The sequence below is a fragment of the Rutidosis leptorrhynchoides genome, chromosome 11 (assembly GCF_046630445.1).
Source record: "Rutidosis leptorrhynchoides isolate AG116_Rl617_1_P2 chromosome 11, CSIRO_AGI_Rlap_v1, whole genome shotgun sequence".
Taxonomy (NCBI): Eukaryota; Viridiplantae; Streptophyta; class Magnoliopsida; order Asterales; family Asteraceae; genus Rutidosis; species Rutidosis leptorrhynchoides.
The window spans coordinates 318,723,065-318,795,153 of record NC_092343.1 but is presented as its reverse complement, the minus strand read 5'-3'; positions in this window follow the sequence as shown (position 1 = coordinate 318,795,153).

Sequence of the window (72,089 nt, the reverse complement as noted above, 5' to 3'; positions counted from 1 at the left end):
ACAATCCTGTGATGCATTCTAGAACAAAGCACATTGACGTTCGATATCATTTAATAAGGGATCATGTTTAGAAAGGAGATATGGAGCTACATTTTTTTCAACAGACCAGCAGTTAGCAGATCTTTTCACAAAGCCCTTAGATGAAAAACATTTTAACTATCTCATCTCTGAGCTGGGTATGCTTGAACTTTAAAATAAAGGGCAACTCTGTTGGTGTGCTGGCTCTACAACATGTAGGGCAAACCAGTAAGTCACAAATTCTTTCCCTTACTGCCTACATGTCAAACAGTCAGCACAACAAGGTCTTTTATATCATGGTTATTCAATGTTCAAAACGAAATAATAAATAGCTCACAATACTTAAATGATGCCTTAAATCTGAAACTCATTTTCTCCCAATGATTTAAAATTAAATTCATTACATATTAAATGTCACAAAGAATTTTTGTATTTAATACAAAATTTATCTTATGGTTTTTAAGTTCAAATTGAATTGAAAACTGCTGCATTTAATGCTTAATGGGAGGTATGAGTGTTCAAGCCGATTAAACGTCATGTCAACAGTCTGTGTCCCCTCAAAAATGTGCCAGTCTGTCACATCTGCCCACGCGCCTGCAGATGACAGTTGCCATTTTCTCTCTCCTGCACTTTTTTCACCAATCCGAAAGGTTAAATAAGGCGATCAATTCCACATAATAACCTTCGATTATTAACTCTTTGATTTACCTTTTAAATACACACTCTTCTCTCTAAAATTCCCAAATCTTCAAATATTTCATATATTCATCTTCAACATTTCATCAATGGCAGAAAAACAGCACCAATCACCACCTGCTGAAAATCAACCGGAGGAACAACAACAACAACAACCAGAACAGCAACCTCCTCCAGTCATAGATGAACAGGTTGAACATGCACCATTGTTCAATCTTCACCCGAACCTGATCAGGGCTGCTAATGCACCTGACCATGCACTGATTCGCCTTTTCAGAGGTAATGCATCACACGCTCTCTCTATTCCCAAGTCTAAAGCCAACATTGGCTATGAGGCTTTGATCGACTACATCAGGCGATGCCCTTTGGCGAGATCCATGGCCACCACTCAACAGAATGCTCCTTATATTCATGGCATGGTGGCTGAAACCCTAAACTGCTCGATCACTGTTGATGCCATCCGTCGTGCCCTTCAATTACCCGGTGATCGGTGATCCATTTGTTAATTCACCGACGAGCGATGATTTCAGGAGGGAAGTGTGACGACCCGGAAATTTCCGACCAAATTTAAACTTAATCTTTATATAATTCCGACTTGATAAGCAATGCATTTTAATAAGTCTTGAACCTTCGGAAAGAGTTTTACACAAGCTTTTGGTCACCCTTTTATTCCGACGATTCACGAACGTCATAACTTGATTTAATTGTTTAATTGTTTAATTATTGTGTATATATATGGATTTATATATATTTAACTTAAAAATATGATAATTAAATATCTCATTAAGTATATTAACAAAGTATTATATATATATTTTCATGCTACTAATTTAAAGAGTTTTCAAACAATATATATGTTACTATTTAAACGACGTAATTAACTTATGTTAAAATGTATTTACATATAATGTATTACGAGTGTAAATACATCCTTACAAGTATTGAATACACTTTATAATATACCAATACATATAAAGGATATCTATACTCATATTTCCGTTCAATTTCCTCAAGAATTCTACTCGCATTCATACGGTATTTTTATCCGTATCATACACAGCTTCTAGAAGTATTTACTATTGGTATATACTAATAGAAATCTTCAATTATTTGTGTAATATGTCATCCATGACCTAATCAATTTAATATATCATCCATGACTTCATAAATTTTAACTTATCTTAGATAATTTCACTAAAAACCAAATTTTCAAGCCTATAAATAAGCACCATTTTTAACTCATTTTTACACATTCATTTTCCAAATTCTACTTCCAATTTTCACACACACTTGCAAGAACTCTCTCAAGTTTTGTTCTACTACTTCTTTCTAGCAACTTTACATTCTAAACTTGAGGTAAAAAAATCTACTTTAACTCTTGTTCAATTCATATGTTTATAACTATCTATATAAGAGTTTATAAACTAGAACATAGTTTAGTTGATTCTAAACTTGTTTGAAAAACTAATCTAATCTTTCTAACTTAACTCTAATGAAACTTATTTATATGTATTATGATGTTATATTAAGTTAATATAAGAACTTATAACTTGTACATATGAAGAACACCTTGAAACTTAACGTATATCCTTTAATCTCCATTCGGTAAAAAGCGGGCTGTTTTGGGTTGGGAATTAAAAACCTATCTTAGACTCTGAGTTCGACGCTAAGACTTTGGAAATATATTAATATATGTAAATAAGACTTCCAGTATTTTTTTATGATTTTAGACAAAGTGGAAGTATTTTATCAAAAATCATATATTGGGTGGATGCCGGGATTTTTCCAAATCTGTCCACCGACAACAAAAGAGGGTAAAGCTCTAAAAATCACTACTTGGGATGAACTTTTTGAATTGATTTTGTAAAATTTGCTTCTTAAGGAATCCATAACAATTTGATTCACTTTAAACAGAGTTGTAATGAATATTTGGCGAGCAAAATAAAATCTGCTAAAATTAACGTTGTATGGACGAAATTTATATTATAAAAACTATATTAACCATATCCTTGCTAACTTTTCCTATATCATATATATATTTGGACATGTTATCATTAGTATAACAAAATATTATAATCTTGGTTAATTCCGAGATTGTATATATATAATAATCTTGGTACGTTCCATGACAATACGTGCATAATACGTTTTGATAATTCCTAAGACAATACGTACACAATACGTCTTAGTTAATTCTAAGACAATACGTATACAATACGTCTCTGGATTGATGCAAGACAATACGTACACAAGACGCCGTGGGGTAATTCTAAGATTATATATATACCGATTAATGGACTGTTGGACTTTTCGAACTATTTTGAACTACTAACATAAAATGTTAAAAATTATTATATAAGTATTATATGAACTTATTTTTTTCATATGTCGTATTATTATCTGAATCATTATTATTGTTATAGGTTCGTGAATCCAAGGACGACGGCCATATTTTTAATAAGTTGAAAACTTATTATTAATATACTTTTACTACCGTGAGTATATAGTCCCATTTTTAAACTCTGAAAATATTTTGGGATGAGAATACATGCATTTTATGTTTTACGCCATGGACACAAGTACTTAAAATATATTCTACGTTGAGTTGTACCACATTGCTTATCTTCCCTAATAGCTTGGTAACTAATATTTACATGTTGTAAGAACATGTAAGCGCGAATCCTATTGATAGATCTATTGGGTTTGACAACCCCAACCGGGCTAGTCGCTCTAGTATCGTAAACGGTTGCATAGTACTTCGTTTTTACTACACTTGGTACAGTGTAGGAGATTTCATAATAAAGGGAATATGCCACATTAATGGTTAAGTATGGTTACCGAAGCGCTCAACAACTTATAGAATACTTTTATACACTTGCGAGTGTACATATATTTATAACTATGAAATCTTGTGGTCTATATTTATATCGATGCTAAACCTATATATCTCACCAACCTTTGTGTTGACTATTTAAGCATGTTTATTCTCAGGTCCTTAAGAAAGTCTTCCGCTGTTGCATTATCTGAGCAAGCTGTGCATGGAGTCTCATGCTTGTGTTTAAATGAAGTGTTGCATTCAATAAAACCTTTGTCATGTATTATATTCGATTGTTATGTCACGTGTGTAGTATTTGGAAACCGATGTATCATGGGGATTATTTCTTAAATAATCACCCACTTGTTTAAAACATGCATTATGTATAATAATGGTGTGCTTTTTATGAAATGAATGCAATATTTTTCTAAAATGTATCATATAGAGGTCAAATACCTCGCTCTGGGACCAATGAATAATGTACTGCGTTTATAGTAATATGGACGGGTCGTTTCAGGAAGTGCTGGAGACAATCGGATATGCTGGTCCAATTGCTCATACGCCGCTAAGGAAGAACATGCCACCGCTGTGGTATTACTTTTTCGGGCTGCTGACCCAGTGTATCAGCCAAAAGTCCGGTATTTTCGATCAATGCTCAGACTTTAAGCTCAAAATTGGTCATAGTTTATTGTTCAACATTAACATTGACTACGCAGCTGAGATCTACCTCAGGTTAAGGGACATGGTGCTAGCACCCAGACGAACACACTTAATCCCCTTTCCAAGATTCTTGAGCCTGGTTTTTGAAAATGAGCTGGGTGAAGCTTACCAGCAGATCGCTGATGAATCATTTAACCTACCTCTAAAGCAAGGGGGGATGCCAAAGGATAAACATACTGCTCCATATGCTGCTTTAACGCCAGCAATGCTTGAGTATCTCGCTGCTCAAGGTGGAGTTGCCCAAACGACTGCCTCTAGTGTTGCACCAGCTGAGGGGGAGGGACCTTAGCGCAAGCCAGCTGTTACAAGGAAGAAGGCAGCTACCTCAACTAGTACAGCCACCATCTCACATACTGGTAAAGCAGTAGTTGTATTAGAATCTAGTGCTCTCTGATAATAAAGAACAACCCTAGTCTTATATACTGACTACCTACTTCTAGTATTGGAATCCGTTTCTTAACTATTTCTTAGTAACAGGAAAATCCAAAAGAGCTAAAGCTGGCTCCAAGCACACTACAGGAGGGATTGCCCCAGTCTCAACTGATGCTTCTGAAAAGAAAGCTGATATGGAACCTGGTGCGTCTCTAGACCAAACAGCAGAAATTTCTAACTTAACTAAAAATCTTTTCACTGCTGACTTGAAAAATGAAAATGGAGTTGAAGGTATAATCTTGGCTCCCAAGCAGACTGGTTTTAAAACTAGTGTTAAGAAGAGTAGTGTAAAAACCCCAATCCGTTTAACCAAAAATAGAGCACATTTTTTTATTATATAAGATAGGTTCCATTTAAATATCTACATTACATAAACCATTTCAAATAGTTTAACCGAATACCATTTATCATAACAACACATTAACGTTTCATCTCGACTCTTGGTTTACAAATGACATCATACATCCTTACGAGAATGTATTTCACATACAAGGTTTGACTCGACACAACCCAACAATACGACCTCGAAACATATAATCAACACCACGGTTTAGACACAATAGCCCAACCCAATACCAAGAGCATAATCCCGAGGATCTACCAAATCCCTAATCCACATCCATATCTGAAAGCTACCCCATCGAGCCCAAGCGCTCCTACGCAACTAGTCTATCAACTAGCTAACTTCACAACACAATTCCTGTAAAAAGTTAAACAACGAGAGGGGTAAGCTAACGCTTAGTGAATGCAATAATTATACATATACATATATAATCTACTTACTTGCAATCACTTACACAATACCGCATACAAGCTAGCAATTCAACAACCATGCAAACATCATGCATAAACTACTATCTGCAATTCACAATAAGCTAGCAACAACAATAGCATATAGATCACAATTTAATATGCTAAATACAAATTTACACAACCATGGTTAACCAACCGTACAGGGGAATGGTACTTTAAAGACCGTCGGAGTTCATAACATCCATTAGTGTTACTTAAACAACGCGTAATCACTAATCCCCCAGGTGATGTCTTCAACACCGCGACTAACTCACCCCCATGACAATGTAGCGTCTTGAACACCGCGACGATTCAACATGTCAATCAAAACAATGAGTGGTTTCTTGAACACCGTGATAATGCTAAAAACGAACATGTATTTCATAGCATTATCCTTCAAGAAACACAAGCTTTTGGTTGCAATTGTTCTATTTACAAGTGATATTCGTTTAAATAATAAAAGGTGAAGACAAAAGACAGATTCGACGATTTGAAGATGCAAACGACCAAAAATTTAAAAAGTACAAAGTACAATCAAAGTGGTTCAATTTATTGATGAGAAACATCTAAAAATTACAAGAGTACGAGCTGCGAAACGCAAAGTACAAGATATTAAATAGTACGAAAGGACGTTCAAAAATTCGGAACCGGGACATGAACCAACTATCAACGCGCAATGCAACGGAGCTAAAATTACAAGTCAACGGAGTACAAGAATATAATATAATATATAATTAATTATATAAAATTATATATATTATATTATATATTAAATAAATACGCGCAGCCCACGTTTTGGAATCATTGTAAGCTGGAAAAGCAGGCCATGCAATCGCATGGCCAGGAAGGCTTAAAACCATGCGATCACATGGCAGCCTGTAGTAGGCCAAGTCCTATAAAAAGCAACAAATTCGGCTGATTTAATTACAAAATATTCAATCTCTCTCACTCTCTACGATATATATATATACATATATATATATATATATATATATATATACATATATATATACATACCTATATATACAGATATATATATATATACATATATATATATATACATATATATATATATACATATAGATATATATATACATATATATATATACATATAGATATATATATTTTATAATTTTAATTTTAATTTAAGATTAATAATAATAAGGTTATGTTAGCGAATGTTGTAAGTGTGTAAGTCGAAATTCTGTCCGTGTAACGCTACGCTATTATTAATCATTGTAAGTTATGTTCAACCTTTTTATATTAATGTCTCGTAGCTAAGTTATTATTATGATTATTTAAGCCAAACTAATCGTGATGTTGGGCTATATATTAAAGACGGGGTTATTGGGCTTTGTACCATAATTGGGGTTTGGACAAAAGAACGACACTTGTGAAAATTAGACTATGGGCTATTAATGGGCTTTATATTAACTAAACGATACCTCGTTAATTTAATATAAAGGTTACAATTTGACGTATCTATATATAACCACATACGCTTAATCGGGTACGGTGGGCGGGATATCTATAAATACGAATTATCGTTCATTTTACCAGACACGGGAATGGATTAATAGTTAATGGACTCATTAAAACAGGGGTGGATTGCATTCAAGGGTAATTGGTGTAATTGTTAACAAAGTAGTAAAACCTTGGATTACACGCAGTCGATAACCTGGTGCATTCATTAAACAAAGTATTAAGACCTTGTTACAGTTCGAAACCCCAATTAGTTGGAATATTTGACTTCGGGTATAAGGATAATTTGACGAAGACTCTCGCACTTTATATTTATGACTGATGGACTATTATGGACAAAACTGTATGGACATATCGAATAATCCAGGACAAAGGACAATTAACCCATGGTAATAAACTAAAATCAACACGTCGAACATCATGATTACGGAAGTTTAAATAAGCATAATTCCTTTATTTTATATCTTATCGCACTTTTATTTATCACACTTTTTTTTATCGCAATTTTATTTATCGTCATTTACTTTACGCTTTAAATTAAGTTATATTTATTTTTAATATTTTACATTAGGTTTTAATTGCGACATAAGTTTTAAAATCGACAAACCAGTCATTAAACGGTAAAAACCCCCCTTTTATAATAATAATAATAATAATAATACTACTTATATATATATATATATATATATATATATATATATATATATATATATATATATATATATATATATATATATATATATATATATATATATATATATATATATATACAAATATAGTTTAAAAATATAGCGTTAAACTTGGCTAGCTCCCTGCGGAACGAACCAGACTTACTAAAAACTACACTACTGTACGATTAGGTACACTGCCTATAAGTGATGTAGCAAGATTTAGGTATATCCACTCTATAAATAAATAAATAACTTGTGTAAAATTGTATCGTATTTAATAGTATTTTGTAACAAAAATATAACTATTTCGTACCCCTCTGCTTTAACATCAAGTATTTTTGGCGCCGCTGCCGGGAAACGCCGAAGCGAAACGCTATTTTTCTTAAAAAAAAGATTTTTATTAAGCATTAATTCATTTTTACACAAATACTTTTTATATAATACAATCAAAAAAAATAATACAATCAAAAATATAAAATCGAGAAAAATAAAAATATATATCTATATTTTTAAGTTTAGTTAAATTTAAAAAGTTTATATTTCTTTTTATTGTGAAAAGTCATAAAAACTAATAAGTAAATTTTTCTTATTTATAAGTTTTATATAAATATTTTACAAAAAATATAAAACAGAAAAAAAAGTAAAAAAGTATACGGGCCGAACACTGTAGCAGCCCAAACATTTGCCTGGTATCCACTGCCATGCGACCGCATGGAAAAACAACTAACACCTCATGTGATCGTATGAGGTGATTTGACAGGCCTGGATCCTCGTTTGATCAGAATTAGGGTTTAATTAATATTAATTAATAATAATTAGGGCTTTGTATTTTAATATTTAGTTTTAGTTTTATTTAATTTGTAATATTAAGTGTTAATTAGTTTTATTAATATATAAAAATTAATACTTTTATAATATAGTAATATAAAAATAATATTTTTATAAAATTGTAATTTTATTACTTTTTATTTCTTTTTATAAATTGTATATTTTAATCATTTATTCGTAATATTTGTATTTTTATCGTTCGTAATTAGTTTAAACTTAGTATTTTGCCATAGTAGCTCTAGATTTTTAGGCTTTGCCGTAAAATCCCTTAAGTGCTTTTTCTTTAGACTAAGATTTAGGTGCTTTAGAATTTTGAGACGTCATTTTAAGATTTTAGTACTTTTTAAGATATTGCAGTTTTGGATATAGAATTCTTTTTAAGCTTTAATACCTTTAGACGTAAGTTTTAATTTTTAGTTTTTAGACTTTTAAGTTTCGACGCTGCATTTTTCTATTTTATTATTTTTTGACTTTTATTTTTCGACATATATTTTTCGACGTTTTTCGACGCGCTCCTTTTATTTCTTATTTCTCGACGCTCTAGTTTTTAGGACATAGAATTTTCTATTTCTTCTCTAAAATTTCAAAACGAAAAATTATTTTAAGTGGTTAAATTGATAGACATCCAAAATTTTCTGGTTCGTAGTAATAGTTGGATTTGTTAGTGGCGAGTTGTGGGCTTCCGATTTAAAGGGTCCTGGCTACATGATGCATCTATTGGCTATTCGAAACGTGGGCAAAATCCGAAAAGTCTATTAATTTGATAACTTATATAATTTTTATCTTTTATAACTAGCACCGAGCAAAACGTTCACCACCTGTAACTCGATCAAGACATCTAGCCAATATTGTCGCCGTTGATTTTTCTTTAGAATCGTCATCTAGTCGACCAAGTACTCCGATTCAAATTTCCAATAATCCATTTTTTGAACCCGACCTCACAATTGAGAATCTGGAGGATATTCGGGGACAATTCAGAGATCCTGAACCACTAATCATTCCTCCTGAACCACAGATCACTCATCCAGAGATTGTCGAGGAAGAAACCATTAAGTCAGAATCCTCTAGCGATTCAGATTCAACAAATTCAATCATGGAAAATCTGGAACCTCTAAGTATGGAAGACCGAATGAGAGCTAAACGCACTGGCCAAGGTCATGCAATTACTCAACCAGACATTAATGCGCCAGATTACGAAATCAAAGGATAAATCCTACACATGGTAACTAATCAATGCCAATTTAGTGGTGCGCCGAAGGAAGATCCAAACGAACATTTTCTTAAATTTAATAGGATTTGTACTCTATTTAAAATCCGAGAAGTGGAGGATGAACAGATATATCTCATGTTATTTCCCTGGACTTTAAAAGGAGAAGCCAATGATTGGTTAGAATCGTTACCTGAAGGGGCGATTGATACATGGGATGTTTTAGTTGAAAAATTTCTTAAACAATTCTTTCCGATATCTAAAGCCGTAAGACTTCAAGGAGAAATAGTTACATTCACACAAAAGCCAAATGAAACTCTATATGAAGCGTGGACAAGATTTGGAAAGTTGTTGAGAGGATGTCCTCAACATGGTTTAGACACTTATCAAATAGTACAAATATTCTACCAAGGATGCGACATCACTACACGAAAAGATGTCGGTATAGCAGCTGGTGGTTCCATTATGAAGAAAACCGCAACTGAAGCTTATAAAATTATTGATAACACTGCTTCCCACTCACATGAGTGGCATCAAGAAAAATACATCGTTAGATCATCTAAAGCAGCTAGAGCCGATTCTATCCATGACTTTGATTCCATGTCCGCAAAGATAGATGCTTTCGAGAGACGAATGGAAAAGATGACTAAGGATATTCACGCAATACGAATTAGTTGTGAGCAGTGTGGAGGACCACATTTGACAAAAGATTGTCTCAGTATTGAACAAACAATGGAACAGAGAGAGAATGTTTCATTCATGAACCAAAGGCCTAGAAATAATTATCAGAATAATTATCAACCGCCAGGACCAAATTACAATCAAAATCAGAATTATAACCGAAACGTTCCATACAATAACCAACAAGGTCCTAGCAATCAACAAGTATCCAACAATACTTATAATCAGCAAAGACCTATTTTTCCAATTAAACCACCATAAACCGATGATAAAAAGCCAAATTTAGAAGATATGATGTCGAAGCTAGTTGAATCTCAAACGCAGTTTTTCACATCTCAGAAACAAACCAATGAATAAAATGCTCAAGCATTTAGAAATCAACAAGCTTCTATTCAAAATCTGGAACAAGAAGTGAGCAACCTAGCAAGATTGATAGGTGAAAGAAAACCGGAAAGTCTACCTAGCGATACAAATGCTAACCCCCTGAATGAAACAGCTAAAGCCATTACCACGAGAAGTGGTATTACACTTAAACCACCTTAAATACCTGTAATTTCTGATGACTCTATTCCTGCTACACAAGAACCACAATTTGAGCAAGAAAAGGAAAAAGAACCGGTAGTTGAAAAGGTTAATGAAGATAACACAGTTAAGGCTAAATCTTATGTTAAACCATACCAACCACCACTTCCTTACCCAAGTAAAATGAGAAAAGAAAGACTTGAAGCTGAGCAATCCAAATTTTTAGATATGTTTAAACAAATAAATGTCAATCTTCCTTTCATTGATGTGATTTCAGGAATGCCAAGATATGCTAAATTCCTGAAAGATCTAATCACAAATAGAAAGAAAATGGAAGAAATCTCGGCTGTTACAATGAATGCTAATTGTTCTGCAGTGCTGTTGAATAAGATACCAGAAAAATTATCAGATCCAGGAAGTTTCACAATTCCATGTTTTCTGGGTAGTCTTAGTTCAATAGAAGCATTGGCAGACTTAGGTGCTAGTATAAATTTAATGTCGTATTCATTATACGCTAAACTAGACCTTGGAGAATTAAAACCAGCATGAATAAGCATACAACTAGCCGATCGATCAGTAAAATATCCTAGAGGGATAATGGAGAACATGCTAGTTAAAGTTGGTACTTTAGTATTTCCAGTAGACTTTGTTATTCTGGACATGGAAGAAGATTCTCGAGTACCTCTCATATTAGGAAGACCATTCTTAAACACGGCTAAAGAAATAATAGACGTGTTTGGTAAGAAACTGACCTTAAGTATAGAGAACGAGAGTGTTACCTTTTTTGTTGATAAAGCCATGCAACAACTGCAATCTGCAGATGATACATGTTATTATATTCAAACTATAAATTCACATGCAGAATTGTTAGAAGAATTTTCAGAATTACAAGGAACAAGATAATGTCCTTTAGGAGAAGGAACTGAACCAATTAATGAAGCTAAAATATTAGCCACACTCATGGCTAATGGATACGAACCAACAACAGAAGAACTTCAAATGCTAAAAGAAGAAGACATATATCAATACAAATCATCGATAGAAGAACCACCAACATTAGAGTTAAAGCCACTTCCAAACCATTTGGAATATGCTTATTTACATGGTGAATCTGAATTATCTGTAATAATATCGTCTTCTCTTACTGAAAATGAAAAATCTTAACTCATTTCTATGCTAAAAGCTCATAAACCAGCTATTGCATGGAAGATTCATGATATTAAAGGCATAAGTCTTTCGTATTGCACACATAAAATCCTTATGGAAGAAGGTCATAAAACCTATGTGCAACGCCAACGAAGACTAAATCCAAATATGCAAGATGTTGTTAAGAAATAAATTATTAAACTGCTTGATGCAGGTTTAATTTATCCAATCTCTGATAGTCCATGGGTAAGCCCAGTTCAATGCGTACCTAAGAAGGGTGGCATGACTATCATCACAAATGAAAAAATGTGCTTATTCCTACTAGGAATGTAACAGGATGGCGTGTTTGTATTGATTATAGAAAATTAAATGACGCCACCAGAAAATATCACTTTCCCTTACCTTTCATTGATCAAATGTTGGAAAGATTAGCGGGAATAGTTACCATTGTTTTCTTGACGGTTTCTCCGGATATTTTCAAATTCCAATAGCACCCGAGGACCAAGAGAAAACCACGTTCACGTGCCCTTATGGTACTTTTGCTTACAAACGTATGCCATTTGGACTTTGCAACGCCCCTGCAACCTTTCAAAGGTGCATGATGGCGATTTTTCACGACATGATAGAAGAATGCATGGAAGTTTTCATTGATGACTTTTCAGTCTTCGGTGATACTTTTGACTCATGTCTGGTTAATCTTGAATGAATGCTTATTAGATGCGAGTAATCAAATCTAGTTCTTAATTAGGAGAAATGCCATTTCATGGTTAGAGAAGGCATCGTTCTTGGTCATAAAATTTCAAAGGAAGGAATTGAAGTATATAGAGCTAAAGTAGATGTAATTGCTAAACTTCCACATCCCACCAATGTTAGAGGTGTTAAGAGTTTTCTAGGACATGCCGGTTTTTACAGACGTTTCATAAAAGATTTTTCTAAAATTGCCACTCCTATGAATAAACTCTTATAAAAGGATGCTCCATTCATCTTTTCGAATAAATGCATCAAATCTTTTAATATTCTTAAAGAAAAACTCACTAATGCGCCGATCATGATAACTCTAAATTGGAATCTACCGTTTGAACTCATGTGGTATGCAAGTGATTTTGCAATGGGAGCCGTTTTAGGACAAAGGATTGAAAAACGATTTCAACCTATCTATTACGCTAGTAAGACGTTACAAGGAGCACAAACGAATTACACAACTACTGAAAAAGAACTCCTTGCTATTGTCTTTGCTTTTGACAAATTTCGTTCATATCTAGTTTTAGCTAAAACGGTGGTCTATACCGACCATTCTGCTCTTAGATACCTATTTTCAAAACAAGATGCCAAACCACGATTAATCCGTTGGATCTTACTCTTACAAGAGTTCGATATTGAAATCCGAAACAAAAAGGGAGCAGAAAATCTCGCCGTTGATCATCTTTCTCGTCTTGAAAATCCTGAATTAGAAGTTCTAAATGAATCGGCCATACAAGATAACTTTCCTGATGAATATCTATTGAAGATAGATTATAATAAAATTCCATAGTTTGCAGACTATGCAAACTACTTAGTATGTGAATTTCTTGAAAAAGGGTTGTCGTACCAAAAATGAAAGAAATTCTTTAGTGATATAAAACACATTTTCGGGAAGATCCACATTTGTTTAAAAGTTGTCCCAATGGAATAATACGCCGATGTGTATTCGGGGATGATGCCAGTCAAATCTTAAACCATTGTCACACAGGACCAACAGGAGGGCATTATGGGCCTCAACTCACAGCAAGAAAAGTCTACGACACTGGATTCTATTGGCCTACAATTTTCAAAGACGCACACCTTCTTTGTAAATCATGTGATGCTTGTCAAAGGGCCAGAAAAATAAGTCAACGTGATGAAATGCCACAAAATGTCATTCAAGTATGTGAAGTATTTGACGTTTGGGGTATTGACTTTATGGGTCTATTTCCAAAATCTCATAATAATCTCTATATTCTCGTTGCCATTGATTATGTATCTAAATGGGTGGAAGCACAAGCTCTCCCAACTAACGATGCATGAGTTGTAGTCAACTTCTTAAAACGTCTTTTTGCAAGGTTCGGAACATCGAAAGCTTTAATAAGTGATCGGGGTACTCATTTTTGTAATAATCAACTTGATAAAGTTGTCAAAAGATATGGAGTAACTCATAAAATCTCAACCGCTTATCATCCACAAACAAGTGGACATGTTGAAAATACTAATCGAGCATTAAAACGTACTCTAGAGAAAACCGTAGGATCAAATCCGAAGGAATGGTCCATGAAATTGGAGGATGCACTCTGGGCTTTTAGAACAGCCTACAAAACTCCAATTGGAACCACACCTTTTAAACTCATTTATGGAAAAGCATGTCACCTTCCAGTAGAAATTGAGCACAAAGCATTTTGGGCTTTGAAGACATGTAATCTTGATTTACATGAATCCGAACGTCTACTGTTAAGTCAACTAAACGAATTAGAAGAACTAAGACATGAAGCATATGAAAATTTGTTAATCTATAAAGAAAGAACGAAGAAGTGGCATGATAAAAGAATCAGAAGTTCAAAAGAATTTAAGGAAGGAGACAGAGTCCTTCTTTTCAATTCACGATTCAAGTTATTTCCTGGAAAATTGAAATCAAGATGGTCTGGACCATTCATAGTCAAAAGAGTTTTCCCGTACGGAACAATAGAGTTGATAAATTCAAATGAGATTGAATTTAAAGTTAATGGTCACAGAGTTAAACATTACATACATGGTCCAATGGAAGTTGACAATGAAGTTAATCACAATTTCAACACCACAGCTAACTAAGTGTGGGGAGAATCAAGTCTTTTTAAGGATAATATATATTTCTGTTAGAGTTAGATATTCTGTTTTCATGTAGTTTTCGAGAATAGAATCCGAATGGTCTTTCCCTAGCAGACCCTAAAGAACTAGTCTTCTCCCTCCATTCAGATTTTTTATTTTTTTAGGTTTTACAAGATGAAGAATTCCTTTGATCTGAACCATGGTCTACTACTACACGCTATGATTACTAAACGTAATAATAACATCTTTCTGAGTGAACTGGTATCGTTCATAAGAGGCAAAATGGACGAAGTAAGGAAAGAACTCAGGAAAGATCATCATAAGACACATTTTGGTAAAGGAAAATCAAAATCCGCAACAAAAAGAAGAGCACGACACCTTGAAAGATGTCATAAATGCGGAAAATGGTCACACGAAGGTAAATGTTTGAACAATCAAACATATTCAAATACCGAATTTGTTACTCTATGCAGAGAAGGACCGTTCATATGTTTAGAAGAAAAGTTATTGAAGAATCGAGGTTACACTTACGTAGCTATGGAGAACCAAATCACACGACTCTCCTATGAGTCAGCTAAAGCAGGTCTCTGAGAATTCTTTCTCACGGGTAAGTAGGTACAGTTTTTATTTGTTTTTATTTATTGCTTTTAACCTTTTGATAATAAACGCTAAATCGTTCGCGATAAAGTATTAAATTGATATTCAATAAAATTAGGTATGCAAAACCGAAATTATTGATATTATATACAAAAATTTATTACGTCACTGCGAAATTTACCGTTTATTCTTAAGGTATAAATATCTTTAATCAATCAATCCAAAATATTTCAGAAATTCGTCAAGAGTAAAACTAGGTTATGGACCCGAAATTACTTTACCCAAAAAGAGGGGCGTATATTTTTGATAATATTTGATTGATTAAAGTGGGATAAAAGACCAAAAAGATTTTTTTTTTAATTTTTACCTTGTTTTTAAATAAATATTAAATTATTAATGTAAATTTTTAAAATCAATATATTTAAGTTTTTAAATATTTTAAAAATTAATATTTTCAATATAAGTTTGTAAAATTAATGTATAAAAATATTAATGATATTAATATGAATTTTTAATTTTATGCATTTTAAATTTAAGTTTGGTGTGAATTTAAAAACAAAATTTACTTTATTTTATTAAGTTAAAAATATGATTTCTAAAATTCGTCGTGAGTTGAAGACTAGGTCGTGGAATCGAAATTGCTTTACCCAAGGGAGGGATGAGAAATTTTATTATCATTATTTTTAATCTCATTGATTTAAAGTATGCAAAAACATTAAAAAAAACCCAAAAATCTTTACTTTTAAAACAATCGCTTTAAAATGACAAATTTTAAAATTTTGTCGAGGGACTAACTAGGATAACGATCCGAAACGCCCTCATTCTTAAAAGTAACAAAATTTTAAATAATTTAATTATTTGTTTCATTAGTTAAAGATTTTATAAAAAAAAAAAAAGAAAAAAAAAACCCCATGCGACCGCATGAGGTTTGGCCTTCAAAACCATGCGGTCGCATGACCCTTAAAAGCTGGAGAGAATGATAAATCCCAGTCGCCTGTTCTGCCTTCTCACTTCAAACACATACACATACACGAACACACTCCAAGACACCCTCAATTTTCACCAAATTTTCACCAAAATTCACCAATTTTCTTGCTATAATCCGCTTTAATCATGAAATTGTTCAGAAGTTTTTCAAAGAAGGTAAAGATTTCACCCCTAAAACTCTTTAAAATTGAATTTTAGTGTTCTTGAGCTAAATTTTACGTAATTTAATTTTGTTAATTTCTAGTGTAATTAGAGTTAAATTGTTAGTATATTATGCTTGTATAACCTAGATTGATGCTATTTAACATGATTTGAAGAAAAAAACTTCAAAAATTTTAGGAATCTAGGGTTTGTGTTCTTGAGCAATTTGGGGCTTTTTGATATAAACGAGTTATGGCCGAATTTTGTCATGAATTATTGCTAAATTAAGTAGTGTAACATGTTTAGGTAGCTAAATGATCCAAACTTTGATCCTAAACATGATTTTTGAGAATTAAAGCGGACTTTTCAGGTCTAAAATTCATGAACTTGATTAATTTGATATAAATGCCATTTGAAACTTGTTCAATTGCTATTAATGATTATTTTGACATGTTATTTGAGTTGAATGCTTATGAACTTTGTAAACATTTTCATAAATGCTTATTTGAAAAAGTGTAGAATTGATAAAAATATGAAAATGAGCATGAGTTTAATATGGATTAAACATGTCATTGTAATTGTTTCAAGTTGTTATTTTGCTAACACTGATGCATATTTGGATGCACAAATTTTGTGTTTAATGTGTTTTGCAGAGAAATACCAATACGGACGGTGCATCATCATCCAGACAACTTGAAAATGAACCACAGCCAGAAATGCAATATGAGCCACAATATGAACCAGAACCTGAACAGGAGCAACAGGAACAGCAACAACAACATGATGATCAACATGTACCATATTATGAGCCGGATCCACGATTTTTTATTACCTACGTAGTATTTCCTGCTCACCATATAGTAGAACACCCAACAATTCATGAAGAACAGTTGCATCCCAATTTAAGGATTGATAGAAGTTGGAGACATTACCCGACATACCAAAGTAACAAATTTAAACTGGTAACGAAAAATGTAGAAGTACCGAGGGTAATCAATTGGGAGCCTTTGGAAAGGGTCCAACTAGCTAACCCAGTTAGGCAGCATCTAATCCAAAGGTATGGCAGCTCTTTTTTTCCCGATTGGGAACGTTTATTTACAACTCGTAGGCCTGTATATAAAGAGTGGTGTGTTGAGCTTATGCGTACTATCGCTTTTAATAAGGATGTAGATAGGTTAGACGATAAGAGTTTTCTTAGATTTTTATTTGGCCGTAGGATGTACAGATTGTCCATGCTGGACATCGCCAGGGCTTTACAGATTTACACTCCCGCCGAATTACTACTACCTGATTGTACAAATTTGATTTATCATGGTGAGAGGGTAGATAGGAATTTTAACGCGCACGCCGTCTGGAGGCGTATGTCAAATTATAATGTTTTTTCGCGGGGAGGAAGACACTCCTATTTAGATATTAACAAAGCCTTCACTTCATATTATACATAGATTTTTAGCTAATTCGATTACACAAAGAGGTAATAACAAGAAGAAAATGACCTTACACGATTTATTTTACCTTAAGTGTATTCGAAACACTAGAAGCTTTGTTAATACCCCCTACTGTGTTGGTTTTTATCTGTCTAAAATGGTGGAAGGTATACAGGATGGGGGAATAATAGGAGGAGGTATTTTTGTTACTCTCATTGGAGAGTATTTAGATGTAGATAGGGAACAAGGGGGGTCCACTGATGGTGTGTAGGGAACAGGATGAGACTTTAGGATTGCGAGTCTATCAAGGAGCAAAGGTATTAAAGAGCAGACGCAATCAGGCAGTACCATATCAGGGCCCTCATCCACAGGTAGAGAGAGGTTCAGATGAGGAAATGGAGGAAGCGCATGACATTAGGGATGTCATTAGGGAGGCTGTTACTGACGTTTACCAGCGTATAGATGAGGTAGAAATGACAAATGAGGCTAGACATAGTCAGTACGAGCAGTGGCACGCCGAGAATGTGTACGAGCATTACAGGAAATGACAACATGATAGATGGCACTATCATCAGCATCAGATCATGAGCCAGCTATCACCTCAGGTACCAAATAACTACGTACCGACCCGACCTGCTTACTATCCGCCACACCAGCTCGATATACGACCACCATTTACTCTCTATGACCCCAACCAAGCCTATCAGCACACCTATAACCAACCGTGGAACCCGACCGACGACATGAACTAGAATCCCTATCCAGATTGATACAGTTCCCGTTGGTGATTTTTATCTTTTATTATTTTTATTTACTTATGTTTAAAACATATAATATTGTGACACTTTTATGTAATTTTTAACATTTTTTTTATTTTGTCACTAATATTTCGTATTTATAATTTGAAAGTGGGATGTTAAGTCCCATTTCAAGTTACCATGCATGTTATTATTTGTATGTATGTATATTGTCAATTGTACACAACAGGGTAAAACAGTGAACTTTCAAAGACTGGCATTAAGTTCAGCAAAAGCTACTAATTTTGACGACAAAACGAAAAACAAATGTGATGTAACAACAAGACGGAATGAATAAATGATGTGCACCATTTATCATTCAACAAACAAACGCCAATATGTTTGGAAACTTTGGTAAAATTTAATCATTTTTCTACGCTAATCACCCTCAATAATTTAAATTGTTACTGATTTCTTGCAAATGAGGGCATTGCAAGATCTTAAGTGTGGGAAGGGGTTAAATTCTTTCGGATTTTTAAAATTTTAAATTTAAACACTAGATTACCATTAAAAATACTAGTAACGCAGTAGTTGTATTAGAATCTAGTGCTCTCTGATAACAAAGAACAGCCCTAGTCTTATATACTAACTACCCAATTCTAGTAAAAATTTTCAAATAAATGAATTCAAAATCATGTTTATACATATTTATGAACGATAAAACTAGGTGTTAACATCGAAATTATTGTTACCTTGTAAAGAACATAAATTGAGAAACAACCCAAAATGTTAGAATTCATTTAAAATGGAATAGAGGAAAATAAAAAGGCAAAGAAAGGAAAATAAAAGCCAAGTGTGGGAAAAATTTACCAAGTTATTTAGAACATATATCACATATTTTTGTACAAATAATTGAAGATACTTTTGTTTTGGACAATTTTATCAGTTTTACCCAATTTCTTATAATATATTTAAAAGAAATGTGCCACTTTATTTAAAAGGAAGTCAAGTCTTCCGAAAAAGACACGCGCTTCTTGATTTAGGTCTGGAAGTTGTCATCCAGAGCAGTTGTAGAGTCTACGAAAAACCTTGAAAAGTTTTCTCGAAAATCAGCTGGAAATCCACGGACCTCAGCATCAAACAGGGTCGCCAAGTGGTCAGACTTATCCTAACCATGAGAGGATCTGTCTTGTACAATGGGGGGTAGCATGCAAATTAGCTTATAAGACTAATGAATCAGATCCCCAGAAAGGATAATCTCCTTAAAGATCAAAAATCAGCTTTTAAGCCTGATATTACTCAATCCTTGAGATTGACCTTAAAGATTAAGAATTCAAACTCATGGAATTCGATAATATCTAAACTCGAGCTAGAACGATGTGATGACCCGGAAATTTCTGACCAAATTTAAACTTAATCTTTGTATGATTAACATTTTCGACACGATAAGCAAAGTCTGTAAACTGAATCTCAAAATTTTTGAACTACTTTTATATATTTAAATACCCTTCGGTTGTTTTCGACGATTCGCGAACAATTATATATATATAGATACATATATATATATACTATAACTTGAAAACGTAACAATGTATTAATGGTTTAATACCGTACATTAAACTTATTGGTTTAAATATTTATTTGAATATATATGATAAGTTAGAATATTAATTGTATGAATAACTTGCGACGTATATTTTAAAACGTGTTTAAAAATATTGAGAATAGATATTAACTTGGTTATGAAACGTTTGATAAATACTATTATATTAATAAATAACGAGATAATGATTTATAGAAGTAAATGACCAAAACACTCGAAAGATTAAGATATACTTTGAGTGATATAGTTTATGGATAATTTAAGGCTATATTTTGACAAAGGTACGTGTCACGAAACGTAAAATGCAAGTTTTCTAAGTGTACGAAAATGCATTTGAGAAACCGAAACCGGGACATAAGTTGAGTAACAACGTACGAGTCATCGGAACGAAAATTACAGGTCAACTATGCACATGAATTTAATATAATATATAATTAATTATATAAATTAAATATATTATATATATTTAAATAATATGTTGACAAACAAGAATACAAAAGTTTGTGAGCTGGATCAGAGGGCCATGCGATCGTATGGCCTTGAAGCACAAATCCCATGCGATAGCATGGGGTGCTTTTTCAGAAAAAGTTCTATAAATTGCACGATTCTGGTTCAGTTTTCTCACACTTTATATTACTCCGTATTACTTATGTTATTTATTTAATTTATTATTTATAATTATTATAATTATAATAATAATAATAATTATTATTATTAATATTAAGATTATTATTATTAATCTTATTATTAATAGTATTAGTATTATTATTTTTACGATACAAAAATAATAATATATATATATAATATCACGACGGAGGGATGTCCAAATGATTTCAAAACGGGTTTTCGAGCAAGCTAGAGCTAAGGAAATTATGGGTTATTGTCAAAGAGGTTATGGGTAATATTCGGGGATATATTTGTGAATCAAACCTAGTATTTATCATCTCTGTTGCGTCTACGTAATTTCCTACAATATTAAATCTCAATATTGGTACGTAAGCACTCATATTTTATATTTTATATATTAATTGTGTATCCATATCTAGTGCTCGAGTATATATATTTATACATGCTTGTATGCTAAATTTCATCGCTAAATAGTTTATAATGATTCACGAATTAAATACATATATTACTGGTAAAAGGTATATGATATACATGTTTTTGCAAAGCTGGCGAAAAATCAATAACTTTTCATTTAGATATCGAATAGTTTCGATGAACGGATTAAAAGATACGATCAACTGAATTATGATTGTCGTTAATTGGAATTGCTTTTGAATCTGCAATTAATATTTAAAACAATTTGTTTGCAAGATTGATAAATTGGATTTTTGAATATTACCAACCGAGTAAATGAATCCTTATATAAGGTATGTCTCGTTTTGTTGAACTATTGTCAAAATTGACTTTTTGAAACGACTTTGGATAACTTTTGTATGTCGATCTCGAGCATTAGGATTGTTATACACTATGACCTGACCTAGCTTGATAGACATTTATTGACCAACATATGTTCTCTAGGTTGAGATCTACGGTTATTTGATATTTCGAGTTTCGGTCACGTTTTGGTGAACAACTTTATGTGCTGCTAAGGTGAGTTTCATTGATCCCTTTTTAATTGCTTTTGCAATATATATTTTTGGGCTGAGAATACATGCGACTATTTATAAATACTGAAAATACTAGATTTATATGCGTGAGTTTCATTGATCCCTTTTTAATTGCTTTTGCAATATATATTTTTGGGCTGAGAATACATGCGACTATTTATAAATACTGAAAATACTAGATTTATATGCGTGAGTTTCATTGCTCCCTTTTTAATTGCTTTTGCAATCTATATTTTTGGGCTGAGAATACATGCGCTTTATTTTAAACAATGGACACAAGTACATACTAAATTCTATACTGAGTTTGAACCGAAAATCCCTTAGCTTTGGTAACTAGTAACTGCCGGTTATAAGAACTGGTGGGCGCGAGTAGTAGTATATGGATCCATAGGGCTTGATATCCCCGTCCGAGCTAGAGCACTAGCCTTTTAACGGACGTATGCTATTTGAGAAGCGTACACGTTGGTTTGCGTGTATTATTAAGATGATTATACAAAGGGTACAAATTATATATACGTTAAGTTTAGTTACCAGGGTGCTCAATTTCGTAGAATATTTTGATAAACGTTTCAGATGAAACAACTGAAATCTTGTGATCCACCTTTATGTACAGATTATGCAAAACATTAAAACTATGAACTCACCAACCTTTGTGTTGACACTTATTAGCATGTTTATTCTCAGGTTCCCTAGAAGTCTTCCGCTGTTTGCTTATATGTTAGACAAGCTATGTGCATGGAGTCTTACATGGCATATTTTTCAAGGAAACGTTGCATTCACCAAATCATCACCATGTATCTTATTTTGACTGCATTGTCAACGGAAGTACTATTGTAAACTATTATTTACGGTGATTGTCTATATGTAGAAATCATCAGATATCGAAAACCTTTGATTTAAATATTCATTTATGGTGAGCCTTTTCAAAAGAATGCAATGTTTACAAAACGTATCATATAGAGGTCAAATATCTCGCTATGAAATCGATGAATGACGTGTTCGTCCATATGAATTTGGAGCGATCGTCACAGTTGGTATCAGAGCGTTGGTCCTAGCGAATCAGGTCTTACATGAATGTGTCTAACTGATAGTTGTTAAGATGCATTAGTAAGTCTGGACTTCGACCGTGTCTGCAAGTTAAAAGTTTTGCTTATCATTTCTTGTCGGAAATTACATGTTTATCATCTTAATCTAAACGCGTCTTATTGCATTGATTGCATAGATAGTGTATAGACAAAATTCATATCTTAGCGTATCTGTTACTGTAAACTTTTCCTGACATATTCCGAAAATTTCTCCGTAATTTACGGGATTTTGGTATTATATATACATATGTAAATTATGTATTGAAGAGTACCAATCAAATTCTATAATCTATTTTTTATCAAAAATTATCTCTCTAATTATACAAGATGGATCCCGTATCTAGTTCAAATTCCTTAAATTTCGACAGCTATTCCGATATGGATATTCACCTGAACTCTGAAGAAAGTGTAATCGGAATGGATCAACCAATCAGCCATCACCTATTCTGGATGAATTGGGGATGGGTTCGTAGCCTACTTAATCATTGGAGACAAGAAGAAGGTGATCCCTTCCATCCACCACATTGCCCTCTTGGCGAAGAACCTGCAGCACTTACTGGCGAACCTGTTCGTAATACCATTTTCTCTCTCATTTCCAGAGTATCTAGTCATGATTATATACTATCTCACATTCTAAATCGTATTCGTCTGCTTGTCCGAACCACCGATCATCCTGGTATAATAGAAGAAGTCAACGAGCTTCGCGCTCGGGTAGTGGCTTTGGAGAATATGGTGCGAAGGTTATAAACACCAGCAGCAGCACCAGCAGCATAACCAGTACCACCATCATCAACAACAACAGTACCATTACCACCACCAACAACCACATCCGCATCCCACACCTCAATATCACATCTAAAAACTGTACTTCGAATATCAACATCATACGCACCGTAGATACCAAGGAGTGCCAACAACAATAAATGATGAAGTACTGATTCATAACTTCATCGAAGAAATATTCTACGGTGATTATGTAATCTCTAAAATCTTAGAGATTATTTATCCCAGTTCTAACCGTAAATCAGATAAATAGAAGGAAGAATAGAAACCCTGACAAGATTGATGCGTAAGGTACAAGCTAGACTTGTTTTACCAACAGCATCAATAGTACCCTTAGCCTCACCAGCACAGTTAGTGCTGTCAACATCATTAGAATCATCAGCACCTCTAACATCACAAGCTCCGCCAATTTAAGAAAGCACCGTGGATATTATTACAAGTCAACAACGCGTATATTTGTATCAACGAGTTATGAAATATTAACTCATTCCCTCTGAAGAATTTATATGTATATCTTATATATATTTTAAAACCATCATAAATCTTTTCGTACTAAGCTATTAAGTATGAATTAAAAAAGGGTAAATACTACTCGGTTAAATTCATATTACTAATATGCTATGATGTACATCCTTCGTTAACAACTTAACCTTCGTTAACTACAATCTCTGTTTCCAACTCAATGAATTCCATTTCATAATAAACTAAGTATATTATTCAATTATATGGTTGATTTTATACTTTCATCTTCGATGTATTCGAAACTTTCTATAAAACATCATTCGTACCTTGCGAAGTTAGCAAGAGTTCCATGAGCACCAACATGATTCACTGAGAAAATATCAATAAATAATGAAGTATTGATTTCATTAGCGAAATACTCCGCAAAGATTATGTAATCTTTAATATTTTAGAGATTATTCATTTCTAATTCAAGCCGAAAATCAATTGAGCTTAATATGATATTAACTCATTAAATCTGTATTACATCTGAAGAAAATATACATACATATATTTTCATAAAAACGGTAATAAAAATTCTTTTGTACAAAGTATTAATTGTGAAATCTTTAACGGGTAGGTAATACTCGGGAAATATATATGTTCACAATTAATATGTTATATTGTACATTCTTCAACTTTGATTCAAAAATTATTAACTATGCTCACAGCGATATACAATCGTTTTCATACAAATTCAATTACATATTCTGATATTGACGGATCAGAATCCAAGTCATAACTCTGAATCGGTGAAATCATTCTTAGATCTCTACATCTTTCAAAGCTATACTTTGACTTCAAAACTGTGAAAGATCCTTTGGTATTGTTTTTACCAAAAATAACCTTGCAATTTCTTTTCAAAGTATCCAGTATTATCAACCGTTCAACCAGTCAACGATGACCTTTCAGACTTGTAACTTTGGCATATACGTTTTTGTTATCAGGGAATCTTTCATGTTCCACCACATTAGCAGTAAATTTACCAACAACTTCATTGATCTTTGACCTTCCGAAAAATCCTTATACTTATTGAAACTGTATCATGTACTCATTCACATCTTGTAATGGCAATTGCCATACCAACTATCGGGAATTAGCAATCAGTATTTTGAAATCTTGTAGCACGTCTACGCCAACAGTTATATATATACATATAATGTCTATCTTCTAGACTTACATACTTCGAATGTGAAGTTTCTGAAAAACACCCCAAACTACGAAACTAGTTCTCCGAATTTTGGAAAAATGTTGATGAAGCAGCAAAAACTATAAACGACCTTAACAGTCAAAAGTTTGATGATAAAGAATAGTATGGTGGTAAAGCTGAGAAAAAGAGAAGGTTTGGAATTGAAAAACGGATTGAGCAGACCATGAAGGAGGCTGTGGACAAATCACAAAGACTAAATCTACCTTCAAAGAATGCAAATGATTCAGAGTCTGCTGAAATCATTAGCGAATACCTTGCTCCTTACTCTAAAACCTTTGCGGACAATATTCTTCATCATCATCTTATCTTAAATATTCTAAGATATCATCGTATCTCCCAGTATAAATATCCTCCATATTTCTGAAGATATTTTTCGAAACCATTCTTATCTGAAATCATTACCTCTTCGCGCTATCTGTGTTACATCATAAAAGAAACTATTTTAGTTTCTAAAATCTGAAAAATTTGAAAAAATGGATGTTTTGAAGTAATGTTGGGAACTGAAGCATGAGTTAGTATAATATAATGACACTTGATCAACGTGATTATATTACAGTAAGTCATGTTGAGTTTCTAATGGAACGTGACAAAGGTTCACATATCATACCCTCATCATGAACCATGCTACATAACTCTTTTATTCTATTTAACCTCTAAACATATAAAGAAAATATTTTTCTTGATGATTCGATCTTTTTCGAGGTATTCTGGTAATTTGACAAGTCAGATTGTGCCATTACCGTTTCTTTCTTAGAACATTAATTATGTTCATTCCGAAATTCATACCTACGAATTCTGGACCATTATTCGCTTAACTTAAGGTCGGGAAGAGAAAACGAAAGCATGAAGCTCCGAAATATAATGGAGAACATAAAGCCCGATAACAACCCCGAAATTACAAACCGTGAATATCAATGCGTATAGCAATATAAAGACACGGGAGAATGAAAAACACTATAACCCCAAGGTAATAGTAGAAGAAAATAACCTCCTCTGGTGGCAGATGAAAAAGAAGAATGAATGATATGATAGCCAAGAAAATATCAAGAATCAGAGCTGGATTAAGTATTTTCACAATCTATTGGGATGTATGAAATAAGAAAGAAGATTATAGGAGTGGTGAAAATAAATGCGGAAGAGGTCAATTTATAGCGAAATATCAGACATAGCAATCGAGGCAGATTACGCATTTAATCAAAGAAAATCCTAATTTCCGCAAATTCCGAAGAAGCAAATTTTATTTAGATTATGAAGATTTTCTATTCCTTAAATTCCGGAAATCAATCGTAACTACGTCAAAAGTTAAGACGAATCTCTATTCTTTCATTTCACTCTTTTATGATAACTTCTCTCATACGCTTTGAGAAATCGGATTGTTTTATCCATATAATTCAACGGTGATAAAATTCTATTTATCAACTCATATCTGTCATGAAAACATTTTTATTGTTAGCCATGACGACCTCACTCAAATTTCGGGACGAAATTTCTTTAACGGGTAGGTACTGTGATGACCCGGAAATTTCTGACCAAATTTAAACTTAATCTTTGTATGATTAACATTTTCGACACGATAAGCAAAGTCTGTAAACTGAATCTCAAAATTTTTGAACTACTTTTATATATTTAAATACCCTTCGGTTGTTTTTGACGATTCGCGAACAATTATATGTATATAGATACATATATATATATACTATAACTTGAAAACGTAACAATGTATTAATTGTTTAATACCGTACATTAAACTTATTGGTTTAAATATTTATTTGAATATATATGATAAGTTAGAATATTAATTGTATGAATAACTTGCGACGTATATTTTAAAACGTGTTTAAAAATATTGAGAATAGATATTAACTTGGTTATGAAACGTTTGATAAATACTATTATATTAATAAATAACGAGATAATGATTTATAGAAGTAAATGACCAAAACACTCGAAAGATTAAGATATACTTTGAGTGATATAGTTTATGGATAATTTAAGGCTATATTTTGACAAAGGTACGTGTCACGAAACGTAAAATGCAAGTTTTCTAAGTGTACGAAAATGCATTTGAGAAACCGAAACCGGGACATAAGTTGAGTAACAACGTACGAGTCATCGGAACGAAAATTACAGGTCAACTATGCACATGAATTTAATATAATATATAATTAATTATATAAATTAAATATATTATATATATTTAAATAATATGTCGACAAACAAGAAAACAAAAGTTTGTGAGCTGGATCAGAGGGCCATGCGATCGTATGGCCTTGAAGCACAAATCCCATGCGATCGCATGGGGTGCTTTTTCAGAAAAAGTTCTATAAATTGCACGATTCTGGTTCAGTTTTCTCACACTTTATATTACTAAGTATTACTTATGTTATTTATTTAATTTATTATTTATAATTATTATAATTATAATAATAATAATAATTATTATTATTAATATTAAGATTATTATTATTAATCTTATTATTAATAGTATTAGTATTATTATTTTTACGATACAAAAATAATAATATATATATAATATCACGACGGAGGGATGTCCAAATGATTTCAAAACGGGTTTTCGAGCAAGCTAGAGCTAAGGAAATTATGGGTTATTGTCAAAGAGGTTATGGGTAATATTCGGGGATATATTTGTGAATCAAACCTAGTATTTATCATCTCTGTTGCGTCTACGTAATTTCCTACAATATTAAATCTCAATATTGGTACGTAAGCACTCATATTTTATATTTTATATATTAATTGTGTATCCATATCTAGTGCTCGAGTATATATATTTATACATGCTTGAATGCTAAATTTCGTCGCTAAACAGTTTATAATGATTCACGAATTAAATACATATATTACTGGTAAAAGGTATATGATATACATGTTTTTGCAAAGCTGGCGAAAAATCAATAACTTTTCATTTAGATATCGAATAGTTTCGATGAACGGATTAAAAGATACGATCAACTGAATTATGATTGTCGTTAATTGGAATTGCTTTTGAATCTGCAATTAATATTTAAAACAATTTGTTTGCAAGATTGATAAATTGGATTTTTGAATATTACCAACCGAGTAAATGAATCCTTATATAAGGTATGTCTCGTTTTGTTGAACTATTGTCAAAATTGACTTTTTGAAACGACTTTGGATAACTTTTGTATGTCGATTTCGAGCATTAGGATTGTTATACAATATGACCTGACCTAGCTTGATAGACATTTATTGACCAACATATGTTCTCTAGGTTGAGATCTACGGTTATTTGATATTCCGAGTTTCGGTCACGTTTTGGTGAACAACTTTATGTGCTGCTAAGGTGAGTTTCATTGATCCCTTTTTAATTGCTTTTGCAATATATATTTTTGGGCTGAGAATACATGCGACTATTTATAAATACTGAAAATACTAGATTTATATGCGTGAGTTTCATTGATCCCTTTTTAATTGCTTTTGCAATATATATTTTTGGGCTGAGAATACATGCGACTATTTATAAATACTGAAAATACTAGATTTATATGCGTGAGTTTCATTGCTCCCTTTTTAATTGCTTTTGCAATCTATATTTTTGGGCTGAGAATACATGCGCTTTATTTTAAACAATGGACACAAGTACATACTAAATTCTATACTGAGTTTGAACCGAAAATCCCTTAGCTTTGGTAACTAGTAACTGCCGGTTATAAGAACTGGTGGGCGCGAGTAGTAGTATATGGATCCATAGGGCTTGATATCCACGTCCGAGCTAGAGTACTAGCCTTTTAACGAACGTATGCTATTTGAGAAGCGTACACGTTGGTTTGCGTGTATTATTAAGATGATTATACAAAGGGTACAAATTATATATACGTTAAGTTTAGTTACCAGGGTGCTCAATTTTGTAGAATATTTTGATAAATGTTTCAGATGAAACAACTGAAATCTTGTGATCCACCTTTATGTACAGATTATGCAAAACATTAAAACTATGAACTCACCAACCTTTGTGTTGACACTTATTAAAATGTTTATTCTCAGGTTCCCTAGAAGTCTTCCGCTGTTTGCTTATATGTTAGACAAGCTATGTGCATGGAGTCTTACATGGCATATTTTTCAAGGAAACGTTGCATTCACCAAATCATCACCATGTATCTTATTTTGACTGCATTGTCAACGGAAGTACTATTGTAAACTATTATTTACGGTGATTGTCTATATGTAGAAATCATCAGATATCGAAAACCTTTGATTTAAATATTCATTTATGGTGAGCCTTTTCAAAAGAATGCAATGTTTACAAAACGTATCATATAGAGGTCAAATATCTCGCTATGAAATCGATGAATGACGTGTTCGTCCATATGAATTTGGAGCGATCGTCACAAACGAGAAAATAATTTGATCAAATTACAAACCGATTTGTTTTCTGAAAACCCATTTTCAATGCGTTCATTACCATTGAACGTAAAATCCTAGGAATTCACCTGGAATTCATTAGGTCACCTGAACCAAGTCGGGTGTCAACCGTAAGAACGGTGGTTGCATAGCATGGTCGAAGACAGGACCTTGTGCCAGACCGAAAAACTATAGGGTGATCTTTACTATTGCTCCTACCAAGGATAGTAATTGCATCCGACACGATATAGACCATAATCAAAAGCATGTCACGGGACATTGCCTTAATAGTTGCTTGTTCAACGCTTTCCTTTACAACTGGACGGTAGTTTACCGAAAGGTAATATACGGGGCAAGTAAACTGGATGTGTTGCTTTCCCAATACAAGGTTAGCAAGTGGGTGACACAAAACCGCAAGTTTTGAGCTAAAATTTTCAAATCTGAAACCCACTAAACCCACACAAACATTTTGCAAACACCGGTGAAGGGTTATTCCGGAAAACTTATCTAGGGTAAAAGCTAGATTGAATTTTTTAAAAGATCAAATGTTTTCATAAAGATCCAATTTCCTAACGGATCTAAATTTTTATAGTCATGTGGGAGTGTAAACCACAATGTTGCTATCATTGTTCATACCGCCAAATTGAAATCACTGATGTACAAAGTGTGAAGAATAAAGAAGTGATTCTAGTATTTTTTATTTCAAGACTATATTGCTTGAGGACAAGCAACGCTCAATTGTGGGAATATTTGATAATGCTAAAAACGAACATGTATTTCATAGCATTATCCTTCAAGAAAGACAAGCTTTTGGTTGCAATTGTTCTGTTTACAAGTGATATTCGTTTAAATAATAAAAGGTGAATACAAAAAGACAGATTCGACGATTTGAAGACGCAAACGACCAAAAAGCTAAAAAGTACAAAGTACAATCAAAGTGGTTCAATTTATGGATGAGAAACGTCTAAAAATTACAAGAGTGCAAGCTGCGAAACACAAAGTACAAGATATTAAATAGTACGAAAGGACGTTCGAAAATCCGAAACCGGGACATGAACCAACTATCAACGCGCAACGCAACGGAGCTAAAATTACAAGTCAACGGAGTACAAGAATATAATATAATATATAATTAATTATATAATATATATATATATATATATATATATATATATATATATATATATATATATATATATATATATATATATATATATATATACGCGCAGCCCACGTTTTGGAATCATTGTGAGCTGGAAAAGTAGGCCATGCGATCGTATGGCCAGGAAGGCTTAAAACCATGCGATCGCATGGTAGCCTGTAGCAGGCCAAGTCCTATAAAAAGCAACGAATTCGGCCGATTTAATTACACAATATTCAATCTCTCTCACTCTCTACGATATATATATATATATATATATATATATATATATATATATATATATATATATATATATATATATATATATATATATATATATATATATTAATTTTAATTTTAATTTAAGTTTAATAATAATAAGGTTATGTTAGCGAATATTGTAAGTGTGTAAGTCGAAATTCTGTCCGTGTAATTCTACGCTATTATTAATCATTGTAAGTTATGTTCAACCTTTTTAAATTAATGTCTCGTAGCTAAGTTATTATTATGCTTATTTAAGCCAAAGTAATCGTGATGTTGGGCTAAATATTAAAGATGGGGTTATTGGACTTTGTACCATAATTGGGGTTTGGACAAAAGAACGACACTTGTGGAAATTAGACTATGGGCTATTAATGGGCTTTATATTAACTAAACGATACCTCGTTAATTTAATATAAAGGTTACAATTTGACGTATCTATATATAACCACATTATGCTTAATCGGGTACGGTGGGCGGGATATCTATAAATACGAATTATCGTTCATTTTACCAGACACGAGAATGGATTAATAGTTAATGGACTCATTAAAACAGGGGTGGATTACATTCAAGTTTAATTGGTGTAATTGTTAACAAAGTAGTAAAACCTTGGATTACACGCTGTCGATAACCTGGTGTATTCATTAAACAAAGTATTAAGACCTTGTTACAGTTCGAATCCCCAATTAGTTGGAATATTTGACTTCGGGTATAAGGATAATTTGACGAAGACTCTCGCACTTTATATTTATGACTGATGGACTATTATGGACAAAATCGTATGGACATATCGAATAATCTAGGACAAAGGACAATTAAAACATGGTAATAAACTAAAATCAACACATCGAACATCATGATTACAGAAGTTTAAATAAGTATAATTCCTTTATTTTATATCTTATCGCACTTTTATTTATCGCATTTTTTATCGCAGTTTTATTTATCGTCATTTACTTTAAGCTTTAAATTAAGTTATATTTATTTTTAATATTTTACATTAGGTTTTAATTGCGACATACGTTTTAAAATCGACAAACCGGTCATTAAACGGTAAAAACCCCCTTTTTATAATAATAATAATACTACCTATATATATATATATATATATATATATATATATACATATATATATATATACATATATATATATACATATATATATATACATATATATATATATATATATACATATATATATATACATATACATATATATATATATATATATATATATATATATATATATATATATATATATATATATATATATAGCGTTAAACTTGGCTAGCTCCCTGTGGAACGAACCGGACTTACTAAAAACTATACTACTGTACGATTAGGTACACTGCCTATAAGTGTTGTAGCAATATTTAGGTATATCCACTCTATAAATAAATAAATAACTTGTGTAAATTTGTATCGTATTTAATAGTATTTCATAACAAAAATATAACTATTTCGTATACGCTGCTGCACACATCACACCGCGAAAATTCCACTCCCATGACAATGTGGTGTCTTGAACACCGCGACAATTCCACATGTCAATGAAACCAATGAGTGGTGTCTTGAACACCGTGACAATTCCACTCGTTACATAGAATGTGGTGTCTTGAACACCGCGACAATTCCACATTCATTCCACACAAATAAATACATTATATACGTACACGCATAATTATTCCACTCACCTTGGAATGCCCGCACAAGTCATGTACAACATGATCTTCGTCCTCAAATCCGAGCAAGTAACCACCTATATCACACATAGGTACAATATGCAATAAATAACAATTCTCTAAAAGAGAACCCGACACAAACATCCCTTAATCGAGGGATCACACCTTGCTCATCAAAAACCGCCCATTTAACACCTAATGGACACAAACCAATTACCACTTCGGGTGATAATTCAAACCCACACCAATAGGCACAATTTAACCCAAAAAGACCAACCTAGTTCTCAACACTAGATTACTAGTTAGTTAGTGCTCATACAAACATTACTTGCCCAAATCACCCAACTTAGGCAATAACGACCCATAATGCCCTTGACCACCTTTGACTTAAGTCAAATTCACCCAATATCACTCAATGCCAATAATGACTAGTGATTAAGTTTCAAAAACACCAATTATCCAATTTAATCAAGTACTCATGTAACCATTTCACAAAAGTTGACTAAAATCCCGAGTTTGACACCAATTCAAGTCAACATCTAATTTTGACCAAAATCAAACTCTTAAACACTCCAAAATCACCACCATACCACCAATTGATTAAGAACACTATCAAAGGTTGACTTTAGATCAAAAACCTAGACATCAACAACAACTTCACCCCTTTGAGGCATTTCATCAAACACCTTGTGTGCATGACTTTCACACTTGTTCTTATGAACATCAATTTCACCAATACTCATCCAATCTAGTGATTATCACTTAAATCCAAGACAAATACACCCAAATTCATCATTAAACCCTAAGCCCACAATATTAGGGTTCTTAATCACAAGCTTGCCCTAAAAACCCCAAATTTCATAAGAAATGGGTTTTATAACTCATCACCAACATAAACCCTAACCCAAAACAAGAATCAAACAAGGAAATTCAGATCTAGGGTTTACCTTTGCACCAAAACTAAGCTAGTAGCTAGAAACATCAAGGAGAACCAAGACCCGCTTCCAATTTGGGCAAAAATCACCATCTTCATCACTATTAGAGCTTTCTCTCTCTAGAAACCCTTCACTCTCTCTCTAAGACTTGAGGATGAAGATAAGAATGAGATCTAGATCTGATCTCCAGCTATATATACACCTACATGTGAAATTACCAAAATGCCCTTCTTATTTTCCAATTTAAAATGAAATTCTGCACAAAATCCCGTCGTGGACCGCCGGTCCAATGCGGAGCTGTTGACAAAAAGCCTAGTGCTGGACCGTCGGGCTAATGTGGACCGCCGGTCCAATCTGCTCCTGTTTTGCCTTTGAACTAATGTTGGACCGTCGGGCCAATCTAGACCGCCGGTCGATTTCTGCCTTTGGAAAATCCGAGTGTTACAACTCTCCCCCACTTAACATGGATCACGTCCCCGTGATCTGCACCACGCACCATTAAGCAAGTAATCTAATACCTACACACCTGCCATCCGCAACTCGGAACCAAATTCAACGATCCTATAAGTACATCTAAAATTCCGAAGTCGAAAACACCCATAGAACTCACCATACATTAACATAAGCTCGAACTTACTTATTACCTTTGCTACCACCAATAGTACTACGTACTTCCAATGACTGAATTGTTTGTTAAGGGAACACGAAAAGCACCATGTAACCTTACAAGTTTCCCTCAGACTTCCACCCGCATCATGCTACGTCCATAATCAAATCACCCAATGTGATCTACTAGGTCCACTCCATGAACTAAGTCTTGCATTAATCCAAATCAAGAAGGATTCATGTCGCGTTAAAACTCCGTACTTCATCGGTTCATAAACTTACCACTCAACGGTCGCACATCCGCTTATGCGCAAACATTTGTTTTCCACCCCATAAAACCCGTGATTTTCAATTTTACAAGTCGATGCTAACGGGGAATCGACACACTCCTCCGACGAGAACTTCCTACAGTCACCACACCCGGGCTATTCCTTCAACGAAGGAATTTCGGTATCCCCAAATAATCACACTGGGAACACAAACTTTCCCATCTGTCGATCCGCACACGACCATCAGTCTCTGGATTAATCCAGGACGACAATAATACACCACAAGTTAGAAAAAAAAAATCAATCACTCGACACAGGGTTTCTCCTCTAAACCCTACAACGCAACCACGCAAGACGGCTTCCTAGTACTAGCATGGAAACTATTCGTATACTAGAATCCCGTCAACAGCAAGTTATCATCACAACAAATTCGCAACTCGCCACACGACCCACAAAATATTCACCAACACCTGGTGAATCCTCATACCTAGACTGTCCAATAAGGATGGCCTCGACATTTTGATGCAACTAACAGGTCACATCACTAGGGAACACACCCTCGTAATCAAACAACATCCACGTGTCTCTATGTGAGACGATCGGAACCGGTACTCCCCGCCTCACAATCATCCATAAAGTGGAATAATTAAGTGACAATTTTCACAACCACGTCTCCCGAAAGGGAAAATACAATATCCATCCCGAAATTGAACCCGTACCTACTCAACAGTACTATCCGGGTTTCACACCAACCCAAAATTACATCACGAGAGCACTCGCACGACAGTTTCATTCTCTTACTATGGGATCTCAAACTTCACATTTGGTCTCATACCGCACATTGGTACTACACGACCACCTTACGTAAGAAGACTTACACTTCCTTCGATCCCATAATCACAATCTTTACGCATAACATTCCAGAATTGTAGCTCACAATCGTAAAGCTCGATCTCGAGTCGACATTAACAACCTGTCACTCTTCCTCGTTAGAAACCCCAAATACCTATTGAGGCTTAGCAAGTTACACTCTGTCACTTCACTATACATAACACCACCGGAGCTTCCTCCAGCGGCAGTAAAAACTCCCCCACTTAGGATTCAGCTCCACATTCTCACCGCCAGGATGATAACACCCCGCGGAATTATCATTCCACGACACACATGACCATTCTCATCGTTGCTCATATGCTCCAAATCACGGCAAATTCACTTTAGGCTCTCAGAGCCGTCATACACATTCACTTAACATGTCGTACACGCGACGTCATCGCACCTTCATACCACAAATCATAATCAACTGCCTTAATCGTTCACAAAGCGAACTCCATGAAAGTCCCACATACGTCTCTATGCCTAAGCATACGCCACTCCGATTAATAAGTCGTGTATCTCAGTCGAGATCACCCGACCTTCCACTCAACGAACCTTTACCAATAATTTCTCACTCTCATGGAGAAGAGTGACCAATCCGACATAATAATTGCATCGACCGCAATATCAACCTTCATCATAACCTTTGGTCTAACCGACCCTTAAGTCCGTCACCGGCTCACCGGTCATCTTCACCCATCTAACACTTAAAAGCAACAAGATTCGTTCATCCGTCACTTCCCAAGAAGTATTTACCAAAATGCTCTTAAACTTCGACTTTCTAATGCGTCGAATTACAATCACTCGTCGATCACTATTGTAATCTCCGCTGCTTCCAAGGGCATCTCACGGTCACCCTAAGCACAAAGTGATCACACCACTACCGGAGTTGAACATTACACTAGCAGGTATAAAGAGGCACCTGACGCTGTGTCATGCAGACTCCCACCACAATCTACCAAAATTTAGAAACTCGATCTTTGCGTTCCATACACCCGATGTCGCCCATCTCTCCACAATAATGACCCGAAGTCATACCTACCCCAAAACCTTACGGTTTATTATCTTATCGAAAGTTTCTACCGATCACGCACTACCCGCAATTTTCATAAGGCCAAACGATATAGCCTAACGAAACCTTCCATCTGACACTAAGGAGATGCTCGGGAACACCAAGTCTTACACCCTTCCACGCATCGGCACAACCACATCAACAAGGGGTATTCCGTTAGGAATGTTACCCTATAATCCACAACACACTAACGCAATCGACATTATACAGGTCCCAGTCCCATGAGTTTAACGACCCGAAGACTCCTCGATTCGCCAATTCCAAGGCGACTCACAACAAGAATCCTAACAGGATTCTCTAACCACACATTCTACCGAGTGTAACTCAAACTACAATCAATAGACTTGTCGCATTCCATTACGGAATTCAAGTCCTCGTCGCACACACGCACACGTAAATCGGTCATCCTAGTTACGATGGGTAACTAAAACCAATAACAATTTCAACAGTGCACCCACTACTTAGGGTGACTACGTATGCGCCGAACTCGTGAGTTTGCTCACTCACATTAGCTAACCGAAACCACCGTAACACTTCCCGGCTCACAAAAAACCCGATGTGACAACAAGCACATCACTCGAGACCACTATATCCTAGGAACCAATAAAAGATTCCTAACTCATCTCGTTCTACCCCAACCATGCTACGTTTCCTTCGCTCGGTACTTGTCATGTCATGCTTGGTGTCAAGATACACTTTTGTAATAATGGTGATCAGTCACTATTACAAATGCGTACCTTACCATTTTCACATGGTCACGCAAAGTACTTTACCTGGACTGACGCATCATTCACACAAGATAACACTCGATAACTCCTAATACCCGAATGACCAAAGTCCTTACCGTGAACTTGATCACTTAAAACCGCCAAACATTCGAATCTCTCCAATAGATCCATCCCTAGGACCAAATAGATACTTGTATATATACACTTATATACAATATAATAATAAATGTACACAATTACACCGCAACAACAAGTCAACCTACAATCTAGGTGACTATCACTAAAACAACGTTCAAGTTCGCCTACTTACATTAGGCACTAGCTGTCTAGGGCACTAATTTAGAGATGAAATAAGGCCCCACATAATCACACTTTGGACAAGCACTAGTCCTAGTTAATCACTTACTCTAAGGCACTAACAAATCTCAATCCGACCCGTACTCCTACAAGTCCCGCAAATAACGCACTACCGTCAATAAGTATAAGACTAGGCACCTATTCCAAGGTTACCTAATTCCCTTAGACTATGCTCTGATACCACTTGTAACAACCCCAATCCATTTAACTAAAAACGGAGCACATTTTTTTTTATATAAGATAGGTCCCATTAAATATCCACATTACATAAACCATTTCAAATAGTTTAACCGAATACTATTTATCATAACAACACGTTAACGTTTCATCTCGACTCTTGGTTTACAAATGACATCATACATCCTTACGAGAATGTATTTCACATACAAGGTTTGACTCGACACAACCCAACAATACGACCTCGAAACATATATTCAACACCACGGTTTAGACACAATAGCCCAATCCGATACCAAGAGCATAATCCCGAGGATCTACCAAATCCCCAATCCACATCCATATCCGAAAGCTACCCCATCGAGCCCAAGCACTCCTACGCAACTAGTCTATCAACTAGCTAACTTCACAACACAATTCCTGTAAAAATGTAAACAAAGAGAGGGGTAAGCTAACGCTTAGTGAATGCAATAATTATACATATACATATATAATCTACTTACTTGCAATCACTTACACAATACCGCATACAAGCTAGCAATTCAACAACCATGCAAACATCATGCATAAACTACTATCTGCAATTCACAATAAGCTAGCAACAACAATAACATATAGATCACAATTTAATATGCTAAATACAAATTCACACAACCATGGTTAACCAACCGTACAAAGGAACGACACTTGAAAGATCGTCGGAATTCATAACATCCATTAGTGTTACTTAAACACCGCATAATCACTAATCCCCCGGGTGACGTCTTGAACAACGCGACTAACTCACCCCATGACAATGTGGCGTCTTGAACACCGCGATGATTCCACATGTCAATCAAAACAATGAGTGGTATCTTGAACACAGTGACAATTCCATTCCCATGACAATGTGGTGTCTTGAACACCGCGACAATTCCACATGTCAATCAAACCAATGAGTGGTGTCTTGAACACCGCGACAATTCCACTCATTACATAGAATGTAGTGTCTTGAACACCGCGACAATTCCACATTCATTCCACACAAATAAATACATTATATACGTACAAGCATAATTATTCCACTCACCTTGGAATGCCCGCACAAGTCATGTACAACATGACCTTCGTCCTCAAATCCGAGCAAGTAACCACCTATATCACACATAGGTACAATATGCAATAAATAACAATTCTCTAAAAGAGAACCCGACACAAACATCCCTTAGTTGAGGGATCACACCGTGCTCATCAAAACCCGCCCATTTAACACCTAATGGACACAAACCAATTACCACTTTGGGTGGTAATTCAAACCCACACCAATAGGCACAATTTAACCCAAATAGACCAACCTAGGTCTCAACACTAGATTACTAGTTATTTAGTGCTTATACAAACATTACTTGCCCAAATCACCCAACTTAGGCAATAACGACCCATAATGCCCTTGACCACCTCTGACTTAAGTCAAATTCACCCAATATCACTCAATGCCAATAATGACTAGTGATTAAGTTTCAAAAACACCAATTATCCAATTTAATCAAGTACTCATGTAACCATTTCACAAAACTTGACTAAAATCCCTAGTTTGACACCAATTCAAGTCAACATCTAATTTTGACCAAAATCAAACTCTTAAACACAACAAAATCACCACCATACCACCAATTGATTAACAACACTATCAAAGGTTGACTTTAGATAAAAAACCTAGATATCAGCAACCACTTCACCCCTTTGAGGCATTTCATCAAACACCTTGTGTGCATGACTTTCACACTTGTTCTTATGAACATCAATTTCACCAATACTCATCCAATCTAGTGATTATCACTTAAATCCAAGACAAATACACCCAAATTCATCATTAAACCCTAAGCCCACAATATTAGGGTTCTTAATCACAAGCTTTCCCCAAAAACCCCAAATTTCATAAGAAATGGGTTTTATAACTCATCACCAACATAAACCCTAACCCAAAACAAGAATCAAACAAGGAAATTCGGATCTAGGGTTTACCTTTGCACCAAAATGAGCTAGTAGCAAGAAACATCAAGGAGAACCAAGACCCGCTTCCAATTTGGGCAAAAATCACCATCTTCATCACTATTGGAGCTTCCTCTCTCTAGAAACCCTTCACTCTCTCTCTGAGACTTGAGGATGAAGATAAGAATGAGATCTAGATCTGATCTCCAGCTATATATACACCTACATGTGAAATTACCAAAATACCCTTCTTATTTTCCAATTTAAAATGAAATTCTGTACAAAATCCCGTCGTGGACCGCCGGTCTAATGCTGAGCTGTTGACAAAAAGCGTAGTGCTTGACCATCGGGCCAATGTGGACTACCGGTCCAGTCTGCTCCTATTTTGCCTTTGAACTAATGTTGGACCGTCGGGCCAATCTAGACCGCCGGTCCACTTCTTCCTTTGGAAAATCCGAGTGTTACAAGTAGCAACCCACACTCTTCTAACCAAGCACTTCCACATTTTTCTAAAATGAACACAATGCAATATCCTCTACTGACAGTACAACCATCAGAGAACATAACTGACCCCCAAAGCAGTGTTGAGCTGGTTCCTCATCGTGTTGAATCAGCTCAGGCCACTGCACAGCCTAAATGTTACTTGCATCATGCTAAGAGTCTCACTCCTACATTATTATCAGCTAGAACTCTTACACTATCTGGGTCAACATATGTTGCCAATGAGTTAGCAGAGTAACAGCTGTACTTACAGACACCTAACTCTGTCTCAATCGAAGGGCTAACTAAATCACCAGTCTGTCCCTAGAGACCAACAACAGATGCAATTGTTGAGTCAAATTTATTTGGTTCTACAGTTGTTAACATAAAATGTTCTTTTTTTTTCAGTTCTTAGCAGGGTAGATGAACAGGCATAGGGGGAGCAAGAAAAGGATGTTATTATTTCTACTGATGAGCTCTCCATTTCTGCTACTGGTGTTGGTGCTACTATTTTGTCTACTGGTGGTACTGATACTAGTACTGTTGCGTCTACTGCTGCTAGCTCTACTGGAGATAATGTGGTTATGGGTTCCACTGTTCTTACTGATAATGTGGAGTTAGCTACTGCTGATATTTCTGCTACTCCTTCTACTGTCTCTGGTATTGCTGCTTTAACCACTGATTCTGAAGTGGTTGAGGATTTGATAATGGAACCTCCTCCTGTACTTGAAAAGGTCATTGGTAATATTGTTAAGGAGGTTCTTGATGTTGATATTTCTGACACTACCACTGTTGCTCCTCCAACTGCTTCTATTGAGGAGATTATCACAGGTGGTGACCAAGATGATGTGGTGCTTACTGATGAGCTTATCGCTGCAAATGCTGCCTATTCTGCACATGTCACTGGTTCCACGGAACCCACTATGGATGCTGGTATCTCTGCTACTGCCACCACTGATTCTTCTCAGGCTACTGCTTCTGCTGAGAAAAAACCATATGTGTGCCAGGTACCAGATCCTGATGAAGTTGTACCTAACTTCATCTATAGGGGAGCATCCATCACTCCCAGAGTTGCCTTGCTGGTGGATCAGCTGACTATTGATCCCCAAAGTGCTATAGTCTCAGCCATCAAATTACCAGAAGAGGAGCTGACTGAGCTATTATCTCAGCTGGATCGACCAGCAAGAGAAGAGGTATATGAGAGGTTGGCCAAGCTACAACAAGTTAATGAGCAGCCATACTATCACTACTTTGGTATGGCTCCAGCTGCTTCTCCATGGCTTGGTACATGGAGGCCTCTCAAGTTCATCATAGATCCTGCTACTGGTAAATGTGTTATACAGAATGTCCCTGATTCGCCAGTACCTTCTGATTCATCAGCTTCTTCCTCATCATCTTTTTCATCTGATGGTGATGCAGATAAAGGTACTGGTAAGGGCGGACCAGTCACTCATGATAATGTGACTGGTTCCAAAGACAAACCAGTGGATATAACTGATGATGCTGATAATGATGCTGATAAGGATACCAGTGGTTCTAAACCTTCGGGTGAAGGTAAAAATGATGGTGATCATGGTGACGAGTCAGATTCTGACCTTCCACCTCCACCACCCCACGGAGGTACTCCTATGTTAGCTGCTAATGATCGCCCCTCAACCAGCAGTTTTAATGCTGATGAGGTGGCTGCCATCTCCACTCTGGCTGTCTATAAGACGTTAGCTAAAGTTACACTAGATCTACAAAGAACCATTCACTCTGCTATTGTTGATAGAATGACTGAAGCCATACGCAGAGCTGGGGAGGTTACCACTTCTACCATTGAAAACCAGCTCAAACAAGTATGTGCTTTTACTGATCTAGTGGTGGAAGCTATTGTCAAACAATTTGAAGAAGAGGAGGATCTCAAAAGGCGAATCATCTCTCATAATGAATATGCTGATCATACTGCCCGTCTTCAAACTGATCTTGATACTGCTAATCGAAGGAATCTTTTTCTTAATGAAGAGAATATGGTATTGACAGAGAGGTTGGATTCGCAGGAATAGCAAATGGCTAATATGGTTCATGTCTCTGCTTATCTTCAATTGGTGGAGACATGCAACACATGGCTGCCCTACAAGCAGATGTTAGGTCCACTGTTAATCAAATGGCCTTGGGTGTTGCAAGAAATGAAGTTAGATTTTCAAATCTGTGTCTCCGACAATATGGTGTAGATCATGGTGCCCATCTTTCTCTTGCTGATACTGACTGAAACAACTTTGCATTTTCAGTTCCTGAGACAGATAGTGACCTTGATGCACAGGTTTCCCCTGACCACCCTTCTGCCCCTGCTGATGACAAAAAGGGTAGAAGAAGTCTAAAAAGAAGTCCAAAAAGAGAAAATAATCTGAGGGGGAGCATGAGCATAAAAAGGCTCCTAAACAGCAAAGGAGAGACGGTGATGATGATGGTACTGGTACTGGTCAAGGTGTTGGCACTAAGCCCAGCAACGCTCATACTGAAGCTGGTGTACAGGCAGCTGGTGAATCTCAATCCAGTGTGTCTGCTACATCAATGGATGATATTGGTTCTGGCAATAAGTTCAGTGATGTTTCTGAGCTGCCTGTTGCTGAATCTTTTATTGTCTCTCAGACGATTGAAAGAAAAATGAAAAGAAAACTGGAGAGACATCAGAAGAGACAACAAGATTTAAATGTTGCCTTTAATGCCAAATAGGAGGCTTATGTTTCTCTTAAACAACACAAAATTGAACATAGAAGAAGCCTGGTCCCAGAAAAGTTGGATATTAATGATGAACTACTCAGCATTAAAAAGTACAAAAGAGATGCTCTTAAAAGAAATGCTAAGTTCGTGGTTAAGTATGACAAGAAAAGGGCAAAGCTGTATGCTGAGCGAGCAGAAAGAATCAAATGAATGACTCCTGAAGAAATGAAAGATTATCTGAAATCTAATGGGTCAGGAGGAGTTAGAGCTGACGTGTTCATGAAATGGCTAGATGCAATGTTAGAAACTAGCTCATCTTCTCGATCAACATCTTCTGCTCAGCCAGCTACACAACAACAGCCAGCAAAAATAATAGACCTTGATGTTGATGATGTTAAGGGGGAGCATCTTGCTATTGTTCCCTATCTGCCTCCACAAGAACCAGTATCAACACAAGAACCATCAGTTGAACCCATGCTAATCGACAAATAAAGGGTGAAATCTGCTCCTAGGGATAACCATCCCCTAAGGAAAGGACCCCTATTTGAGGTAGCTAATGAAGATACTGTGGCAGTTGTGCCTGCTGATACTAATCAGTCAGCTGGTGCTGAAGACACAGCTAGGAGTGATGTAATAGAAGACCCATCCAGTAGTGTGCTGCTGGGTGAAACAAGTGTTGAAGATCCAGCCAAGGGGGCTGAGCTGGGTGTTAAACAAGATACTGATACTGTTGATCCTGCTGATTTTACAGTCTGGGGCAGAGGAGATCATCTGTTTGTTCAATCACCTATCTCTCCCCGGACTCGTGCTTATTTTGATAGAACACATGATGAACATATTAATCAGTTCTCAGTAAGTTCTTCTAGCATAACAGAATCAATCATGTATCCTCCATCTTCCCCAAAATGTCATGATAAACACACAACTTGGGAAGATGACTCAGTTGCCCAAGGTAAGCCTGATCTAAGAAGGATGAATCCAAATGAAAGAGAGGCTTACAGGCTGGAGATCACTGTACCTGAATTGCTTGAGCAAAGATAAACTGCTATTTCTGAAAGGATACTGTAACGACCCTACTTTTTCCGTTATCTTTTACCGTTAATTATTTAATGACCGTTAAATGTTATTCGTGCCACGTCATTTCCATGACCTATATTATTATTTTAGTAATAATATATTAATTATTATGTGTTAAATGAATATTTGTATTCATATTTTAAGTTATACGTTTTTACGAATCGTAGGTTTCTATCCGGTGAATCTTTTCGATTTTCAAACCAACGGTCGAGATTTTGAGATTTTTAAGTCCTAATTATTTTAAATATTATATTTTAATGTCATATGAATATATATAGTATTTATATATATTTTTCGTCGCATATTTGTTATTTCTCCAGATTTTCAATCGCGTAGTCGTGTTTTCGCGTTTCGGGTTTCGTTCGGGCATTCGGGCCACAAGACTTCCTTCCATTGATCAAGTGGGCCATGTGGGGCCCACCCCTCTAAAAATTTTGGCCAAAACCCCCCTATACCCCATTTTTATTTTTATTTCAATTTTTCATTCCATTTTATTCCTCATTTATTTTCTAAACCTAAAACTAGCAAGTATCTTTTTCTCTAATCTTTCTCCCTTTCTCCTTTTCTTTGGCCGTCACCCAACAACAACATCATCATCATTTCATCATAAATTTTAGCTTGGATCAAAGGGCTTTTAGCATAATCGGATTCATCTCCTCGATCTCTAAGCGTTCATAATAATCAATTATTGATTAGGGTATAAACCCTAACCCTAGCTTTTTGATTTTTCTTATATTTTTCTGTTTTTATATGTTATAATGATAGTATGATGCTTATATGTTATTGTATTGTTGATTGTATGCGTAGAAATGCTCGATTATATATGTTTTCTGTTTGATTGTTTTGGGACAGCAGTTTGTTTGTTATTTTATGAGAACATAACTGATATAAAGTTAAATTAGAGTGTGTATATGAGTTCCTCTCATCAAGACATTAATTTTAGACTCCGGATTCATGTTATTTCGGTTCCCGGAGCTCTAGATATGGTTAAAATGGTGTTTAATTGAAATTAAAATGTAAGAACGAATTGGTATAGGTACAGTCCGAATTTGTGACCAATTTTGGAGTCTTTAGGGTATACTAGTGTGTTAGGATTGATTATTGGATGAACTTTCATGTTCGGGTCATCGAAATCCGAGCCACGGATCACCCGGTATGACTAAAACATGTTTTTGAACGGATTAAAGCTCCAAGTTGAATAATGGCTGTAGGTCACGACTTGGTGGCTATTCTTGGGGTTTTCTTTAGCACAATAATGTATCGGGTGGGTTTCTTAGGCAAAGATATATATAAGACTCGCCGAAACCCGATTCCCGGGGCTCAAGTTATGACCCGATGAACTTTTAATTAAAACTTATGGTTATTAATTATGACTTATGATATAAATACTAAATTTCATTATTAATAAATTACTTATGTTATAAAAAGTAATTATTTTAATTTAAGACTTATGATATATATATTTATTATATCATTTATTAATTAATTATGATTTAATTAAACTTTTAATTAAACTTATGATTAATAATACTTTTATTATTAATGAAAAATACTTATGGTAAGTATTAAACTTATATTATGAGATTATTATAATAAGACATATAATAAGGATTAATTAATTAGTTCTTTATTATAAGGCTTAGTTATTATTTAATTATAATTTAATTATCAAATACTTATGATTTAATAATTATAATTAGAAACTTATGATATGATTAAATAATTCATTATTAATTAATAATACATATGATATGATTTAAAATTTATTATTAATTAATAATACTTATATTATGATTAATATTTAATTACTTAATTAAATACTTACGTTATATTAATTATATCATTTAAACTTATGTTAACTTTAATAATTCAATTTAATTTAATTATACTTATGTTATGACATAAATATACATTTATGACTTTAAATTACATTATAACCTATATTATTATTATAACCTATACTTTAAAAATCAATGTTGACTATGTTTGATCAAGGTTGACTTTTGAGTTGACTTTTGAGTTGACTTTTGGTTGACTTTGACTCTCAGTTGACTTCTGTTGACTTTCTAATTAAGGAAACTTTCCTAACTTATAATCTTTCTAAAAATAGCAACTTTCTAAATATGGAAACTTTCCAAATATAGAAACTTTCTAAAAATAGAAACTTTTTTAAAAATAGAAACTTTCCTAAAATAGAAACTTTTCTAAAATAGAAACTTTCCAAAAATGGAAACCTGCTAAAAATAGAAACTTTCTAAAAATAGAAAGTGTGTGTTCGTACGCTGTTCTGATCAAATCGATGCATGTTGAGTGTTGTTCTATGTCTACTTGTAACATGTACAATAGCTATCATACTAAGACTTGACCTAAGTTAGTTATTTATATCGACCTGCTTTATTTATAGGTCGGCGTTGTGATCTTTCCTGATCACTTTACTTCGTTTACTGTTCGCATTTTTGTGTGGTTACTTCATTTACTTTAAGGTGAGTTATAGACCCATTTTTATATTTTAAATCTTTTAGGATGAGAATACATGCATTTTATTTTTACGTATTGGACACAAGTGGAAATTGGTTTAAATTATTCATTGTGAGTCGAACAAAAATATTCCTTAATCTGGTAATTGTAATCACTGGTTTCTACTGATAAACGCGAATCCTATGGATAGATCTATCGGGTTTGACAACCCCATTTCGAGCTAGTCGCGCTAGCAATTTATAATCGGAATGTTTAGTACTTCGTATTTAGTTGAAGATACACTTGTTCGGTGTATATTATTTATTGTGTTTGGAGGGTAAATAAATGGTTAAATGGTTACCAGGTGGCTCACAGAATATGGAATAATGTTTTTATATGTTTTCTAGCATATAATTTGTGGTCCAAAAAGGAGTTTTTATGTTTTCAAACATAAAAATGGTTTAAATTAATTATCGTTTGCAATATTAAACCTATAATTCACTCAACATTTTTTTTGACAGTTACTCGCATGTTTTATTCTCAGGTTCATGATTGATTGCTTCCGCTGTGCTTAGAGAGTCAGTATATTTATGATGGCAGCTTTTAACATTAACTTGTATTCTATTTTGATACATTTAATAGTGGATGTTGTTGACTTTGTTTTGGTCAACTTTTAGTTAAGTAATAATGTATGGTTTTTCTAAACTTACATATTTTGGTAGGTTTCCTTTATAGGAAATCATTTTTAAATAAAGAATGCAAGGTTATTTATCAAATTCATATAGAGTTACGATCAAGCTGTGTGACCAAGATAACGATGGTCGTCAAGTGTACTTTGACGGGTCGTTACAGTTTGTATTAGAGCGTTGGTTGTAGGGAATTAGGCTGCATTGATGTCGTTACCCGAGTCAATAGGGTGTATTAGTGAGTCTAGTCTACAGCCCAGCCTATAATATATTATTATATGTGATTATTTGTATCATATTGGTATGTATCTTGTTATCATACATACATATCTATTATATTCTGAATCCGGGAGGAACTCCCATTCTGATTTAAACGTATTCTCTGACTTATGCGAACTATCCTTATAAGAACACCTCGGGTAGTGAAACCGAGGGATGTCATTCTTGACTTCTGAAATTCTCGAAATTTCTATGTCATCTATTATGGTTATGTATATAACGTTTGAGTTATCTTACGCGAGATGTCATTCTTGACTTCTAAATGCTCGGCATTTCAATGCCAGCTATTATGTTTAGGTATATAACATTCTTGTTATATTACGTGCCTTTGTGCCGATTGTGCCTATGTGCTTTGGTTTTTGAACCGGAAAACATCATTCTGGACTTTTAGAGATTCTTGGTACTTTGAAGACATTTTTTTGTCATCGTTACTCCTATTCATTACTTTTGATGTTTTGTCTCTTGTGGTATCCTTAGCACATTGTTTAAGAAATCATTTTAGGGAAATTGTGTGGAAATTCGAGGTTGATCGCGTGTCCTGACCTCATGTAGTGCTATTGGAATAGAACTATGAATTAGCTAAATTTAATGGCGTCAGACCAACGTGATTATATTACGTTAATTCATAAAGAAGTCCCAATATTGTGACATGAGAAATAGAAAGCGAGTCAAAGAAAATTTTTACACTACTCATTTAGAAATTCCGATGTATTACATGGGTAGGGAAAATATTCATTATCTTATTTGTTGATATACGAGTAGCTCGTTTTAACCAGATTATCTATCTCATGCTCTATCCTTCATAACTCGCTTGTTAGTAACAGCTTCGCTCGGGAACAGTTTTGGCCCAAGGACTTATCTCCTGATATTAGTCAAAACAACATTTAACTCATTGGTTTTCATGACCTCGTAACATTTGTTGGTTAAAAGTCGCACGACAATTTAAGTCCTTTACTCGATCTTCCACGGTCTTACTTCAACTTGTAACGTCTGTAATACAGATATTCTGTTTATCATCTGGAGTTTTACACATTTGTTTAATTGGGAGGTTCTCACGAGATTTATGGGCGAATAGAAGTAATGAAATATTTTGTCATGTATACAATTTATAAAATCATATATGTATGTATGGATTCAAATGAATAAATTTACCCTTACCTATTTTGGCTAGTATATACTAAATTATACCTTCAAAATTATTTTAAGACCACTCATTTATTGAGTTGTTTGACTAAGTCAATTTGTTTTATATAAAATGGTACACGTTGTACATACTTCTAAATTTACTAAGAACTTCGTTCCGTTTATGTTATCACGTCAAACGTTTAAAGTTTTTTTTCAAAACTCCTTTGATTGATTTTATCAAATTTTCGCATTACTCTACAGAATGTTTGGATCACAGTTCTTCTCATCCTCCGTTTAAGGATGAATCTTATCATTAAGTTCATTGATAGAAACTCTTACACCACTTTGGATTCTAGTTTTATAAAATTTGTTGGAAAGTCTTTGCGCTCATAAAATTTTCCCCCTTATGGTTGGACATGGCCGAAATGCTGACCGATAAACCAATTTTCTGAGGTACACTCGGTGGTCACCCTATTGTAGAAAAGGCGCTAGGTGGGTTTCTACCCCAACTGTTGTTATAGTGGGTATCATGGATATATATTACACTAGATCGTTTGAGGAGTTTCTACTCTCAATATTCACTGTCAACCGCAACACCCTCGTAAACATCAATCCTAGGATTCAATACTTTGAGGTACACGAAATTATTTTTGGAGATTCATCTCACCTGGAGTCGACCATTCTTTATAAACCATGATTCACGTTCTTTTCATCCGCACATAAATTTAAGAATATGGATGAATCCTAGATTTCCTCGCTCATTGTACAAGGAAGTTCACTCTCGTTGAAATATCACACGTTTCGTACGTCTTCCTTTCGGAAATGTAATGAAAATTTACTTTGAAGTCCATGATCCTCGTTATCTCCTTTAAGAGAATTGCCTTATATATCTATGCCACCGATGTGACTACTCCATATATTTCTTCCTTCATCATTGTAACTATATTTGATTCATCCTAGTTCGTCCCCTTGGGGAGCTCCAGTTCTGTTTATGAAAAAGAAAGATGGTTCGTTTCGTTTGTGCATTGGTTATCGTAAATTGAACAAGCTTACAGTTAAAAACCGTTACCCTCTCCCAAGAATTGATGATCTGATCGATCAGCTTCAAGGTTCGTCTATTTATTCTAAGATCGATCTTCGTTCCGGTTATCACCAACTGCGGGCTAAAGAAACTATATTCCGAAAACCGCTTTACGTACCCATTATGGTCACTGCGAATTTCTTGTTATGCCGTCCGGATTGACTAACACACCTGCTGTGTTCATGGACCTCATGAACCGTGTGTGTAGCCCATATCTGGATAAATTCGTTAACGTTTTCATCGATGATATCCTTATCTATTCCAAGAAGTGATCAAGAGCACGAAGATAAGTGCTTGATTTGTTAAGAAAAGAAGAGCTGTATGCTGAATTTTTCTAAATGTACGCTCTGGTTGAAAGAAGTTCAATTCCTTGGGTACGTTGTTAATAAATAGGGAATTCAAGTTGATCCTGCTAAGATTGAGGCAATTGGGAAGTGGGAAATTTCCGAAAACTCCTACTCATATTCGTCAGTTTCTAGGTTTGGCAGGCTATTATAGAAGGCTCATTCAAGATTTTTCACGAGTAGCGAAACCTCTGACTGCTTTAACGCATAAGGGGAAGAAGTACGAGTGGCAGAGTGAACAAGAGTCTGCTTTCCAAACTCTGAAGAAGAAGTTAACTTCTGCACCGATATTATCACTACCTGAGGGTAATGATAATTTTGTTATCTATTGTGATGCTTCGTGTCAAGACTTTGGTTGTGTTTTGATGCAACGAAAGAAAGTCATTACTTACGTGTCTTGCCAGTTGAAGATTCATGAACAGAATTATACAACCCATGATGTAGAATTGGGAGTTGTTGTGTTCGCAATCAAGAATTGGAGACATTACTTATATGGGATCAAATGTACAGTGTACACTGATCACCAAAGTCTTCAACATATCTTTAATCAAAGACAGTGGAATATGAGGTAGCGAAGATGGGTTGAATTGTTGAACGGTTATGATTGTGAACTCCTTTAGCCATTCCGGGGAAAGGCCAATGTTGTGGACATTGCGTTAAGTCGAAAAGAGAGAATTGAACCTCGCAGGTTTAGAGCCTTGAACATGACCATTCGAACAAACCTCGCAAGGCAGATTCTTGCAGCTCAACAAGAAGCCTTGAAGGAGGAGAATTTCGTAACGGGAAGGTCAGAGGCTTAAGTAAACAGTTTGAGGTACGAACCGATGGCACTCGGTATTTTTGCGGGACGTCTTTGGGTTCCAAAGTTTGGTGATCTGCGATGACTTGTTTTAGATGAGGCTCATAAGTCTAGGTACTCTATTCATCCTGGTTCAGGACAGATGTATCATGATTTTAAGGAGCTGTATTGGTGGCCTAATTTGAAGGCTGATATGGCTACTTATGTGGCTAAGTGTTTGACCCGTGCTAAGGTTAAAGCTGAACATCAAAAACCGTCTGGACTGTTGGTGCAACCTGGATTCCCGAGTGGAAATGGGAAGGTATTACGATGGATTTTATTACGAAGTTACCGAGAGTTGCGGGTGGCTATGACACCATTTGGGTGATTGTAGATCGACTCACTAAGTCATCTCACTTTTTACCGATTAAGGAAATAGATTCGATGGAGGAGCTTACTCGTTTGTATTTGAAGGAGATTGTCTCTAGACATGGTGTTCCTGTATCAATCAGACCGAGATAGTCGATTTATGTCGAAATTTTGGCGATCCTTACAGGAAGCTTTAGGAACTAAGTTGGATATGAGCACCGCTTATCATCCGCAGACGGATGGTCAGAGTGAAAGGACCATTCAAACGTTAGAAGACATGTTGCGAGCGTGTGTTATTGATTTTGGTAATGGATGGGATAGATATTTGCTGCTAGCTGAATTTTCTTATAACAACAGTTATCATGCAAGTATTAAAGCCGCACCGTTTGAAGCTCTGTATGGTTGAAAGTGTAGGTCTCCTATTTGTTGGAATGAGGTTGGGGATGCTCAACTCACAGGTCCAGAAATTATTCATGAGACTACCGAGAAGATCGTACAGATTAAAGAAAGATTGAGAACCACCAGAAATCGGCAAAAGAGCTATGCCAATACGAGAAGGAACGATATTGAATTTCAGGTCGGTGATCGTGTTATGTTGAAGGTATCACCTTGGAAGGGCGTGATAAGTTTTGGTAAAAGGGGAAAGTTAAATCCTTGTTTTGTTGGACCATTTGAGATTATTGAGAGAGTTGGACCCGTGGCTTATCTTTTGAAATTGCCACAAGAACTTAGTGCTGTTCATGATGTTTTTCATGTATTGAATTTGAAGAAGTGTTTGGCCGAGGCCGATGAGACTTGTAGAGACCCGTCCTAATCCATCTGGACGAATACATTACATTTGGTTACATCGCAAGTTACCTGACCTCTATATGATACATTTTACAAATATTGCATTCATTTTTAAAAGACAAACTTTCAATACATCAAAAGTTGACGGCATGCATACCATTTCATAATATATCCAACTATAATTGACTTAATAATAATCTTGATGAACTCAACGACTCGAATGCATTGTCTTTTGAAATATGTCATGAATGACTCCAAGTAATATCTCTAAAATGAGCAATGCACAGCGGAAGATTTCTTTCATACCTAAGAATAAATATGCTTTAAAGTGTCAACCAAAAGGTTGGTGAGTTCATTAGTTTAACATAAATAATCATTTCCGTCATTTTAATAGACCACAAGATTTTCATTTCCATTTCTCATAAATATACGTCCCATGCATAGAGACAAAAATCATTCATATGGATTGAACACCTGGTAACCGACATTAACAAGATGCATATAAGAATATCCCCTATCATTTCGGGAAATCCTTCGAACATGATAAAAACAACATCAAAGTACTAAAGCATCCGGTACTTTGGATGGGGTTCGTTAGGCCCAATAGATCTATCTTTAGGATTCGCGTCAATTAGTAGATCAGTTTACTAATTCTTAGGTTACCAAGAAAAAAGAGGTATATTCGGCTTCGATCATTCACCCATATAATGTAGTTTCAATTACTTGTGTCCATTTCGTAAAACATTTATAATAAAATTGCGCATGTATTCTCAGCCCAAAAATATAAAGGGTAAAAAGGCAAATGAAACTCACAATATTGTATTTTGTATTAAAAATACATATGACGACATTGAACAAGTGTAGGGTTAGCCTCGGATTCACGAACCTATATCATTTATGTATAGATTAACACATATAATTGTAATCGAACAAATTTTCATATTATTTGTGATATAAATGTTATTTTAATAAATTACAGGTTTCATTAGTAACTTAATTAGATATATTTATTTTTATATACTTTAAGTTACTAAATAATATTTATTATAAAAATATTAGTATGGTTATATTTTATGTCATAAATATATTTTAATATAGAAAATCTTTATTTGACATGCTAATAATAAAAATGATAAAAATAATACTAATTATGATAAAAATCATGATAATCCTAATAATGATAATAATTTTAATGATAATAAAATATTTATTTATAATAATAGTTATAATATCTATAATAATAATGTTTTTACTTAATAATGATAATAATGATATTACTAATAATAATACTTATATAATTTATCTTTAATCAAATTCGTAAAACATGTTCTTCCTAAACATAACATAAGTGGTAAAGTTTATATCTTTTTCTAAGCTCATATTCATATCAAACTACATTTATAATCTTAATATAAGTATTAAAGTTTATAACTTTTATCAAAATATATTAGTGCTCATAATACTACTTAAATCATATTTTTAAATCATAATTTTAGTCCTATTTTCACATTTTAATCATAATCTTAACATTTTAATAACCTTTAGTCTTGATAATGATATTAAAAATAATAATAATAATAATAATAATAATAATAATAATAATAATAATAATAATAATAATAATAATAATAATAATAATAATAATAATAATAATAATAATAATAATAATAATAATAATCATAATAATAATAATAATAATAATAATAATAATAATAATAATAATAATAATAATAATAATAATAATAATAATAATAATAATAATAATAATAATAATAATAATAATAAAAATAAATAAATGACTACCTCAAAGAAATAGGTTTAAAAAGAATAATGTCACCGCCCAAACTCGAACCCGCAACCTCTCGCACAACACTCAACACACCAAACCATTAGTCTGTTTCTATATAACTGCAAATATACGAAACCTTTTGTATTTAACCCGTTAATATGTTATCCTTCTTCCAATCCCAATCATTAAATCCATAACTCCATTTATAACTCAAATGGGCCATGATTGCTTCGGCCCAACCGCAGGCTTACAAGCCCAAACTAAATCCATGCTGTCCCTGTAGGGGTTTAACGTCGACTGAAAAAAAAAAAAGAATAACAGAAAAGTTGAACATGAGTCGTTTGGGTTTTTGGTTTGATCGAACACGATTATCATCATAATCTCATCATCGTCCTACAACATCTACAACATCATTATGATCATCTTCGATCTCTTGCTTCATTATCATACAATCGAAACCCATCATCATAAATAAACTTTATCATCATGTATCATCCAAAAAAAAAAAAATATAACGCGTATGCCTTTAAATGGGGCCGGTTGTCTCCACTTGTTTTTATTTACTTGCACGCTTAATATAGTAATAATCTTAATCCCACTAGTGCATATGCTTGCAAAACCTACTTGCTAAATAGCACTTCAATGCATATTTTTATTATTATTGAGGGCTATGCCAGCGAACTAATCCACTAAGGTGGATTCCACTTTGCTTTTAATATGTTTATGAAATTGTATAAAGGAACCTGCTGCAGTAATTGTTGACCAACAAAAAGAACGAAGAAAAAAATGTGCAATCACCTTCTTTCCTTATAAATTCTTTCATTGCATCTGTTTTTACGAATAGGAAAATATCACAGCCTCTTATGCGTTTTACTTCATCATAATTGTCATATTTTTTCGATGTAAGAACGAAACAGTAGGAGGTACAACAGCTTATTTTAGTGGTTTTGGTTGTTCAATGGTTGTGGTTCTCATGGTGGTGATTGTTGATCATGGTTCATGAAGAAGAAAAATGGAAAAAAAAATAATGAGAAGGAGAGAGAGAAAGCTATTGGTGGTTCAAGGTGATTGTTCATGGTGACGGATAATGAGTTTAAGTGGTGGCCGATGATATTTCAAGGATTAAATGAAGGTGGTGTTTGGTTTTTATTTTTTCATGAAGAAGAACAAGGAGAGGAAGGTTGGCGGTTTGTACAAGATGGTGATCAATATTTGAAACCAAACGAGGGGTTTTCAGATTTGCTAGACATCGAAAAGAAACAGAAAGAGGTACATCAGCAGCTGCATACGAGGGTGGCTGCATGGTGATGACTTTATGGTGGTGATGGATGGGGACTTTAGTAGTAATTCATGGTGATGGTTATTGTTCAAGTTGCAAAACAGAAAGCAAGCAATACACGAGGGAGAGAGGAGTTAGTAGGGATGATTTGATCAGTTTTTGTTTGTATAGAGAATTCAATTTCAATCGGGTACATATTAACATATACAGGAAGGAGGGGTAGATAATATTTGATGTTGATACACAACAGATTTTGATACTTTATCAGTTTAATAATCAACAATTTTGGTATTTGTTAAACGGATTGAATCTTAATTGTACGAGCTGAGTGTGATGTTTAACAAAATAGAAGACAGAAACCAAAATCAAATAAAGCAGGATCGTACTATATAATTGATTTGAATAAAATACAAAAACTTTATTCTATAATTAATATTAATAATTAATATTAATTAATATTAATAAAAAAATAATAATATTACTTTTAATATTTTTAAGAATATGATAATAATAATTAATAATAATTATACTAATGATAATAATCATAGTATTATTTATAGATTAATAACAATGATACATAAAAAAAATAATGATAATAAAAATGTTAATTTTTAATAATAATAATAATAGTCTTAATAATAACCATCATTATAATCTAATAATAATATTAGTAAAGGTATCAAATTAAATGTACCAGTTTTCATATTTATATATCATTTATCGAAAATAACAATATAATTACCACTGGTATTAATATTAACAATAATATTATCAAATTAGTAATCTTAATAATAAATGTAATAATAATATAATATGATAATAAGTTGTATCTTGATAATAATAATAAATTTTAATACTAATGATTCTTAATGGTATTGGTTATAATAAAGATATAACAATTACCTCAAAGAAATTTTATGTCAATTTATTATATATTAAGATAATTGATATTATTATAACAATTGATATTTATTTTAATGATAATAATAAAAGAAATAATGGCAAACATTCACATAATAATTAAATCACTTAATTTTTCATTAATATATTTAATTTAAAATATATAAGTAATTACATATAGTTATTTACATCTACATTTCTATTTACGATTTAAGGTTCGTGAATCGTCGAGAATGGTCAAAGGTCAATTGATTACAAGAAACAGTTCAAAAATTTTATGACTCAATATTACAGACTTTGCTTATCGTATCGAAATCATATAAAGATTAAGTTTAAATTTGGTCGAAAATTCCCGGGTCGTCACAGCACCTACCCGTTAAAGAAATTTCGTCCCGAAATTTGAGTGAGGTGGTCATGGCTAACAATAAAAATGTTTTCATGACGAATATGAGTTGATAAATAGAGTTTTATCATCAATGAGTAATATGGATAAAACAATTTGTTTAAGTGAAGAGTACGAGTGAAGCTATCATAAAAGAGTGAAATGAGTAAATTGGATTTCGTCTTAACTTTTGATGTAGTCACAGTAGATTTCCAGAATTTAAGGAATTTAGAGAAAATCTTTGAAATCTAAAAGATTTGATTCTTCGGCGAGTAAGGAAAATAAGATCTCTATAATTAAATACGGTGATCTGCGTCGATTACTCTGTCTGATATTTCCATTATAAATTAAACTCTTCCGTTCCATTATTCTTACCATTCCTATACTTTCTTTCTTAGTTCATACATCCAAAAGATTGTGAAAATGCTTAATCCCGTTCTAATCCTTGACATTTTCATAATTATCATTTCTGTCATCCTTCTTTTCAATCTTCCACCAGAAGAATCTGTTTACTTCTACTATTACCTTGGGGTGATACTATTCTTAATTCTATCATGTCTTTATATTGCTATTCGTATTAATATCCGCGGTTTGTAATTTCTGTGTTGTTATTGGGTTTTATATCTTCCCTTATATTTCGAAGTCTCTGCTTCTGTCTTCTATAATCATTGTCATCCACAATTAATGCTCTCTCCTATTTGCTGCGATTTATACCCCCATTTACACTTCGAAGCTTTATGCTCTGTTTTCTCTTCTATCCTTAAGCACATCAAGTGATGATCCAGAATTCGTAGGTATGGAGTTTCGAATGAACATGGCTAATGTTCTAAGAGAGAGATTGTAATATCACGATCTTGATTTGTTAAATTACCAGAATTCAAGAGAAAAGGTAGAACTATCAGGAAGACATGTCCTTAATATGTTTATATATTAGATAGAATGTAAGAGTCGTGTAACATGGTAAATGATGACGTTATGATCTGTGAATAATCACATTCCATTAGAAACTCACCATGACTTACTGTAATATAATCACGTTGATTAAGTGTCATTATATTATACTAACTCATGCATCATTTCCCAACACTACTTTAATAACATTTAGAATTTAAACTCGAAAGTTTATAGAATTTAAAAACTAAAACAGTTTCCTTTATGATGTATTACAGATAGTGCGAAGAGATAGCTGATTTCAGATAAGAATAGTTATGAAAATATCTTCAGAAATATCGAGGATATTTATAATGAAAGATATGATGATATCTTAAAATTTCTAATATCGATGGATAATGAACAAGATTTGTCCGTTAGGATTTTGAGTCAGAAGCAAGGTATTCGTTAATGACTTCAGCAGATACCGAATCATTTGGATTCTTTGGAAGACAGGTTTAGTCTTTGTGATTTATCCACAACTTCCTTCATAGTTCGCTCAATCTGTTTTCCAGTTCCAACATTTCTGAGCTTTGCCAACATACTATTCTTTATCATCAAACTTTCGACTGTTAAGGTCGTTTACAGTTTTTGCTGTTTCATTTAGCTTTTTCAATATTCCGAGTATTGATTCGTAGACTGGGTGCTTTTCAGAATTTCGGAATGGAAGATCATAATTCTAAGAGGTAAATGTTATACTTATAACTGTTGATGTAAACATGCTGCGAGATTCAAAATACTGAGTGCCGATTCCCAGTAATTGGTATGGCAATTCTTGTTACAAGATGAGGATGAGTACATGATGAGACTTCAATAGATAAATATAGTGATTTGTCGGAGAGATTTAAGCCAAGGAGCAACGAGGTTGCTGGTACATCTGCTGGTACTATGATGGAATATAAAAGGTTCCCTGGTAATAATAAAAGAGCACGCATATATATCAAGGTTATAATAAGGTTGTTTTGAACGAAAAGTCGAAATTGTCTTGCTGGAGCTGTGACAAAATTTGCTACTTTGAAAGGGATTACCAGGTTATTTTGGGTAATAATAACACTAAGGAATTAGCACAGCTACGTGTTAAACGTTTACTCAGGTTCCGAGAGTTTTTCAGGTGCATAACTATATGCATCAATCTTTTCTTCCATAGATGAAGTGCGGTTGGTTCATCCTCTAGATTGAGGTGTTTTCAAGAATCATGAAAGATTTGAACGCAGATTGTAATCGTCAAGATACAAATGAGGTTTAAGATGGAATCAAGTGGCAAACTTGAAGAATTGTTTAGTTTCATATGTTATAATCAATATTTTTTAATTCATTTTTAATTGTCCAATCTTGATAGTCCACAGTCGATAGTCCAATAATTCATATATAGTTTAATATATAATATTCGAATTAATTAATACGTATCATGGCCCGTGTACATGTCTCAGACTCGATCACAACTCAAACTATATATATTATTATAGAATCAACCTCAACCCTGTATAGCTAACTCCAGCATTACTACATATAGAGTATCTATGGCTATTTCAAATAATATATAGATCCGTCGATATGATATGTCAAAACCTTGTATACGTGTCCCGATATTTAAAATGCGTAAAATAAATAACAGAAATTATATGACGATAAATAAAGTGCATAAAATAAATAACAGAATGTAAATGACAATAAATAAAATTGCGATAATTAAGTTGCGATAAATAAACTGTGATAAATAAAATGTAATCAGTTAGCTAGGAACAGTTAGCTAGGATTTTTGTTAGCGTGGATTCTTAACAAAATTTTCTCATGGTTAATTTGTTTATTTCTAACAAATTTTATTTTTGTCCAATGTTTTCTTCATTATGCCACTTGTTGGATTCTGATAGATCAAAATCTAAATATGAAATTGAATGAAAAGGGTTATTCTACGGTGAACGGATACGTATATGGGTGATTGTAAATAGGATAGTAAATGATCGTTGAATTAGATTCAAAGAATGTACAGTGTAACTTATTAATGTGGAATTTAAATATTCCTCGAGTATTACCTACCCGTTAAAATATTTTCACCATTAACAGTTTGTACAATAAAACTTTTAATTACAATCTTTATGAAAACATATATACATATATATTTTCTTCAGACGTAATCATGGATTTAATGAGTCAATGTGATATTAAACACATCAGATTTACGGCTAGAACTAGAGTACATAATCTCTAAAACATTAGAGATTACATAATCGCCATGAAGGATGAAGATAGTTTATGTAGAACGATTCGTAGAACAATGATTATGCTTGAGGTATAGATTGCGAGGTTGAGACGTATGATGATGTTGTTGTTATTGGTACTGGTTATGCTGCTGGTGCTGCTGATGGTGGTGCTGTTGTTGTCGATGCTACAAGTGTTGTTGGTGCTGAGGTTGGTGATTGTCATAACCCGTCCTTAACCATAAGAACGAGTTAGATAACGTATGATTTCATTGCGAGGTATTGACCTCTATATGCGACATTTTTAAAAGAACAACTGCATTTATTTTACATTACAAACCATAACTCTTATGTTAATACAAGCTTTAGACAATATAAAGATGATTATCGTTTAGCGATAATCTTAGACTTACAAACTTTACATGTGATGATAACAGTAAGATTTCTAGCATATTTTACATTACAATTCCTCGGATATGCAGTTTTATTTTTGACACAAACATGCATACTCAAGATCTTGCTTAAATTCAACATGTTGCAGCGGAAGCTTTTAGTTATCACCTGAGAATAAACATGCTTAAAACGTCAACATAAAGTTGGTGAGATATAGGTTTAATGCCGGCAGCAATATATATATATAGACCACAAGATTTCATATATAAACATTTTAATAAAAATATTCTAAGTGGTTGAGCACTTGGTAACCATACTTAACATTTAATCACGTCGCATATTCCCTTTATTATGAAATCTTACTACACCGTACCAAGTATAGTCACGAAACGAAGTACTGTGCAACCGTTGAATACTGGTCGTCCAGTCCGGTTGGGGTTGTCAGGCCCGATAGATCTATCAACAGGATTCGCGTTTACAATACCGCTGTAAATAGTAGTTACCAAGCTACAGGGAAGTATGCCAGTGGTACAACTCAACGTAGAATATATTTTTCAGTTACTTGTGTCTATATCGTAAAACATAAAATACATGTATTCTCATCCCGAAATGTTTAGAGTTTAAAAGTGGGACTATATACTCACTTTTGCCTTGAAGATATATATATTTTGACTTGGTCTCCGGTTGTTATCACGAACCTATCCATATATAATATATCAATATATTTTCATTTTAAACAATCGTCACATATATATACTTATAATACTTTTAATGTCTTCTTAGCCCGTAGTTAGCAATTCAATTTTAATGGTTCATTTTTAGGTGTTTAATAAATAAATAAAACCCCCATCGAAATAAATAAAACCCCATCGTATTTGTATTGGTCGGGATTAATCTTGACCCACGGTACCGGTGTTGTCAAATGACGTGTTGCGTACAATCATGGGATCTTACGATTAATCTTCTCGTATTGTTTACGGGTGGTCCTGAAATATATAAAATTAAATTATGAGTACATATATATAAAATATCATGTTATTTTAAAAAGATGTGATTTATTTAATTTTTCTCCAATTATTTTCGTGGCTAAACTAGTTTTGGATATCCGATCTTGTTTTGGTCATAGTTTCTTCGTTACAACTCCGTTTTCGTTGGTTCAACTTGCCACTTCCTTGGATCGAGTTCTTCTTTAAGACTATGAACTGTAAATACCTTAGTTTATATTCGAAATCACAGGTCATAGGTCAAACTTTGGTGAAACTTATGAAGTTAATCATTTTCCCTTATGTAAACAACATTAAATGATTATTTTTCTAAAAATACTTATACTTTGAGTTAAATCATGAAATTTTTATGTGTTATCATATTCATAGTAATTATCATTTTTCCAGAAAATAAACCTCCAATTCAAGGTTCAAAATAGTTTTTAATTATCCAACCCAAAACAGCCCCCGGTTGCACTCCGACGTCGTAAAAACAGTTTTTAAGGTGTTCTTTGAAAAACCAAGTTATACCTTGTTAAATTAGCATATATTTATGATATATTACAGGTCTTGAAGTATTTTAAAAGTTAAGTTAGAATGATCTATTTAGTTTGCAAACAAGTTTGAAATCATTCAAACTATGTTCTTGTTGTTAAAATTGTATACCATAAAATAAGATAGCTATATATATATGAATCGAATAAGGTTATGAACAAAGTTACTACCTCAAGTTACTTGGACAAGATTGCTGTAAAAGAGAAGTAAAAACCTAGAACCAAAAGAGTGGTGGAGTTGGATGAAAGATTGGAAGTAAACTTGTGTTCTTGGAAGGATTCTTGAAGTGTTTTTGTAAGGGTTTTCCTATGGTGATTAAGTGTTGTTTTTATGGCTAGATCTTCATGGATACTAGCTGAATGGTTATGGGTTTCTTATGACTTGTAAGTAGGTGAATTAGAGAGTAGTTTAGGAGTAGAAATGGTGAGCTAAACATGGCTTGGTGATGGCCATTTAAAACGTGAGCAAGGGGGAACAAGGACAAATTTCCAAGCTTGTAATCTTGTGTAATTAGTCATACAATCATACAAAGTAATTACCTTATACATAAGGCATGAACAAGGGCTGGTTGGTGGTGATTTGATGTGTATATACTAATAGTAAATACGTATAGAAGCTAGGTATGATACGAGTACATATACTCTAAATATACGTATAGAAATCTTGTGAAAACGGAACGAGGATTCAAATATAGTTATATTTTGTGAATATACTTATATTGTTTTATGTATTTAAGTCCTTAAAAAGTGATTAAATACATTACATATACGATATATGTATAAACATTATAGGTCATAAGTTTTTATGTCAAATAACGTTACGTATGGTTATTGTTTTGAAAACTTAAATTAGTAGTTTCAAAATATACTTATAACTTATTGTTATTAATATAAAATGAGATATTAAAACATCCTTAGATCATGTTAAATATGTATATATACATATATATACACAAACGTATAATTATCATATATTATATAGTTCGTGATATCATCGGTCAAACTAGACGGTCAAACGTTGTGTAAAACTCTTTTCAAAAACATAAATCTCAACAATTTGGATTGCTTATCATGTTGGTAAGGTTTAATTTATGTAAATATTAATCTTATAAGTATAGATCGATCGAAAAAGTCCGGGTCATTACAGTGATGATGTTGGTGTAGTAAGTATAGCTTGTAGATCATGCACCATTCTTGTCAGGGTTTCTATCCTACCCTATATCATTTCTATCCATCCACTCATCTGATTCGATAGATCTTGATTATCAATTCGAAGTTCCTTAAATTCTTCTAATATTCCCCTTCGATTGGTATTCGGAAGTAGAGGTTGAATATTTTCTGAGATTGTAGTAATGCTACCTTTGAGGTGGAAAACTTTAGCAAGAAGGGTGAATACAGTGTTGCGCATAGGTTCATCAGTGAGTACATCGTTTTCTCCGATGTTAGGAGGTAAGTTTGGTTCACGGTAGGGCTCGCCTTCTTCATTTCTCCATCGAGTGAGTAAGTCTCGGACCCACCCCCATCTTCTCCAGAAAGAAAAATAGCTAAATGGTGGAGACACTTCGGGTTCATTGACTTCGGAGTCTACTTCAATGCGCATCTCGAAATTGCTTCCAGAACTAATGGAATCCAAGCTAGGTGTAGGATCCATTTCTTATGATTAGTTAGAGGATTTTTGATATGAAATGATTTTTAGTAATTGGATAATATTCTAATTATATAGAATATCTAATATAGTACAGAAGATCCCGTATATTATGGAGGAAATTAAGGAAACGTGTCAGATAAAATTTACAGTAACAGATACGCTAAGATATGGATTTGTCTATACACTATTCATGCAATCAATGCAGTAAGATATGTCTAGACTAAGAATGATAAGGAGGTAATTTCCTATGGATGATAAGCAGATGATTTTTGACTAGAAATGATAAGCAAAACTTTTGACATACAGATACGGTCGAAGTCCAGACTCACCAATGCATCCTAACAACTACTAGTTAGACACACTAATGCAAGACCTGGTTCGCTAAGACCACCGCTCTGATACCAACTGTAGAGATCCTTCCTAATCCATCTGGACGAATACATTACATTTGGTTACATCGTGAGGTACCTGACCTCTATATGATATATTTTACAAACATTGCATTCATTTTTAAAAGACAAACTTTCAATACATCGAAAGTTGACAGCATGCATACCATTTTATAATATATGCAACTATAATTGACTTAATAATAATCTTGATGAACTCAACGAATCGAATGCATCGTCTTTTGAAATATGTCATGAATGACTCTAAGTAATATCTCTAAAATGAGTAATGCACAGCGGAAGATTTCTTTCATACCTAAGAATAAACATGCTTTAAAGTGTCAACCAAAAGGTTGGTGAGTTCATTAGTTTAACATAAATAATTATTTCCATCATTTTAATAGACCACAAGATTTTCATTTCCATTTCTCATAAATATACGTCCCATGCATAGAGACAAAAATCATCATATGGATTGAACACCTGGTAACCTACATTAACAAGATGCATATAAGAATATCCCCTATCATTCCGGGAAATTCTTCGGACATGATAAAAACAACATCGAAGTACTAGAGCATCCGGTACTTTGGATGGGGTTCGTTAGGCCCAATAGATCTATCTTTAGGATTCGCGTCAATTAGTAGATCGGTTTACTAATTCTTAGGTTACCAAGCAAAAAGGGGAATATTCGGCTTCGATCATTCGCCCATATAATATAGTTTCAATTACTTGTGTCTATTTCGTAAAACATTTATAAAAAAATTGCGCATGTATTCTCAGCCCAAAAATATAAAGGGTAAAAAGGCAAATGAAACTCACAATATTGTATTTTGTAGTAAAAATACATATGACGACATTGAACAAGTGTAGGGTTGGCCTTGGATTCACGAACCTATATCATTTATGTATAGATTAACACATATAATTGTATTCGAACAAATTTTCATATTATTTGTGATATAAATGTTATTTTAATAAATTGCAGGTTTCATTAGTAACTTAATTAGATATATTTATTTTTATATACTTTAAGTTACTAAATAATATTTGTTATAAAAATATTAGTATGGTTATATATTATGTCATAAATATATTTTAATATAGAAAATCTTTATTTGACATGCTAATAATAAAAATGATAAAAATAATACTAATTATGATAAAAATCTTGATAATCCTAATAATGATAATAATTTTAATGATAATAAAATATTTATTTATAATAATAGTTATAATATCTATAATAATAATGTTTTTACTTAATAATGATAACAATGATATTACTAATAATAATACTTATATTATTTATCTTTAATCAAATTTGTAAAACATGTTCTTCCTAAACATAACATAAGTGGTAAAGTTTATATCTTTTTCTAAGCTCATATTCATATCAAACTACATTTATAATCTTAATATAAGTATTAAAGTTTATAACTTTTATCAAAATATATTAGTGCTCATAATACTACTTAAATCATATTTTTAAATCATAATTTTGATGGAATACCACATGTAAACAAAGTCACAAAATCATATTTGTGTGTATATATATTCGTGTATATATATGTATAGGTAGCGGAAGCAATTTTTAAGTTTGCATGTGTATTTAAACCTTTTTAAAAGGTATTCCATTAGAAGATCTAGTCTTGAAATATACTTAAATGTAAATAGAACTAGTTAGGGTTTATACCTTCTCCAAAATGGAGGTTGAAGAAACAAGATGAAGATGATGAACTAGCAAGCTTCTTACTTGAAGCCTCAAGTTTTGTATACCCACAAGCCTTTTGTATCAACACCCTTGAAACTAGGTTAGGATTTAAACACCAAATGCAAGTAAAATCAAAATGAAGAACACCTTGTTCTTCCTCCCTAAATTTCGGCCAAGAAGAGAAAAGGAAGAGAGATTTTGATTTTCAAAAAAGACTAGTAAATGTGTGTGTGAGAGAGTGCTAGTAAGCATGCATGTAGGTAGAGTGTGTTATATATTAAAAGCAAGCATGGGGTGGCTCTCTTGGAGTCCCCAAAACCGCCACCACCATCATCATTCTTTTTTTTTTTTTTTTTTGCTTTTCTTTTTAATAACATAAAACTTGCACTCTTTGTTTATTTAAATACATGCACATAATTTTATCTTTATAAACCACTTATAAAGTTCAATATGTTACTTGCACATTTAAATATAATTTTATAAACCACTTTATAAAATTATAATACACATATAAGTTTAATCATATAAATAATTAAACTTGCACTTATAATTATCCAAATAATTATTTCTTGCATTTTATCTTTAGAAAACCAATTTCTAAAGTCTAAGTGTCAAGTATTCATTTTAAAGATCCACTCATTAAAACAAATACATAAAAGTGTTGACGGCTTGTTATTGGGTATGACCCGACTTGGATCATAACATATTGGCCACATTAATTTATTATGTCTCTCGGGCATATGAAATACCTTCAATCTCCCACTTGCACGAGAAACATAATGAATTAATGCAAGTGACGGATACCACCTAACGACCGTCTATCACCCCCAATGTGTTATGACTTGGTGCCATTCAATAACATCATCCCTTTCGAGTTCCCATCTCGAATATGAATAGGTGAATCTTTCATTATATCCTTTCATCCTAGATGTCATGTTAAATCCAAGAGACATAGAATGATCACTCTTTTATAGATTTAGCTTTATCAGGCCTTAGACATCCGACTCTCAACGAATAAGAGGGACAAATTCCATCTTGATTACATACGTCCTAGACACTACACCTTGTACCATACCTGAAGCCTCCCTTATGTACTACCATATTTCAGAATAGCGAAGGAAAGAATCAAGGCATAATATTCGGTGAATATCCGAACCCAATATGTGTCTCAGGTCAGAGGATATAATGATATTCTCCTTTACTCAAGATTTCATGTGATCAACCACAAAGGCTCCATATAGTAAATCTTGAGAGCGGGTCTTCCAATATTTGTATCCCACAAATATCTATGAACCTTGGTTGCAACCTTGCCCCACATTCACCATTTGAATGTTAACCAATCCAAGTTCATAATAGTCCAGACCTCACACTTGTTCCCACAAATGTGATCAACTACGAAATCTAGAATAATAGTTTATTCATGGATAAAATATGCAAAATTGGAACATGAATCATAATTAAATTAATATCATAATTATATTAATGAGTTTGAACTAATTCGTTCCGTTACAATACATAAAATAGATCAATTCCAATCACTAGAATATCGAAGCCCTAATGCACAAACATGTCCCTCATGTTTTGGCCCATGTAAAAGCTTCGTGAGTGGATCCGCAACATTTTGATCTGTGTAAACTTTGTGAATATATATCTTTCCCTTTTCAACCTCATTCCTGATGTAGTTGAATCTCCGCTCAATGTGACGAGTCTTTTGATGAGCACGAGGTTCCTTGATTTGAGCAATTGCACCCTCGTTGTCACAAAAGATTTCAAGAGGGCCCTGAATGGAAGGGACCACTCCTAAGTCGTCGATGAATTTCTTCATCCATGCAGCTTCCTGAGCTGCCAGTGAGGCGGCAATGTACTCTGACTCTGTAGTGGATAACGCAACAACCTCCTGTTTCGAACTCTTCCAAGAGACCGCACCACCATTTAACATGAAGACATAACCGGATTGTGATCGAGAGTCATCTCGATCAGTTTGGAAACTCGCATCCACGTAACCTTTTACAGCGAGTTCCTCCTCACCAGACCCATATATTAGAAATATATCCTTAGTTCTCCTAAGGTATTTAAATATACTTTTAACAGCAATCCAATGACTGTTTCCTGGGTTATTCTGGTATCTACTTGTCAAGCTTAGAGCGCATGACACATCCGGTCTAGTACATATCATTGCATACATGATAGACCCAATAGCAGATGCGTATGGGACTTTCTTCATTCTCTCTTGTTCATCTTTTGTGGTAGGACACTGAGATGAACTGAGAACGGTTCCTCTTTGAATAGGTACCAAACCTTTCTTAGAGTTTTCCATCTTGAACCTTTTCAAGATTTTATCAATGTATGTACTTTGACTTAAACCTATCAATCTCTTGGATCTATTCCTATAGATCCCTATCCCCAATATGTATTGTGCTTCTCCAAGATCCTTAATGGAGAAGCAACTCTTTAGCCAAGTTTTGACTTCTTGCATTGTGGTAATATCATTCCCAAATAATAATAATATATCATCCACATATAGCACAAGGAACATTATAGAGCTCCCACTAGCCTTCTTGTTTACACAAGCTTCATCACCATTTTTAATGAAGCCAAATTTCTTTGCCTCTTCATTAAAACGATGATTCCACATTCTAGATGCTTGTTTCAATCCGTAGATTGATTTCTTTAACTTGCATACCTTTTTAGGATTTTTCGGATCAACAAAACCTTCGGGCTGTACCATATAGACATCTTCCTCAAGATATCCATTTAGGAAAGCGGTTTTGACATCCATTTGCCAAATTTCGTAATCATAATGAGTAGCGATGGCAAATAATATCCTAATAGACTTTAGCATTGCCACTGGCGAGAAAGTTACATCATAATCAACCCCTTGAGTTTGAGTGAAACCTTTTGCTACAAGTCTAGCTTTGTATGTATCCAAGTTTCCATGTATGTCGGTTTTCTTCTTGAAAAGCCATTTTCAATCAACTAGCTTGGAGCTAGGAGGTTGTACAACAAGTTCCCAAACTTGATTTTCATACATGGATTGCATCTCGGCGTTCATGGCTTCCTTCCATTTATCTTTATCAATCCTTGATAAAGCATCTTCGTAGTTTGTCGGTTCATCCAAATCAACCGTATAGCAACCATCCACGAGAAACCCATATCTCTCGGGAGGCTTACTATTCCTACTAGATCTTCGAACGTCTTGTGTACCTTGATCATCCACTTGATCATTTTCAACATCCTCATGTTGAGTACTAGTGCCAACTAATTGTGTATCATCGGCTTGATCTTGTACCTCTACAAGATCTATCTTCCTTTCACCATCACCTTCCATAAGGAATTTGGTTTCAAGAAATTCCGCTTTCCGAGCAACAAATACCGTTTGCTCAGATGGATCATAGAAGTAATATCCCATGTCATCTTTGGGATATCCTATGAAGATACACTTTGTGGATCGAGCATGTAGCTTATTAGCTACATAACGCTTAGGATAAGCTTCACATCCCCATACTTTTAAGTATGAAAGAGAAGGAGGTTTTCCAAACCACATCTCATGAGGAGTTCGTTCCACTTTCTTGGTTGGGGCCATATTTAAAATACGAACCGCGGAGCTTAGACAATAACCCCAAAATGATAGAGGTAACGAGCTTCTTGCCATCATAGATCGAACCATATCCATTAGGATTCGGTTCCTCCTTTCGGAAACTCCATTAAGTTGGGGTGTTCCGGGTGGAGTAAGTTGTGAGATAATCCCACAACTCCTAAGATGATCTTGGAAGGCATCGCTTAGGTATTCACCTCCTCTATCGGTACGAAATACCTTAATTGTCCTATTGAGTTGATTTTGTACTTCGTTTTGATATTCTTTGAATGCTTCAAACGTTTCGTCCTTGTGTCTTAATAAGTAGACATATCCGAAACGACTAAAGTCATCAATGAAAGTAACAAAGTATCTTTCACCATTCCTAGTCATGGGTTTAAAGGGTCCACATACATCCGAATGTATTAATCCCAATAAATCTTTAGCCCTCTCATAAGTCCCTTTGAAAGGTGCTTTAGTCATCTTGCCTTGTAAACAAGATTCACATACATCAAACGAATCCATTTCATTTGATTTCAAAAGTCCATTCTTTTGAAGTGAATGCATTCGGTTCTTGTTTATGTGACCAAGGCGGCAATGCCATAAATAGGAATCACTCAAATCCATTTTGAGTTTCTTGGTGCTAGTATGGTATATAGAGCTCGATGATGCGTCATCATGAACCAATTCATAAATTCCATTTGAAAGCGATGCCTTGAAATAGAATACATTATCTTTAGAAACATGAATATCATCATCAATAAAATTAACAATGTAACCACATTGTTTTAAGTGAGAAATAGAAATAATGTTTCTACACAAATCCGGAGCATACAAAACATTTTCTAAAATAAGTTCCAATCCGCTTGGAACCTTCAAAATAAAATCTCCTTGAGCTTTAACATGCACCTTTGCACCATTGCCTATATAGAGACTTGATGTTCCCGCCTTATGATCACTTCTTTTGAACCCCTGCAAAGAATTGCAAATATGAGTTCCACATCCAGTGTCTAATACCCATGTATTAGAAGAAGTAATACTAAGCTCTATATATACCATATATATATTACCTGAGGTTTGCCCTGCATCCCTCTTGTCCTTCAACTCCTTAAGATAGACCGGACAGTTTTGTTTCCAATGACCCATCTCACCGCAACCGAAACATGGGTCTTCCTTGGGGTTTGCCTTCTCGGCTACCTTTTGCTTCTTAGCCTTGTTGATGGTTGGGGTAACCATCTTCCCCTTCCCTTTGCCTTGATAGGTGGGTCCTTTTCTCTTAGCCACCTTTGGCTTAGAGGTGTTACCTTTGGATCCACCTTGATCGATTGCTAACACGGGTAAAGCCCTTTTACCCATGCTAGTTTCCGCCGTTCTAAGCATACCGTGAAGCTCACCTATGCTCTTATCCATCCCATTCATATTGTAATTAATTACAAATTGATCAAACCTTTTTGATAGGGAGTTAAGGATAAGATCGGTGGCTAACTCATTTGATATGTTTAGGTTAAGGCGGTTAGCACGATCAATAAGGCTCTTCATCTTAAGCACATAAGATGAAACCGATTGGGTATCGTCCATACGACAAGCATGTAGCGCCCGAACGGTCTCGAAATGCTCGACACGCGCTTGTTGAAGGAACATCTCCTTCAATTGCGTTATCATGTCGTATGCACTATGATGCTCGAAATCCTTTTGGAGTTCGGGAATCATAGTCCTAAGCATTAGGCATGAGACTTGAAGGGAGTCGTGGTAATACTTATCGTAAGAGGCCATTGCCTCCACATCATTCTCATCCGGTTGATCGGGAATGGGGTCGTCAAGTACATACGCTTTATCCTCTTGTTTGAGGACAATCCGAAGATTGCGGAACCAATCCATAAAGTTGGTATGGTTGAGTTTGTCTTTCTCTAAGAGAGACCTTAATGATAGGTTGTTCATGTTAAGTGGTGTGTTTTGCATGTTGTTGTTGTTATTAGCGGCCATCTACAAAATTCAACAAAGTCCTTTTAAGTATCGATTTTAAATTCAATAAACAATACCCTTTTAATTTGTTTTATTAAATATTTGAATCCAACGGTAAATCAAATTTCGGTTAGGTGACCTTTATCCCGTCATTTGATTTAGCTAGGTAGTCATAATGACAATTGCAATCCTTTTGCAACTTCTAAGTTATGGGATCATGCAATCCTTTTGCATGGCATATTAATCCCATCAACGCCTATTTGTTCCTCATGCTTCGGTGACCCTAAGTTCATGATTCCCAAATTAAGTCGTCCTACTTGTGTAGACATGTAAATTTAACAAACAAGTGGTTAGGTGACCTTTATCCCACTAGTGTGCGAAATTTACCTTATTCATATTAGTCCGCTCATGACGGTTAGGTGACCTTTATCCCGTCAAGAGTTTCTTAATATGTCTAAGTGTTTTCACAAAAAGGATGGCGTTTAACTTGTTTACCTTGTTTAAGTTAAAGGGATTTTATGTTTTCTATATTCTAGTTTTAGAAAACAAAATTCTATACACCAACATGCATTTGGTGTGTAGTATCTTATGAAAAACTTATTTTCATGTCCTTTTAGTAAAACCAATTACTACTTATAAGCCAATTTGTTACCTTTTAAATAAACCACTTTATTTAGGTCTAATAACCAATTATTAGTGTCATTATGTTATGTTTTATTATAACCATTTATAATGTACTTTGCAAGTTGTTAACATGTGATAATCTTGTAGCAACCAATCATACAAACATACACAACATGCATAACAAAATATGTTCACAATCGGGAGCCATTTTGGTGGGCATTTGTTTAGCCAAAAAACAAATGTCACCGGTAAGGGTTAACAAAAGAAAGCAAGAGATTTTTAAACAAAATCTCCCACTTAATCTTGTAATCTTCAAAGCTCCATCTTGTAATCTTCATCTTGAATCTTCATTTTCTTTTTACAAAATTATATCCTAATACAATTTTTCTAGAAAATGAAGTAACAACCTATTCTATTTTTACAAACAAATAGAATAAATTACATGAAGAAAATACAAGATTAATTACAACTTCTTACACACCAAAATTACAAAATTACAACAAATTAATACAAACCAAATGAATGAATATTATAACCATGAATAATAACCAAATCATTCAACCAAACAAACACACGGTCTTGGCTCGATTGTGAACAATAACATAACAACAAATCTTGGCCAAACTTGAAATCCCA